Source organism: Rutidosis leptorrhynchoides, chromosome 8 (assembly GCF_046630445.1).
Source record: "Rutidosis leptorrhynchoides isolate AG116_Rl617_1_P2 chromosome 8, CSIRO_AGI_Rlap_v1, whole genome shotgun sequence".
Lineage (NCBI taxonomy): Eukaryota > Viridiplantae > Streptophyta > Magnoliopsida > Asterales > Asteraceae > Rutidosis > Rutidosis leptorrhynchoides.
The window spans coordinates 277716205-277788293 of NC_092340.1; the positions used below are offsets into that span (position 1 = coordinate 277716205).

At 35.9% G+C, this 72089-nt stretch overlaps 3 protein-coding genes across 3 annotated transcripts in view; 1 reads left to right on the forward strand and 2 right to left on the reverse strand.

Annotated features, from left to right (window-relative positions):
* The first annotated feature begins 8754 nt into the window (after nucleotides 1–8754).
* Nucleotides 8755–15142, forward strand: LOC139861622 (uncharacterized). The gene is made up of 15 exons (XM_071850070.1): nucleotides 8755–8924; nucleotides 9571–9675; nucleotides 9991–10059; nucleotides 10227–10316; nucleotides 10392–10475; nucleotides 10543–10707; nucleotides 10841–11028; nucleotides 11282–11354; nucleotides 11660–11713; nucleotides 11810–12067; nucleotides 12758–12964; nucleotides 13060–13163; nucleotides 13637–13781; nucleotides 13875–14009; nucleotides 14668–15142. Exons 1-15 carry the CDS (start codon nucleotides 8823–8825, stop codon nucleotides 14842–14844), a joined length of 1956 nt encoding a protein of 651 aa, XP_071706171.1. The 5' UTR covers nucleotides 8755–8822; the 3' UTR covers nucleotides 14845–15142.
* Nucleotides 15143–15341: 199 nt separating this feature from the next.
* On the reverse strand, nucleotides 15342–59205 carry LOC139864228 (coniferyl alcohol acyltransferase-like). The gene is given in 7 exon segments (XM_071852809.1): nucleotides 15342–15448; nucleotides 16563–16872; nucleotides 34933–35313; nucleotides 35315–35339; nucleotides 35341–35489; nucleotides 36244–36491; nucleotides 59019–59205. Coding segments are annotated over 7 exon segments (1407 nt in total).
* A 12316-nt stretch (nucleotides 59206–71521) lies between these two features.
* LOC139863146 (pentatricopeptide repeat-containing protein At5g66520-like) overlaps nucleotides 71522–72089 on the reverse strand; it is a 2076-nt gene continuing 1508 nt past the window's right edge. Inside the window, exon 1 of the mRNA XM_071851795.1 lies at nucleotides 71522–72089. This exon is cut by the window's right edge and continues 1508 nt beyond it. Within this exon, the coding sequence (XP_071707896.1) occupies nucleotides 71802–72089 (288 nt within the window). The 3' untranslated portion in view covers nucleotides 71522–71801.

Sequence of the window (72089 nt, forward strand, 5' to 3'; positions counted from 1 at the left end):
GGTTAAGGCGTTATAAACCCTAGAGTAAATGATCTTCTGATCTCGACAGAATCTTGTTTCGAGAATAGTGTGAACTACTGAGTTATGCTCTCGTTGCCTTTCTTCGTGATAGATATGATCGTGAAGAGAATTGATAAAGTCTTGAATGCGTTCTTCTAGGATTTCAACATCATTGTCTTCTCTTCGGAGATAGAGGTGGTGCTCTTCTCTGATAGCCATAATTCGTTCTGTTAAGCGTAGCGAAAAGTCAATGGTTGACTTCCGGATGGCTTCGAGAATGTCTTCAAATTCATCGTTATCATTAATGAAGGTGATCATGTCTGCATGTGTGGATATAACTGGAATTCGATCTGAAGAAGAGTCCGGCTCCCCTTGATCTAGTTCGGTTGGAGAGTGTGAGTTAGTCAGAATGTCTTCATGATGCTCTTCCTCGTCATTATCGGTATCTTGCTTCTCTGAGGATGCGTCTGATGAACGGGTTTCTTCAGTATTCTAATTCTCCACTTTGATACTAACAGGATCAATTTCTATATCCTTAACCTCAGCCTTGTTGGTCTTCTTCTTGAAGCGAATAATTAAACTGTGATCTGCCGTCTCAAGCCTCATTATTTCTTCACGACGCTCAGTGCTTGGAACAGGTATTTTCACAGTTTCTTTTACGTCTTCCATTTCCTCTTCCTCCTCAGATTCTTCCTCTTCCTCTATTTCTTCGCTGAATCCTCTTCTTCCATTTCTGGGTCGTTTACAAACTGTGATTCGACACCCATTTCGATATCATCGGCTGGTGGTGACTCGTCATCGGAAGTGATCCGTCTAGTGGAAATAGCAAACATCTCTGCCTGTCCAGAAAGATCGGTTGGTCGGTCAATTTTGAAAGTAATGCTCTCCCCATGTGATTGTAAGATCATGGTTTGATTGTACACATCAATGACAGTCCTAGCCGTATTCATGAAAGGTCTTCCTAACACTACTGGGGTGTGTAGGTCTTCCTTGATATCCATCACTACGAAATCCGTAGGATACAAGAATTTGTCAACTTTCACCAAGACGTTCTCAACTATGCCCTTAGGATATCGAATTGTATGATCGGCAAGTTGGATTGTCATTTTGGTTGGTGACAAGTCTCCTAACTCTAATCTCTTGTAGAGATAGTAGGGGATTAGGTTGATACTTGCTCCTAAATCTGCTAGCGCATGAATGGTTCCAGATTGGTAGATTGAACATGGGAAAACGAATCGGCCCGTATCTCCTAGCATTGGTGGTAGAGAGTTTCTGAGTAATGCAGAGCATTCTTCATTCAGTGGAATTTTGTTAGAGTCTGGTATCCTCTCCTTTGTAGAAAGAAGCCTTCGGATGTATCTCTTTTGGTTGGGAACTTTGGACATGGTGTCCAAGAATCTTCCGTCAAGTTTGAAGGAACCAAGCTTGGATGGTTCTTCTTGTGGCCTTCCAGGATAAGGTATGCGAACTGGAGTTTCAGGAGTCAGCTTCTGAGTATATGTCGATTTGTTCTTGAGCCTAGTTGACCTTCTCCTTGGTTCTTCCTCTGGGATTACGGAATCCATTTGCTTTGCTTCTTCTATGTGGGGATTTTGGATAGTATTACTTGGCAATCTTCCTTGCGGTCGGGTTTCAAGGCGTTGTGATAACTGTCCGAGATGCGTTTCCAAACTTTTAAGCAGAGCCAATTGATTTCTCATTAGTATCTCCATCTGATCTTGTCTGGTTGCAGTTCTCTGATTTAGTTGTTGTTGTCCTTGTATGAACTGAGTTAACTGATCATCAGCTCCGAGAGTGGGGTTAGTTGCTTTTGTAATCTGGGTGGTAGGGGAATTTTCCTCAACTGGGGGACCAGTGAGTGGAAGTGGTTGATCGTAGGTCAATTGAGATTGTTGGGCTGGGTAAGGTGGATAGCGATAGCGAAAAGGTTGATTGCTTCGCTGAAATTGATTAACCCTAGGTGGTGGATTGAATCCGGGATTTGGTGGACGAGCTGGGTATTGGACATAACAGACTGAACCGTCAGGGTTTTCGTACTCAACTTGATAATCTTCAGTAGGTTGCGGGTTAGTACAATTAACATAAGCCTGAGCTTGGTTAACCTACTGCGGCTGCGTCTTCAATTCTCCGAGTTGTTTGGCAAGAGATTCCATCTTATCTGTGAGAGATTTGATGGCCTCCGTTTGATTATTAAGTGCGGAGAGTGGTGCAGATGATGAAGTTGTTTCACCACTGTTCCAGTCATGATGATGCATCGTCATGTTCTCGAGCAATTCCCATGCTTCGTCTGCGGTTTGGTTCATCAGATTCTCTTGAGCTGCTGCATCGATCGTCGTCCTATGATTTACCGTAAGACCATTGTAGAAGGTGCAGATTTGGGCTGACCGTTCTAGCTGGTGGTTAGGGCATTTCTTCAGCAGGGTTTTGAAACGCTCCCATGCGGTGTAAAGAGATTCATCGTAACTTTGTTTGAAGTTAATGATGTCATTCTTCAGTTTGGTTTGTTTAGAAGGAGGGAAATATTTGGTTAGGAATTTAGTTTCCATCTCCATCCATGACGCGATGGAATCTTTTTCCAATCCTTCAAACCAGGTTTGAGCATGATGAGTGAGAGAATAGGGGAACAAGTATAGCCGGACTATATCTTGTCCTATCCCTGGCTGTTTGTAGGAGTTCGAAAGAGATATGAATTTATCAAGGTGAGAATTAGGATCGTCATTCGGTAATCCGTGAAACTGACAGTTATTCTGAATGAGCTGGATGATGTGATGTTTTAACTCGAACGAGTGTCCTTGAATCTCTGGAAATCTGATTGGTCCTCCTCGACCTTCAATCGAGGGTTTGGTATTTTCTGTTAAAGTAACGCGTAACGCCATTTGATTTCTGATTCTTGCTTCCTTGCGTGCTTTAGAGATTATTGCGTCTGGATCAGGTACGAATAACAACGGCCCTGGTCTAGATCGGGTTTGGGTCATACACTAGGTATGCCTTTTTGTTTTTAATTTTCTCAAATAAGCTAAATTATAATAAGCTAAACTAAACTAAGTTAATCTAATTCTAATCTAAGGTAATCTAATCTAATCTAAGGTAATCTAATCTAAGGTAGTCTAAAGTAATCTAAAGTTCTCTAGCTAATTAACTAACTATCTTATGGTGGAATACGTTTTTGGTTCTGGCTACTGATTCCCTGGTATTTAGGTAACAGAGCTTCGCACAAACTATTCAACAAACCAAGTGGTCAGGCCGACTACGGAGAGGCAGGATCCTTTTGGTCCCAATATAATTGGAGACTGTTCGGAAAATCCAATAACCAAGTCCGTGTATAATTGTCTTTCTTAGACACCACTAAATGCATGTGAATAAGTTTGATAGAGAGCAGTATTGCCTTATACCAGTTCCCCGACAGCGGCGCTAAAAACTAGGTTCTCTCCTGATATGGCCGAAACGGACGGTTTTTATTTGCGCGGTGTCGTTAGGCCGTGGCTCGCCAGGATCAGCCAATCGTGGGAGAGGGTACAGTTTTAAATTTATATTTAGCGGGGCCTAAATCTTACTACTCCTTATGAGTAAGGGAAGTATGACCTAGAGTCGTATTTTTGAGATAACAGTAACATCGAACCTATATTTTAGCCTAAGATAGTTAGGGAGTAGTGAATATTTATTTTGGGATTTTTGAATTTAAGAGACAGATAAAGTAAATGCGATAAAATTTGCAATTCAGATAAGGTTAAAGTAAGCGCATACTATGATTTCATCAGTTATTTTGCCAAGATTATGGAATGCTGGCTCATGAATAGGCAGAGGCCTTGTACTCATTACACTGGTCCTAAACGCCCCTGTCATAAGACATGTCACTGGGTACTGCATTAGGCTTGAAGATTCTGAATAGACAGCAACGTCCCTTACCCCCGACGCCCGTGCAGTCTGACTACAGGCATACATGTTCAGACAGCTCATCCAATTGAGCGACTCGGTTGGGTGACGTATTAACATTCCAAAATGGTCTAAACTTTCTTAAGCGTAATAGAATACATGGTTTACCATATCCGAGAGACGTGATGTGCTTCAATGCTTTCGTTAATGATTGGTAAAAGATAATTAGGCCCTTAAAAAGAGTTCAACCATAAAGAACACCATGGCCAAGTCAAGATGACTTTCATGAACACGTTCGGTTTTCCTAACGGTCCAATCCTTTATGTGTCGAAACAAACAGTTCCTTAATTAACTAAGAATCCCTCAAGCGGGGTGCAATGCTTGAGACCGCGTTATGGTGCAGTGTATTAGTCAACACTAACCGTGTTCCATGGCCTTACTTAGCAGAGGTACAGCTTACAACAACCGATGTGATTCAGCGTGCACGTACGAAGTTTATATGATTGGTGACTACACTAGCATGGTCTAGGACCGACAATGTACTAAGGGTCTAGTCAGATGTTTCACTACGAAAGAGTCCTCAGTCGGAATCCAAAGCTTGATAGACTTACTACAACCGGTATGCCTCAGTCGATCTTACGTTGTATCCTATAGACTTCTCTTACCAAGGGGTGACACAGATAGTGTACTCTGGATCGGGGTTCGCGACTTCCCAATAACAGAGCCTATAACTACGTTCTATTAGTTGGAAAAGCGATTGAGTTTAAAGCATAATCAGAAAGCATTTCGACAGCAAACACAAACCATAATATTATTTTGGCATTATAACTGCTTACATCATAGCATACACTAAAGATAACTACTCGCTAATCATGGCAACAATATAATAAAACATTATATAAGATAAAGGATAGAGGTACCAGTAGATTTAATGAGTTCCGAATACAAAAGTGACAACTTCAAGACTCCAGACCGCTCCTAATACAATCTTCAGCGTTCTTCTCCGGGTACTAGGTTTCCCGCACGGAGTCGTAGGCCTTGAGAGTATGACTAATATTGTACAAGAGAGAGAAAGAAGTGAATTGAAGTGTGTGTTGGAATGAATGACAAAGACCCATTAAATAGACTAGGAAAATGCCAAAATACGCCTGGCAGGCCGCATGGCAGGCCGTATGGTGGGGCGTATTTGGCAGGCCGTATGGCTGGCAGGCCGTATGGTGAAGGCACTTGGTGGGGCGTATCTGGCAGGCCGTATCCATAGAGGCAGGCCGTATGGCAGGCCGTATGGCAAACCGTATGGTGTGCTGGTCAGCCTTGATTCCCTGGATCATAACTTGATTTCTTGTCTTTCACCGTTTTCGCTCTAGAATCTTCGTTTTAGCTCCAATTCTCTCGATTATTTTTGCATCGCCTTCGTAATTACTTGTTATTCAATTCTAACCGACGAAGTAGGTATTTTGCCGATAAAGTTCAAATCTTTCTTGTTTTTGGGCCTTAATACCGGGGTGAAAACGTGACTTTTTAGCCGATATCAGTAAGTTTGAAGGCTTTTAGATAGTAATTTATGAAGATTGATACATTTTTGTCGAGAAGTGCTTTACGATGAGTTTTTGCGGATTTATGTGGTATTCTTTACTCGATTAGTAGCGAGGTTGGTCCCGGTAAGAGTTGGGGTCAAAAAATTGGATTTTGATAGTGATTTTGCTGTGTTTTGTTACTGAGTGTTGCCCAGTCCCCTTGCATGTTGCGCCATACATCATATAATCACTACAACTCAGTTCACGCTATATGGGGAACCACCCAATTCTTCTGCGCGCCATGTAGTAAGGCACAAAACACATCAGGTCAATTCCCTCATTGTTGTGCGCCGTGCAGACTTTTAGGGCGCCGCGCGGTATACCTTTAAACGGGGAGCAGCATATTTAACGTCTAATTTTCAACCCTAAGTGGCTAAGTGAGATATCTTTTGGCTGGCCACTTTTGGAGCTCTCAAGGGCGATTTTAGGACGCTTGTTGGAGAACTCCATCATCAACCAATCATACAGGTCTAATATATCGAACCAATAATATTTTTTCTTCCACATTATTCTATTTTCTTATTGGTCCACGTCATATTCGACCTTGAAATGGCCACAAAAATAAAAACCAAATTGACACCGAACGACACCCCACTTTGATCAATTTCAAGGTTCATTTTCGACCTTGAAATGGACAACGTAAAATGGACACAGACACCTCATGCTCTTATAATACATGAATGCATCCCATGGTGCCTAGTATCAGCCGCAAACTTTATTCTAGTATTGAAAATCAAAATGGGCTAAAATTTTAGAGAGGAATTAGAAGACCAAGATCGACTACAGAAAATATAAATACCTATAATGCAATTTCGACTGGAATGAGTTTGGGTTGAAAAATAGAGTGGGCATTCACATTGAAGATCAAATCTGCTCGAGTCATCTAAATACCTAGGCTTAGTGTTACACATTTCAAGGAGGAACAAGAACGTGACTAATGGTATAAAAGTATGCTGGTTGAATTGGAGAGCGGCGACAAGAATCATGTGTAGAGATGACAATGAAATGGATAAGGATCGGGTGATGTCATATCATATCTTTATTTTATATTCATTTAATTTCAATTCATCAATTATCCTTTGGATTAAGCAGACTAATAGATATTCATCCATATCCATATCCATATCAATTTGTTTAACTTAGTATAATTAAAAATAATATTTTCTTCTATGATCAAAAGTTGTAGTTCTTAATAATTTATACAAAGGAGGTGATATTTCTACTAAGGTATTTGATAAATACATTCATTTAACAACCACTGTATATAAAAAGTGGATATACTAAAAATATAAGTGAATTTATACAACTGAAAGTTATATTTCTTAATAATTTCTACAACTAAAAGTCAATATATAACTTATTAAGTTTTCAAAGTTTGAAAACCTAATTAGCTATGCATAGTAGTATAATTTTACAAGAATATCTTACAAATGAGTTATACTCCCTCCATCACTATTTCATTGTCCAGTGTACCATTTTTGAATATCTCAAATTAATTGTCCACTTATAAGAAATAAGTTAAAGTTTTTTTATATCTTTACTTTTATGCACGTAAGACAAAAAATAAGTAAAAGGTAATGGGTAAAAAGCCTTATTTTATACACCGAACTATTGGTTGAGGGGTAAAAATCCTCAGTTAGTTCTGGGCTCGTATCTTTGAAAAAATAGGTGCAGGTTCAAATCTTGGGGGGAGTTTTCTCCAAGGTTGTGCCTCTAGTATCATTCACTTTGTACGGACCAAGCAGTTAACCTAAAGCATTCAGGTACGCTTTGCGCGATAGATGTGGGGAGTTTCTTCCTAACGGGTGTGTGAGTGGCAAATGAGAGGATTCGATGCCAAAATTGTCGTTCCAAAAAAGGTAATGGGTAAAACTCGAAGTAAACAAAAGAAAAAATTACTTGAGTCGTCTCTGTGTTTTACACCAGATTACACAATGCATCCTTGTGTTTCTATTTTGACTTCAATGGTCCCTATGTTTTACGATTGCTAGGTTGGGAAGTCCTTGTTCCAACGAACGTCAAAAGACGTTAAAAATTGTTTGTTAAGTAAATATGTTGGTGGTCTTGACGCTAACAGACCTTAATTTCAGTTAAGTAAATACTTACAGTTTCGCATTTCGGTGTCGCGTTTCGTTTTTACCTTTTGTGTCGCGTTTCGATTCCGCGTTTTGGTTTCACATTTAAGTTTTCGCATTTCGATTGTGTGTTTTGATTTCGCATTTCAGTTTCACATTTCAATTTCGCGTTTCGATTTCGCAAAATGTGAAACGCGAAACCTAAACGCGAAACCTAAACGCGAAATAGAAACACGAAATCGAAACGCGGAATCGTAACGCATAACCAAAAGGTGAAAATGAAACGCGATGCCGAAACACGAAATTGAAATGCGAATCCGCGAAATCAAAACGCAAAAATCGAAACGCGGAACTAGAACGCGAAACTGAAACGGGAAATTTAAATGTGAAACAGAAACTAAATCGAAACGCGAAAGTGAAGCGAAACTTAAACGTGAAACTTAAAGGCGAAACCAAAACGCGAAACCAAAAGGTGAGAACGAAACGCAAAACCGAAACTGAAAGTATTTACTTAACTTAAATTAATATCTATTAGCGTCAGAGACCACTAAAGTATTTAGCTAACGGACTTTGCGTTTGTTGGAAACAATAACTTTTCAACTAATAATCGTAAATCATAATTGTAATGACCACTCAAAGTTGAAATAGAAACACTATGCAAAATCAAGTAATAATTTTTTCTAAACAAAAAGTAGGGCGTAACGAGACTTTTAATGAATTGTGTGTGAAAATCTCTGTTGCAAAACACCCCGTCTCGAGCCGTTGCGACGCCCGTCTCAACGGTTTGGTGACTAGCCCGTCATGTCTCGAAGAAAACCGTCTAATATGACAATCAATGGTCAAAATTCGGGTCAAAGTTGAAAAAAATCAGATCAAAGTCAGTCAAAATTCAGAAAAACCAGAAAATCGATGAAATATATCATATTTTAGTTTTAATTTTTTGTATTAAATTAACGATGATAACAATTATGGGTACAAATTAATCAATTAAAGTTTTTAGCTTTAAAATATGTGTACATATATGCATTTTTATACTTCTATATATTTAAAAGTCAACTTTGATCAACGTCTGTCTCGACCCCCGTCTCGACCTTTTTAGAACCGAGCGTCTCGACTCCGTCTCGCGTCTTTTGCAACCTTTGGTGAAAATTGCGTGTGAGAGGGAGGAGTATCAATCAATTAAATCATTTTATTCTTCACTTTTTTAATTTTTCAAAGAGTAAAACCGTACTACTAGTTGGAGCCTTGAGCCTTTTCCGGCTTCGTTAATCTCTTTCCGGCGGCTTAAACCCTAGTCATGAACGCCGGAAACAAAATGAAAAAATCATCATCGTCATCAAATTCGATTTCCGTCGAACAATTTGTCTCTAAAATGAGCCCTCTTATCGATATGGAAAAGGTACTCAAACCCTTTACTTATACTACTAATTTGTCTCCTTATGATTATGAATTTATATTTCTTTGAGAGGTTAATTTGATGATATTGACTCGTTTTGGATTATTAGGGTTTGTAGCTCAATACAAATGTTGCTAATTGAAATATATATATGTGTTATGCTGGTGTAAATCTACACATGCTAAAAAGTTTTAGCTAGTAGGTTTGATTATGTTCTTTGTTTGAAAGTACATGATCGATCATTGTACGTTTGCAAAATATTTGAATTCCATGGAATATGTATCGAATCGAGTTATTAAATAGTCATTTCAATCCTCAAAGTTTTAACAATTGCTATTATTTGTGTCATATTGAGTCACTAGGAATCGTAGTCACCGGTGTCACTAGTTAAAAATTCCAAAAAATTTACACCATCCATTGGTGTCACACAAAAAATTACACTATCAAGTGTATCACTAGTTAAAATTAAAAGCCTAAAAAAAATAAAATTTTGCGTATTTCAGTGGTTGCCCGTGCTACCACTGGGCTTAAACTAGATCCGCCCTTGTATTGAGTACAAGCCACTTCTTTACTAATCCATTTTTTTGTGTTTGGTCAATTCCATTTTTTGTTTAGTGATGTGTAATTTATGGGTACGTGATCTTTGTAGGAAGCCGAGATAACTGCATCAATGAGCTCCGGTGCTAATAGAAATTTGGACTCTGCATCAAAGAGAGGATCTACCATACTTAATTTAAAATGTGTAGATGTTCAGGTTCGTACTTCTTTGTTATGTTGATTAGCTGTATTTCGCCCCCAAAAGAGAACAAAGATAAATCTGAAAACTTTATTGATGGTTTATATGAAGCTTTAAACCTTTTTACTACTCCGTATATGCCAGGAATGATGGATTCTGAAGGGTAGTAAAGGACATATAATGCTCTTTTCGTTGTAGTTGTTATATTTAGTTAACAAGTAGTATTACTACTATACATCCCAAATGAAATTTATTTTTCTTTAAAAAAAAACATTGTTTATCTGGTAAACGAGATCGTGGAGAATTTCATTTTTATGCTATATTCATATGTAGACGGGGTTGATGGGCAAAAGTCTTCTTGAACTTCAATCAAACAAAGGAGATGTTCTTCCGTCTCACAAGGTAATAATGGTTGACATGTAGTTTTGCATACAAGCACACTATAGTTTTTCTTTACCTAATCTATACCAATTGCCAGTTTATGTTGCATTGTCTGTACAATTAGTAATTTATAATCTACAAATAAAAAAAATTACAGTGAACCGAACTTACTTTCTGTTGCTTTGCAGTTTGGGACTCACGATGTAGTTGTTTTAAAACCAAACAAGGCTGATTTAGGCTCTCCTGCTCTTGGACAAGGTGTTGTTTATCGACTGAAGGTATTTACATTTTTGTTAAAGAATTTAATATTTTATATAATATCGGATTTGAAATGTGTATGTTGCATTGTGCAGGATTCATCAATCACTATTGCATTTGATGATATTCCAGAAGAAGGTTTAAATAGTTCCTTACGAATTGAGAAAGTGGCTAATGAGGTATATATCATTTTCTATCATCATTAATACAAACTCAGTGTGATATCTGTTAAACCATCGTTATTAGGTGACATATCGCAGAATGAAGGACACATTGATACAACTAAGCAAAGGTATTCAAAGGGGCCCCGCTTCAGACTTGGTTCCTGTCCTATTTGGAGAGAAATCTCCAACTGTAGCAAAGAAAGATGTCACCTTTACACCATTCAATAAAAACCTTGATCACTCTCAGGTGTTTAGCCTCTTATATGTTTTCTATTTTGCTTATATATGAACAGTTAAACACGTATAATGTAATTCTTTTTATTTTTTATTTTTAGTAAATCATTGTTAAATGACACTATTTTGTTTATTTTTTCTTCAAGAAAGATGCTATTAGAAAAGCCCTTTCATCAAAAGACATCTTTTTGCTGCATGGACCACCTGGAACTGGAAAAACGACAACTGTGGTTGAAATTATATTACAAGAAGTCAAACGTGGGTCAAAGATTCTTGCATGTGCTGCATCTAACATTGCGGTTGACAACATTGTTGAACGACTAGTTCCTCACAGGTATAAAAAAAAGTAGATTGTTTAAGTGTTTGTCTAAATCTGACCATTTGAATGGTGTACTCCTTTGTATGTTTGTAAGTTGTTAGATATAAAGCGTGAACAAGAAAATAAGTAATTAACTCACATGCCAAGTTATTCATATATAAGTCTTTTGTAAATTGTAATGAAATAATGTTTTTTATTTCTAGTGTACAAAAATTCCATGTAATATTATATTATATATTAGTAACCTAGTCATTTATATTTGGATTAGGGTAAAGTTGGTGAGAGTGGGACATCCTGCTCGGCTATTGCCCCAAGTATTAGACAGTGCTCTTGATACACAGGTTTGTTTATTCTTTTTTTTTTTTCTCCTTTTTAATCAACGTGGTAGTAAATTATCCTATGTAGTTCACTAGCTATGCTAGTGTAAAAAAATTAGTACCACGAAAACATTTTCAAGTTAGTTACTTGATATGTATTGTTATTGCTCGGGAAAATAGATATAATGATCACCAAACTTGTATATTGTGCCACTTCTATTTTAAACAAAAACATATTGCCATTCACATACTTACATTTGCACGTCAAGATTGTTCAATTTTCCGACTTTGTGTTGCAAAGTATCGCTTAAATTGGTTGGTTATTTTAGGTTTTACGTGGGGACAACAGTTCTCTTGCAAATGATATTCGGAAAGAGATGAAGGTAAACTATAATGAGAAAACTAAAATCGTTTAATCATTCATTTTTTATATATAAATTTTGTTGTTCCGTTTAATGTTTCATTAGTGGATCATTTAGGCATTAAATGGTAAACTGTTGAAAGCTAAAGATAGAAATACAAAGAGGGATATCCGGAAGGAACTCAGGCTGCTTTCCAAAGAGGAACACAAGAGGCAGCAACTGGCTGTGACAGATGTAATTAAAAATGCAGATGTCGTTTTAACGACTCTCACTGGTTCATTAACAAGAAAATTAGACGGCACTTCGTTTGATCTCGTGATAATTGACGAAGCTGCCCAAGCTCTCGAGGTAGCTTGTTGGATTGCTCTTCTAAAGGTAATCAATCTCAAAACGCAAACTGAAATACAAGGTTGGAAAAGGCGTGAGACGTAGTTGAGTTGTACATTGACTAAAATATATATATTTTACTAATATATGTTACACATAAATATATCTGAAATACAAGGTTGGAAAAGGCGTGAGGCGGAGTTGAGTTGTACATTGACTAAAATATATATATTTTACTAATATATGTTTCACATAAATATATCAAACATATGCATAGGGCACAAAATTTGAGTATAAAAGTATTAAAATTTTTGAGAACTTTGACCAACCTTGACTTTGACCGACTCTTAACAGATTCAGACCGACTTTGACCTGACTTTTTAGCGTTGACTTTTAGCGTTGACTGACTAATTAGATGTTTTTGTGCAAAACGGGACGGGCTAGTCATCAACCCGACTAGTTGGCCTAGATGGCCACCATATACAACACTGTTGAAACAATTCTTAGGGTCCGTTTACTTTTTTTCTATATCAGTTTTCCATTTGCCTCTTAATGGGAAGGGTGTCTGATGGGAAGGGTGTCTGATTCTGTGTCTCCTAGATACAGATTAATTTTCAGATTAAGTGAAACAACAATTTTACTTACTGAAAGCTGTACAGAAATAGATCATTAAGTGGAAAGTAAACAGACCCTTACGCATGGAAAGTGCAATAGAAATTTTCAACGTTTGTTATGTAGGGTTCTAGGTGTATACTCTCTGGGGACCATCTCCAACTTCCTCCAACAATACAGAGTGTCGAAGCCGAAAACAAAGGGTTAGGAAAGACTTTATTCGAGCGCCTTGCAGACTTGTATGGCGATGATGTCATGTCTATGCTGACTGTACAGTATCGCATGCATGAGCTTATAATGAACTGGTCATCAAAAGAGCTTTACAATAGTAAGGTACTTAATTTTCTTTTTAGATTTTAACTGTAAAATATTACGCTTACGCCCATTGTTATTGTAGTTGTTGATTTTATTTGGTACAATAATGATAGATTAAAGCTCATGCAAGTGTTGCTGGGCATACACTATATGAACTTGATAACGTACAAAAGTCCTCTTCGGCAGAACCTACTCTTGTTCTTGTAGACATAGCAGGGTATGCAACTACTGCGTTATGGTTATTATTGGAGTAAATTATACCAATAGTCCTTGTGGCTTGCATTAAATTACACTAATCATCCTTATCTTTTGAAAATTACAACGATAGTCCCTATGATTTTCATGCAATTACAACTATCGTTCCTTATCGTTTAAAAATTAAATTGATCGTCCCTGACATGCTTTATAGTGTACGCTGATGGTCCCTCCTATAAATGCACCTTTTGAATAAGTCAGGGACCATTACTGTACATTTTCACGTAAGTCAGGGACGATAGTGTAGTTTATGAAAGATAAGGACGATTGGTCTAATTTCATTTAAACTTTAGGGACAATCGCTAAAATTTTCAAAAGATAAGGACGGTTGATATAATTTCATGTAAATCACAAGGACTATTGATATAATTTACTCACTACTGCTATATTGTTATATCATTCTTTGCTTTTGCTACTATTAATATTTTGTTGTAGGTGTGACATGGAAGAAAAAAAGGATGAAGAAGAAAGCACATTAAATGAAGGTGAAGCTGATATTGCTATATCCCATGCAAAAAGGCTCGTTGAAAGTGGAGTGCGTGCTTCCGATATCGGAATTATCACTCCATACTCAGCACAGGTAGACCGAAGCTCTAAACATTAAAAAAAAAAAAAAATATAAGAAAATTAGTATCGGATTTGTTGGTTGTCTAATGTGACAGCTATTTCGTAGGTCGTGTTGCTAAGGATGTTGAGAACCAAGGAAGACAAGTTAAAAGAACTTGAAATATCGACCGTGGATGGGTTTCAAGGCAGGGAAAAAGAAGCTATTATTATCTCGATGGTCAGGTCAAACTCAAAGAAAGAGGTATTCATTCTTTTACCATCTAATAATTAGGTTGAAGTTATATAAAATTATTAACCATTTTTCCAAAAAATAAAATAAATATATGACATTTTGCAACAAAAAAAAAAGCAAACAAAAAATTTGAATTTTGCCCACGCAAAATGCAAGTGATTTGCGTATGGGTCATGACCAATAAATTTCAGACGATCTTAATTTTCTTGGTTACGAACAATGTCTAGCAATAACCCATAGCAAACAAGCTCGTGACCCGTAAAATTAAGATTGCGATCTGAAAATTTTCAGTCGGTTACGACCCATAATCTCAGATTCGCAAGTTGCAAGCGACTTGTGTATTTCTGAATGCATGTTCAAATTAGGGTATATAAGAATGTGAGCAGCATCATCATAAAAACCCACCCACTTATCTACGGCTTACTGCGACCCGACACACGCGATTTGGCGACCGGATTAGAAACTCGCCTACAAATTCATCAAACACACTCCCCCAAACGTGATCAAACACACCACCACAACCCATCTTATTATCGTGATTTGAAATTTCTCGGGTCACGACCCATACGCAAATCGTTTGCGTCTTGCGTGGGCAAAATTGCAATTTGGTTAATAGCCCATTTATATAACGGTGAATGAACATATTGACACGAAGTTTATATTTCAGGTGGGATTTTTGAGTGATCGTAGACGTATGAATGTTGCTGTGACTCGTGCAAGGAGACAATGTTGTCTCATATGTGACACAGAGACGGTGAGCAGTGACAAGTTTCTGAAACGGTTGATTGAATATTTTGAAGAGCATGGTGAGTACTTGAGTGGTTCAGAGTATGGAAATGAATGAGATATCAAAGGGACCATGACTGTCTTGATGTTTTTTTGGTATCATTTCGTGTATAAACTGATTTCTTTTGTTCAGCTTAACATTATGAAGAGATTATTCGGCCCAAGTCTAAATGTTATATGGCTGATCACATGTTTAAATTTGGATCGTACATGAGTATACCACCATGATGGATAGGGAAGATGCTATGCATAGGTCAAGGCCCCTAGGGTTATTTGCATACAAGTGTAAGCATTGAAGACATAATAGATTCTCATAAACGTATGCTAATTACGTGAATAAACATGATTACAGAGCACCATTGATTTCAATGACTAGTTAGAACAACTATTAGCAAGTACATTTAAAACTCTCTCTAGTAAATACAAGCCAAACATGAATGTTGTATGTAACAACTTGTTGAAACATTTATTTCATACCATGGAGACATGATCTACTGTAATGAACGTCAATATATCAAACATGTAATTGAAGTCCGTAGAAGTAGATAAGTTGGGTTAGATATTAAGGTAATTAGCATTCAAGGGCTTGAACACGTGACTAGCATGTGCCTCAATATAGTTGATGTGTTTCAGTGGCATATGCATGTAAACAACCCAATCCTCTTTATTAGTCGACTTGTATCGGTTCAAACCCAAGCCCGTGAGATCCGAAGTGGCACTCAAGCCACGCCCCAGCAGGCCGTAGCGGGGCGGCGGTTGGGGGTTAAATTGGGGCGGCAGTGGGAATCTCACGGAACAAGCCATGGATGTTTTTGTTTTTTTGTTTTTTTAATTTTCTTTATTTTTATTTTAGATAAGTGATAGTAAATACCAAATTTAATTTAAACGCGTACATACTTTCATACAATATAGTTGTTTATTTAAACTTAAAACGATTACAAAAAAACGTACAAAAAAAACATAAAACACGCAAAAAAAACAACATAAACTACAACGGCTAGATTCAACACAATGTTTAATCTTCGTAAGATTCGGGAACTTCGGACTAGAATTGACCGTCAAAATAGTAACCGGAACAACACGGCGGAGAGTACACTTCTTCACAAATCAAATACAAAGATATTAAATTTGAACGCCAAAAGAGAGTCTTTGATAGAGTCCCACACTTTGTTTGTGCGAAGGCTCATGGCTGACAATTCTGGAAGATGATCGTCTTCATAGTATAAGACGTCGGTGTGTTCGAAGGGTACATTCTGCTTCAAGAAAGCCAACAAAGTTTCCAACCCAACGTCACGAATGTCGATCTCAGCAAACCTAACTTTCTTACTAGTTTTGTAATCGTACACCTTGAATTCGTTATCGAATTGAGCTCCGTAGTAAATTACGAATGAGGCAATCATGGGAGAGGCAATCAACATTTTTGATTTGAGTATGTGTTTTGTTTTGAGAGAGAAAATAAATGAAGTGTGTGTTAATGAGGTGAAAGTGGTTGTTTATATAGAGGGGGAAAAAAAAACTAGCCGTTTTTTCAAAAAAAAAAAAAAAAAAAAGGTTCATTTTGTAGCCGTTGTGGTTTTAAATATTTTTAAAATTTAAATATAAAAATATTAAAATAAACACAAAAAAATGAAAATAAAAATGTCACATCAGCATTTCACTAAAACTCACTCCAAAAACCCACACCACCACTGCCTCATACAAAAAACTCACTCATCCTAGACCTACTCATCAAAAAAGTGCAAAAAACAACCCACTCCACCAACCCACGCCCCTCACCGCTACGAGTGGTCTTAATAGGACTACCTAGTGTCATCACAAAACAATCCTTCCTTTCTGAAGGGACATGGCATGAACCAAACACAGATTTACCCCAACCAAGATTCATCTCGACCATTGTCCGGAGCCTTTGTCCAGCCGACACCAACACTGACATATGTTGGCTGGCAAATGCCTTGGCCGCCAACAGCTGTGAACGTCGTTCTTCAACCCAATCTATCAACTCCAAGAAATGCTCTTTCCGACTAACACTTTGTAAGAACTCGTGAACTGCGCAAGCCACGTTACTTAATGACATCCTGTTCAATTTCTAGAGATCATAGTCGAAATAAAGAAATTAGATCTACATTAAGTATGATAAAATTCAACTTTAAGCATAGGGTTTAAGGTTTATATAATAAAACATCAAAACACATATATGTTCCTCACTAATAGCACGTCATGGATGACCAGAGAAATGTTAAATTATGATAGATAATATTATTTGCCTTAATCAATCAGTACATAGCACATAGATATAAATATGGCTAAACTCTAATAATACAAGATGGGCTAGACCCAAACACTAAACATATGGGCTAATATAATGGCTAACATCCCCCCGCAATTGGAGCGGGAGTTCGCCGAACGCTCAAACTGGATCTGAACTCATCAAATAAAGCAAACGGTAGGCCTTTGGTGAAGATGTCTGCAAACTGATATCTGGATGGAACATGTAGAACTCGAACCTGTCCTTGAGCAACCAAATCTCTGACAAAGTGAATGTCTATCTCGATGTGCTTGGTTCGCTGATGTTGAACCGGATTAGAGGCGATATAGACAGAGCTGACATTATCGCAATAAACCAGTGTAGCGGATGTAAGGGGACAGTGAAGCTCGCGAAGCAGATTACGTATCCAACAAGTCTCGGCAACTGCATTCGCGACCCCACGATATTCCGCCTCGGCACTTGAACGAGATGGAGTGTGCTACCGCTTCGAGGACCATGAAAGGAGGTTGTTACCAAGAAAAACACAATACCGTGAGGTGGAACGTCTGGTAGTAGGGCACCCAGTCCAGTCAGCATCAGAGTAAGCAACCAATGTGGTAGGGGACGATGCATATAACTGTAATCCCATGTCTGTAGTCCCTTGAACATAGCGAAGGATCCGTTTGAGAGCATGCAAGTGTTGCTCTCGAGGATCATGCATGAATAGACAAATCTGCTGAACAGCGTAAGTTATGTCTGGACGAGTGAAGGTGAGGTACTGTAATGCACCTGCAAGGCTGCGATATTGGGTCGGATCGTGCACAGAGGGGCCGTGAGTTGTGAGCTTAGCACCCGGCTCAACTGGGGTCCTACATGGTTGACACGTGGTCATGCCTGCCCGCTCAAAAATCTCAATTGCATACTGTTTCTGGGAGAGAAACATCCCAGAGGTGGTACGAGAGGCAGAGATGCCAAGAAAATAGTTCAGTGGGCCGAGGTCAGTCATAGCAAATTCCGTATGTAAGGAATTGATAATCCGCTGAAGTAAATTAGTCGAGGAAGCTGTCAACACAATATCATCCACATACAGAAGAAGGTAAGCAGTGTCAGATCCCTGTCGATAAATAAATAAAGAAGTATCACAGCGGCTTTGATGGAAGCCAAGTCGCTGAGCATATCCTGTAAAGCGCTGAAACCATGCACGCGGGACCTGTTTGAGGCCATATAAAGATTTCTGCAATAAGCAAACATGATCGGGGTATCTAGGATCCCGAAACCCCGGAGGCTGATGCATATAAACCGTCTCAGAAAGCTGTCTATGAAGAAAAGTGTTCTTGACATCTAGCTGATGAACAGGCCAGTGTCGAGAAATCGCTAAGCTGAGGACAGTGCGAATGGTGGCCGGCTTAACAACCGGACTAAAAGTCTAATCACAATCAACACCAATCTGCTGGCTGCGACCATTAGCGACTAAACGAGCTTTATACCTGCTTAAGTTACCGTCTGCATTAAACTTGTGCTTAAATAGCCACATGGAGCAAACTATGTTCATGTCCGATGGGCGAGGCACAAGTTTTCAAGTACTATTTTTGATCAAAGCATTATATTCTTCAGTCATAGCTTGTTTCCAGTTAGGTTCAAGGAGAGCATCAGGGTAAGAGCGGGGAATAGGAGATATAACAGAGGTGTGAAGATAAAGACGTTGGACAGGTTTCGTGGTGCCTAGCCTAGTACGTGTGATCATGGGATGAGTGGACTGAGAGGTGTTAGTGGTAGTAGCCTCATTGGGAGGAGGATGTGTCTTCGTGAGAGTAGTTTGTGTATTTTCGGTAGCCTCAGTCGGAGGAGGCTGTGTCTCCGGGAGAGTAGTTTGCGTATTTTCGGTAGCCTCGATCGGAGGAGGCTGAGTCTCCGAGGTGGGAGCAGAGAGATGGAAGGATCGAGAAAAGAGGTTAGGAGGCGGATCCAGAAATTCATAAGAAGGAGGTTGAGTAGGTGTCATAGAACCGAAAGGAAATGAGGTTTCGTCAAAGGTGACATGACGCGACAATATGATTTTATTTGTGGTCAGGTCAAGACAACAGTAACCCCGGTGATTAGAGGGATACCCGAGAAAGATGCAAGGAGTGGAGCGAGGAGCGAGTTTATTTGTGGTGGTGAGATGGGGATAGCACAAGCAGCCGAAGACGCGAAGGTGCGTCGGTTTTTGTTTGTAAAGACGGGTATGTGGTATGTCATGGTTAATAGCAGAAGAGGGGAGAAGATTAAGAAGATGAGCGGCCATGTGGAGAGCTTCCACCCAATAAGTTGGCAGAAGATGAGCTTGGAATAGAAGAGTGCGAATGAGGTTGTTGATAGTGCGGAGCATGCGTTCCGACGTACCATTTTGTTGAGATGTGTGAGGGCAGGAAAAGCGAAATTGAATGCTGTTGGTTTGTAGGAGTTGATGAAATGTTTTATTATTAAATTCGCCACCATTATCACATTGGAAGGCTTTGATTTCTTGTTTAAACTGATTTTGTACAAAGGCGCGGAATTGAATGAATTTAGTGATTGCATCAGATTTATTGCGTGGCGGAAAAACCCATACATAGTGCGTATAATGATCAAGAAAAATTATATAGTATTTTAAGCCACTAATGCTAGGAACAGGAGAAGTCCATAAATCAGAGTGAACAATATAAAAAGTTGCATTAACATTATTACTAGAAACGAAAAAAAGAAGGCGTATATGTTTACCAAGTTGACATGCATGACACAAAACAGGAGACACGGTTTTATTACAAAAAATATCGTTATTGGAGAGAAGTCTACGAAAAAATCATGTCCGGGATGTCCAAGACGTTGATGCCAGGTAACAGGACTGGTGAGCAACGCATGGTGAATGGGTTTTGGGACAGGAGGGGTGACTGGGTAGAGATCTCCGGTGCTGTCACAACGGAGGAGAAGGTGTCGAGTCACAAAATCTTTCACAGAGAAACCAAACTCGTCAAATTCAATAGAGACTTTATTATCACGGGTGAACTGTAGTGACCCGAACTTTTCCGAACCTTTCTATGATTATATGTTTAATGAAAACTATATTTACATGATTAAATGTTTCCAACATGTTAAGAAATCAAACTTATTAAGAATTGATTAATTGGAATAGGTTTCATATAGACAAATGACCACCCAAGTTGACCGGTGATTCACGAACGTTAAAACTTGTAAAAACTATACGATGACATATATATGGTTATATATACAGTTAACATGATTTTATTATAAGTATGTATCTCATTAGGTATTTTAACAATGAGTTATATACATAAAAATGAGACTATTAAATTAAGAAACTCGAAAACGATATATATAACGATTATCGTTATAACGTCTTACTAGGTACATATGAATCATATTAAGATATTGATACACTTGATTAATTATGTTAAATGATAAGTAAATATATCATTAAGTGTATTAACAATGAACTACATATGTAAAAATAAGACTACTAACTTAATGATTTTGAAACGAGACATATATGTAACGATTATCGTTGTAACGACATTTAATGTATATAGATCATATTAAGAGATATTCGTACATCATAATATCATGATAATATAATAATTTAAAATCTCATTTGATATTATAAACATTGGGTTAACAACATTTAACAAGATCATTAACCTAAAGGTTTCAAAACAACATTTACATGTAACGACTAACGATGACTTAACGACTCAGTTAAAATGTATATACATGTAGTGTTTTAATATGTATTCATACACTTTTGAAAGACTTCAAGACACTTATCAAAATACTTGTACTTAACAAAAATGTTTACAATTACATCCTCGTTCAGTTTCATCAACAAATCTACTCGTATGCACCCGTATTCGTACTCGTACAATACACAGCTTTTAGATGTATGTACTATTGGTATATACACTCCAATGATCAGCTCTTGGCAGCCCATGTGAGTCACCTAACACATGTGGAAACCATCATTTGGCAACTAGCATGAAATATCTCATAAAATTACAAAAATATGAGTAATCATTCATGACTTATTTACATGAAAACAAAATTACATATCCTTTATATCTAATCCATACACCAACGACCAAAAACACCTACAAACACTTTCATTCTTCAATTTTCTTCATCTAATTGATCTCTCTCAAGTTCTATCTTCAAGTTCTAAGTGTTCTTCATAAATTCCAAAAGTTCTAGTTTCATAAAATCAAGAATACTTCCAAGATTGCAAGTTTACTTCCAAGTTTTCTAAATCCATTCCAAGTAATCATCCAAGATCAAGAAACCTTTGTTACTTACAGTAGGTTATCTTTCTAATACAAGGTAATAATCATATTCAAACTTTAATTCAATTTCTATAACTATAACAATCTTATTTCGAGTGGAAATCTTACTTGAAATTGTTTTCGTGTCATGATTCTGCTTCAAGAACTTTCAAGCCATCCAAGGATCCTTTGAAGCTAGATCCATTTTTTTCATTTCCAGTAGGTTTATCCAAGGAACTTGAGGTAGTAATGATGTTCATAACATCATTCGATTCATACATAAAAAGCTGTCTTATTCAACGTTATAAACTTGTAATCACTAGAATATAGTTTAGTTAATTCTAAACTTGTTCGCAAATAAAGTTAATCCTTCTAACTAGACTTTTAAAATCAACTAAACATATGTTCTATATCTATATGATATGCTAACTTAATGATTTAAAACCCGGAAACACGATAAACACCATAAAACTGGATATACGCCGTCGTAGTAAAACCGGGGGCTGTTTTGGTTGGGATAATTGAAAGATAAGAAGAACTTTGATTTAAAAGCTATACTTCTGGAAAAATGATTTTTCTTATGAACATGAAACTATATCCAAAAATCATGGTTAAACTCAAAGTGAAAGTATGTTTTTCAAAATGGTCATCAAGATGTCGTTCTTTCGACGGAAATGACTACCTCTTTCAAAAACGACTTGTAACTTGTATTTCCGACTATAAAATCTTCTATTTAGATTCATAAATTTAAGTTCAATACGAAACCGTTGCCACTGGAATCACTCAAAACAGATTAGAAACGAAGAAATGGCGAGTAAAACAAGATTGATAAAAACTACTCATTTTACCTACGTGAAAGTTAGTAATAAATCTATTCCAACCATAACCTAATCAACTTATATTGTATATTATGTAATCTTGAGATACCATAGACACGTATACAATGTTTCGACCTATCATGTCCACCCATCTATATATATATTGCGGAACAACCATAGACACTCTATATGTGAATGTTGGAGTTAGCTATACAGGGTTGAGGTTGATTCCAAAATATATATATAGTTTGAGTTATGATCAATACTGAGATACGTATACACTGGGTCGTGGATTGATTCAAGATAATATTTATCGATTTATTTCTGTACATCTAACTATGGACAACTAGTTGTAGGTTACTAACGAGGACAGCTGACTTAATAAACTTAAAACATCAAAATGTATTAAAAGTATTGTAAATATATTTTGAACATACTTTGATATATATGTATATATTGTTATAGGTTCGTGAATCAACCAGTGGCCAAGTCTTACTTCCCGACGAAGTAAAAATCTGTGAAAGTGAGTTATAGTCCCACTTTTAAAATCTAATATTTTTGGGATGAGAATACATGCAGGTTTTATAAATGATTTACAAAATAGACACAAGTACGTGAAACTACATTCTATGGTTGAATTATCGAAATCGAATATGCCCCTTTTTATTAAGTCTGGTAATCTAAGAATTAGGGAACAGACACCCTAATTGACGCGAATCCTAAAGATAGATCTATTGGGCCTAACAAACCCCATCCAAAGTACCGGATGCTTTAGTACTTCAAAATTTATATCATATCCGAATGGTGTCCCGGAATGATGGGGATATTCTTATATATGCATCTTGTTAATTTCGGTTACCAGGTGTTCACCATATGAATGATTTTTATCTCTATGTATGTGATGTGTATTGAAATATGAAATCTTGTGGTCTATTGTTACGATTTGATATATATAGGTTAAACCTATAACTCACCAACATTTTTTTTTACGTTTAAAGCATGTTTATTCTCAGGTGAATACTAAGAGCTTCCGCTATTGCATACTAAAATAAGGACAAGATTTGGAGTCCATGTTTGTATGATATTGTGTAAAAACTGCATTCAAGAAACTAATTACGATGTAACATATTTGTATTGTAAACCATTATGTAATGGTCGTGTGTAAACAGGATATTTTAGATTATCATTATTTGATAATCTACGTAAAGCTTTTTAAACCTTTATTTATGAAATAAAGGTTATGGTTTGTTTTAAAAATGAATGCAGTCTTTGAAAAAACGTCTCATATAGAGGTCAAAACCTCGCAACGAAATCAATTAATATGGAACATTTTTAATCAATAAGAACGGGACATTTCAGTTGGTATCCGAGCGTTGGTCTTAGAGAACCAGAATTTTGCATTAGTGTGTCTTATCGAGTTTGTTAGAATGCATTAGTGAGTCTGGACTTCGACCGTGTTTACTTGAAAAATGATTGCTTAACAAATTTTGTTGGAAACTATATATTTTTAACATGTAAATATTATGTGATATATTAATCTCTTAACGTGTTTGATATTATGTGATAGATGTCTACCTCTAGAACAGGTCCCATTGACTCACCTAATAATAATGAAGAGTCAAATGTAAATTGGAATAATTCGTGGACTGATTCACAAGTTTCCGAAGAGGAACCGGAAGAAGAGTCGGAACCGGAAGAAGAGTCGGAACCGGAAGAAGAATCGGAACCAGAAGAAGAAATAGAACCAGTGGGGGAAATAATAAAACGGTTAAGTAGAAGAAAATCCTCAACCAACCGACCAAAGTTAATTATGGTCAATGGTGTTTCCGCCAAGGAAGCAAAGTATTGGGAGGATTACCAATTCTCCGATGAATTGGATCCCGACAAGGATTCCGATGATGTTATATAAATTACCCCAACACAATTTAATAAGGCAAAAGAGAACAATAAGAGAAAGGGCATAAAAATAGAGAAATTTGATTCCAAACCCGATGAACTTTATACGTATCGTCAACACCCGTATTTCTTAAGTTGTGACAATAACCCGGGAACCTCTAAACCACCAGGTTTTTCTAAACCAATGTGGAAAACGACGGCTCGTATTAGGGGAACATCATATATCCCTAGAAACTTGGCAAAACGAACCAAAACCGAAGAAGAAGAAACGAGCGAGTCGGAATAAGATAGTTGTATTCGTGTGGTGTAATATATGTAATATAGTTTGCTTATGCTTTATGATATATGTAAAAATTGCATATGTAAAAATTGCTTGTATTAATAAGTATTTTTTTTTTTTTGAATCTAACTCTTGTCTATTTTACAGTATAAAAACACAAAATGGATAGACAACCCAATATTTTAAGAGACCTACCCGGAGACATGATTGATGAAATCTTGTCTAGAGTCGGTCAGAATTCCTCGGCACAACTATTTAAGGCGAGATCAGTTTGTAAGACATTTGAAGAACGTTCCAAGAATGCCTTGGTTTGGCTTTCGTTCGAAAGATGGGGGATATCACATTGGGAAATCCATAAGTTACGATGTGTTTACTTTGACGCATATATTGCGGGGAACCCAAATGCTATTTTACGCAACGGGTTAAGAAATTATTTTGACTCAATATATCCGAATATAGGACTTCGTGATTTAGAAAAAGCGGCTAACATGCAACATAAAGAAGCATGTTATGCTTACGGGTTAGTAATGTTCGCTTCTCACCAAAGTGAGAACAAGAACATCGGGCTACAACTATTAAACAAAACGTTCCCACAAGTGACGGAGTCGGTAATTGGGGTAAGAAATGAGGTTTTTAGATTGTTACAGGACTGTTGGACATTACGTAACCCTCGTCCCTTTGACGACGTTACAACACGCTGTCTTATCAATGGCCATAACGGTTATGTTCCACAAGACCAAGGATGGGAAGTAGTCCTAGTAAAACCAGAATGCATGACTTGTTTCTGGACGTATGAATTACGTGTCTTTGTTGCCTTTGCTGAACGCCTTATTTATTAACTAGAATTATCTTTGCAACTACTTTGTATCAAAGTTTTATGTGCTATATTTCATGCTATATGTAAAATAGCGGTATTGTAAGTTTGCAAATTATTGTATAAAGGTTTGAATATGATATATATTTTTTTGTGATTAGTTTTTCATATAGAATTGTAGTAGTTGAAATGGTATGTTAGCTACTAAGTATGAACTTAACGGGTAGGTACTACCCGAATTAAAGAGTATAAAACGCTAATATGAAGAAAGAATTTTATAAATAAGTTCATATTACGCTACGAAATACTATTGACTACTCTTGATATTCTATATGATTAACTCGTTTCATTTGACTATTTTGAAGGAAATGGCACCGACTACTCGACACACCTTGAATATGAGTGAAGAGGAATTTCGTGCCTTTCTTGCTTCAAACATAGCCGCAGTACAGGCTGCGCTACATACCAACAATAACCTTGGATCTAGCAGTACAGGAAATCGTGTAGGATGCACCTACAAAGAATTCACTGCCTGCAAACCTTTAGAATTTGATGGAACCGAAGGACCGATCGGATTGAAACGGTGGACCGAGAAGGTCGAATCGGTGTTTGCCATAAGTAAGTGTACTGAAGAGGACAAAGTGAAGTACGCTACGCATACCTTCACAGGTTCTGCGTTAACATGGTGGAATACCTATCTAGAGCAAGTGGGACAAGATGATGCTTACGCACTACCGTGGTCAGCATTCAAGCACTTGATGAACGAGAAGTACCGTCCCAGAACCGAGGTCAATAAGCTCAAGACAGAACTTAGAGGATTACGAACCCAAGGATTTGATATTACCACGTACGAAAGACGATTCACAGAATTATGCCTATTGTGTCCAGGAGCGTTCGAAGATGAGGAAGAGAAGATCGACGCGTTTGTGAAAGGATTACCGGAAAGAATCCAAGAAGATATAAGTTCACACGAGCCCGCCTCCATACAACAGGCATGTAGAATGGCTCACAAACTAGTGAACCAGATTGAAGAAAGAATTAAAGAACAGACTGCTGAAGAGGCCAATGTGAAGCAAGTCAAAAGAAAGTGGGAGGAAAACGGTGATAAGAATCACCAATACAACAACAACAGCAATTACAACAATAATTGCAACAACTATCCTAACAATCGCAACATCAATCGCAACTACAACAAACGGCCCAACAACAACAACAACAATAACAGCAACTACAACAATCATCTTAACAACAATAATAACCGCAACAACAACAACAATCAGAAGCAGCTATGCCAAAGGTGTGAAAAGTATCACTCGGGGTTCTGCACCAAATTTTGCAACAAGTGTAAAAGAAATGGTCATAGCGCGGCGAAGTGTGAGGTCTATGGACCAGGGGTTAACAGAATGAAAGGAACAAATGGTGTCGAAACGAGTAATGGCGGAGCAAGTAGTGTCGGAGCAAGTTATGCCAATGTAGTTTGTTATAAATGTGGAAAACCGGGCCACATTATTAGAAATTGCCCGAACCAGGAGAACACGAATGGACAAGGCCGCGGAAGAGTTTTCAATATTAATGCGGCAGAGGCACAGGAAGACCCGGAGCTTGTTACGGGTACGTTTCTTATTGACAATAAATCTGCTTACGTTTTATTTGATTCGGGTGCGGATAGAAGCTATATGAGTAGAGATTTTTGTGCTAAATTAAGTTGTCCATTGACGCCTTTGGATAGTAAATTTTTACTCGAATTAGCAAATGGTAAATTAATTTCAGCAGATAATATATGTCGGAATCGAGAAATTAAACTGGTTAGCGAAACATTTAAGATTAACTTGATACCAGTAGAGTTAGGGAGTTTTGATGTGATAATCGGTATGGACTGGTTGAAAGAAGTGAAAGCAGAGATCGTTTGTTACAAAAATGCAATTCGCATTATATGAGAAAAAGGAAAACCCTTAATGGTGTACGGAGAAAAGGGCAACACGAAGCTACATCTTATTAGTAATTTGAAGGCACAAAAACTAATAAGAAAAGGTTGCTATGCTGTTCTAGCACACGTCGAGAAAGTACAAACTGAAGAAAAGAGCATCAATGATGTTCCCGTCGCAAAAGAATTTCCCGATGTATTTTCGAAAGAATTACCGGGATTACCCCCACATCGATCCGTTGAATTTCAAATAGATCTTGTACCAGGAGCTGCACCAATAGCTCGTGCTCCTTACAGACTCGCACCCAGCGAGATGAAAGAACTGCAAAGCCAATTACAAGAACTTTTAGAGCGTGGTTTCATTCGACCAAGCACATCGCCGTGGGGAGCTCCTGTTTTGTTTGTCAAGAAGAAAGATGGTACATTCAGGTTGTGTATCGACTACCGAGAGTTGAACAAACTTACCATCAAGAACCGCTACCCACTACTGAGAATCGACGACTTATTTGATCAACTACAAGGCTCGTCTGTTTATTCAAAGATTGACTTACATTCCGGGTATCATCAAATGCGGGTGAAAGAAGATGATATTCCAAAGACTGCTTTCAGAACACGTTACGGTCATTACGAGTTTATGGTCATGCCGTTTGGTTTAATTAATGCAACAGCTGTGTTCATGGACCTTATGAACCGAGTGTGTGGACCATACCTTGACAAGTTTGTCATTGTTTTCATTGATGACATACTTATTTACTCAAAGAATGACCAAGAACACGGTGAACATTTGAGAAAGGTGTTAGAAGTATTGAGGAAGGAAGAATTGTACCCTAAATTTTCAAAGTGTGCATTTTGGTTGGAAGAAGTTCAATTCCTCGGTCACATAGTGAACAAAGAAGGTATTAAGGTGGATCCGGCAAAGATAGAAACTGTTGAAAAGTGGGAAACCCCGAAAACTCCGAAACACATACGCCAGTTTTTAGGACTAGCTGGTTACTACAGAAGGTTCATCCAAGACTTTTCCAGAATAGCAAAACCCTTAACTGCATTAACGCATAAAGGGAAGAAATTTGAATAGAAGGATGAACAAGAGAAAGCGTTTCAGTTATTGAAGAAAAAGCTAACTACGGCACCTATATTGTCATTGCCTGAAGGGAATGATGATTTTGTGATTTATTGTGACGCATCAAAGCAAGGTCTCGGTTGTGTATTAATGCAACGAACGAAGGTGATTGCTTATGCGTCTAGACAATTGAAGATTCACGAACAAAATTATATGACGCATGATTTGGAATTAGGCGCGGTTGTTTTTGCATTAAAGACTTGGAGGCACTACTTATATGGGGTCAAAAGTATTATATATACCGACCACAAAAGTCTTCAACACATATTTAATCAGAAACAACTGAATATGAGGCAGCGTAGGTGGATTGAATTGTTGAATGATTACGACTTTGAGATTCGTTACCACCCGGGGAAGGCAAATGTGGTAGCCGACGCCTTGAGCGGGAAGGACAGAGAACCCATTCGAGTAAAATCTATGAATATAATGATTCACAATAACCTTACTACTCAAATAAAGGAGGCGCAACAAGGAGTTTTAAAAGAGGGAAATTTAAAGGATGAAATACCCAAAGGATTGGAGAAGCATCTTAATATTCGGGAAGACGGAACCCGGTATAGGGCTGAAAGGATTTGGGTACCAAAATTTAGAGATATGAGAGAAATGGTACTTAGAGAAGCTCATAAAACCAGATACTCAATACATCCTGGAACGGGGAAGATGTACAAGGAACTCAAGAAACATTTTTGGTGGCCGGGTATGAAAGTCGATGTTGCTAAATACGTAGGAGAATGTTTGACGTGTTCTAAGGTCAAAACTGAGCATCAGAAACCATCAGGTCTACTTCAACAACCCGAAATCTCGGAATGGAAATGGGAAAACATTACTATGGATTTCATCACTAAATTGCCAAGGACTGCAAGTGGTTTTGATACTATTTGGGTAATAGTTGATCGTCTCACCAAATCAGCACACTTCTTGCCAATAAGAGAAGATGACAAGATGGATAAGTTAGCACGACTGTATTTGAAGGAAGTCGTCTCCAGACATGGAATACCAATCTCTATTATCTCTGATAGGGATGGCAGATTTATTTCAAGATTCTGACAGACATTACAGCAAGCATTAGGAACTCGTCTGGACATAAGTACTACCTATCATCCACAAACTGATGGGCAGAGTGAAAGGACGATACAAACGCTTGAAGACATGCTACGGGCATGTGTTATTGATTTCGGAAACAGTTGGGATCGACACCTACCGTTAGCAGAATTTTCCTACAACAATAGTTATCATTCTAGTATTGAGATGGCGCCGTTTGAGGCACTTTATGGTAGAAAGTGCAGGTCTCCGATTTGTTGGAATGAAGTGGGGGATAGACAGATTACGGGTCCGGAGATAATACATGAAACTACCGAGAAAATCATCCAAATTCAACAAAGATTGAAAATCGCCCAGAGTCGACAAAAGAGCTACGCGGACAGTAAAAGAAAAGATATAGAGTTTGAAATTGGAGAAATGGTCATGCTTAAGGTTTCACCTTAGAAAGGCGTTGTTCGATTTGGTAAACGGGGGAAACTAAATCCAAGTTACATTGGACCATTCAAGATTATAGATCGTGTCGGACCAGTAGCTTACCAACTGGAGCTACCTCAACAACTCGCAGCTGTACATAACACTTTTCACGTCTCAAATTTGAAGAAATGTTTTGCTAAAGAAGATCTCACTATTCCGTTGGATGAAATCCAAATTAATGAAAAACTACAATTCATTGAAGAACCCGTCGAAATAATGGATCGTGAGGTTAAGAGACTTAAACAAAACAAGATACCGATTGTTAAGGTTCGATGGAATGCTCGTAGAGGACCCAAGTTCACCTGGGAATGAGAAGATCAGATGAAGAAGAAGTACCCGCACTTATTTCCAGAAGATGAGCCAACACCTCCAATCGCTTAAAATTTCGGGACGAAATTTATTTAACGGGTAGGTACTGTAGTGACCCGAACTTTTCCGAACCTTTCTATGATTATATGTTTAATGAAAACTATATTTACATGATTAAATGTTTCCAACATGTTAAGAAATCAAACTTATTAAGACTTGATTAATTGGAATAGGTTTCATATAGACAAATGACCACCCAAGTTGACCGGTGATTCACGAACGTTAAAACTTGTAAAAACTATACGATGACATATATATGGTTATATATATAGTTAACATGATTTTATTATAAGTATGTATCTCATTAGGTATTTTAACAATGAGTTATATACATAAAAATGAGACTATTAAATTAAGAAACTCGAAAACGATATATATATAACGATTATCGTTATAACGTCTTACTAGGTACATATGAATCATATTAAGATATTGATACACTTGGTTAATTATGTTAAATGATAAGTAAATATATCATTAAGTGTATTAACAATGAACTACATATGTAAAAATAAGACTACTAACTTAATGATTTTGAAACGAGACATATATGTAACGATTATCGTTGTAACGACATTTAATGTATATAGATCATATTAAGAGATATTCGTACATCATAATATCATGATAATATAATAATTTAAAATCTCATTTGATATTATAAACATTGGGTTAACAACATTTAACAAGATCATTAACCTAAAGGTTTCAAAACAACATTTACATGTAACGACTAACGATGACTTAATGACTCAGTTAAAATGTATATACATGTAGTGTTTTAATATGTATTCATACACTTTTGAAAGACTTCAAGACACTTATCAAAATACTTGTACTTAACAAAAATGCTTACAATTACATCCTCGTTCAGTTTCATCAACAAATCTACTCGTATGCACCCGTATTCATACTCGTACAATACACAGCTTTTAGATGTATGTACTATTGGTATATACACTCCAATGATCAGCTCTTAGCAGCCCATGTGAGTCACCTAACACATGTGGGAACCATCATTTGGCAGCTAGCATGAAATATCTCATAAAATTACAAAAATATGAGTAATCATTCATGACTTATTTACATGAAAACAAAATTACATATCCTTTATATCTAATCCATACACCAACGACCAAAAACATCTACAAACACTTTCATTCTTCAATTTTCTTCATCTAATTGATCTCTCTCAAGTACTATCTTCAAGTTCTAAGTGTTCTTCATAAATTCCAAAAGTTCTAGTTTCATAAAATCAAGAATACTTCCAAGATTACAAGTTTACTTCCAAGTTTTCTATATCCATTCCAAGTAATCATCCAAGATCAAGAAACCTTTGATACTTACAGTAGGTTATCTTTCTAATACAAGGTAATAATCATATTCAAACTTTAATTCAATTTCTATAACTATAACAATCTTATTTCGAGTGGAAATCTTACTTGAAATTGTTTTCGTGTCATGATTCTGCTTCAAGAACTTTCAAGCCATCCAAGGATCCTTTGAAGCTAGATCCATTTTTCTCATTTACAGTAGGTTTATCCAAGGAACTTGAGGTAGTAATGATGTTCATAACATCATTCGATTCATACATAAAAAGCTGTCTTATTCAACGTTACAAACTTGTAATCACTAGAACATAGTTTAGTTAATTCTAAACTTGTTCGCAAATAAAGTTAATCCTTCTAACTAGACTTTTAAAATCAACTAAACACATGTTCTATATCTATATGATATGCTAACTTAATGATTTAAAACCCGGAAACACGATAAACACTATAAAACTGGATATACGCCGTCGTAGTAAAACCGGAGGCTGTTTTGGTTGGGATAATTGAAAGCTAAGAAGAACTTTGATTTAAAAGTTGTTATTCTAGAAAAATGATTTTTCTTATGAACATGAAACTATATCCAAAAATCATGGTTAAACTCAAAGTGAAAGTATGTTTTTCAAAATGGTCATCAAGATGTCGTTCTTTCGACGGAAATGACTACCTCTTTCAAAAACGACTTGTAACTTGTATTTACGACTATAAACTTATACTTTTTCTATTTAGATTCATAAAGTAAAGTTCAATACGAAACCGTGGCCACTGGAATCACTCAAAACAGATTAGAAACGAAGAAATGGCGAGTAAAACAAGATTGATAAAAACTACTCATTTTACCTACGTGAAAGTTAGTAATAAATCTATTCCAACCATAACCTAATCAACTTATATTGTATATTATGTAATCTTGAGATACCATAGATACGTATACAATGTTTCGACCTATCATGTCCACCCATCTATATATATATTGCGGAACAACCATAGACACTCTATATGTGAATGTTGGAGTTAGCTATACAGGGTTGATGTTGATTCCAAAATATATATATAGTTTGAGTTGTGATCAATTCTGAGATACGTATACACTGGGTCGTGGATTGATTCAAGATAATATTTATCGATTTATTTCTGTACATCTAACTATGGACAACTAGTTGTAGGTTACTAACGAGGACAGCTGACTTAATAAACTTAAAACATCAAAATGTATTAAAAGTATTGTAAATATATTTTGAACATACTTTGATATATATGTATATATTGTTATAGGTTCGTGAATCAACCAGTGGTCAAGTCTTACTTCCCGACGAAGTAAAAATCTGTGAAAGTGAGTTATAGTCCCACTTTTAAAATCTAATATTTTTGGGATGAGAATACATGCAGGTTTTATAAATGATTTACAAAATAGACACAAGTACGTGAAACTACATTCTATGGTTGAATTATCAAAATCGAATATGCCCCTTTTTATTAAGTCTGGTAATCTAAGAATTAGGGAACAGACACCCTAATTGACGCGAATCCTAAAGATAGATCTATTGGGCCTAACAAACCCCATCCAAAGTGCCGGATGCTTTAGTACTTCAAAATTTATACCATATCCGAAGGGTGTCCCGGAATGATGGGGATATTCTTATATATGCATCTTGTTAATGTCGGTTACCAGGTGTTCACCATATGAATGATTTTTATCTGTATGTATGGGATGTGTATCGAAATATGAAATCTTGTGGTCTATTGTTACGATTTGATATATATAGGTTAAACCTATAACTCACCAACATTTTTTTTGACGTTTAAAGCATGTTTATTCTCAGGTTAATACTAAGAGCTTCCGCTGTTGCATACTAAAATAAGGACAAGATTTGGAGTCCATGTTTGTATGATATTGTGTAAAAACTGCATTCAAGAAACTAATTTCGATGTAACATATTTGTATTGTAAACCATTATGTAATGGTCGTGTGTAAACAGGATATTTTAGATTATCATTATTTGATAATCTACGTAAAGTTTTTTAAACCTTTATTTATGAAATAAAGGTTATGGTTTGTTTTAAAAAATGAATGCAGTCTTTGAAAAAAACGTCTCATATAGAGGTCAAAACCTCGCAACGAAATCAATTAATATGGAACATTTTTAATCAATAAGAACGGGACATTTCATGAATTGACGAACGGATATGAGATTTTTGATAATATTAGGGGTAACTAAAACGTTATTGAGGTGAAGAGGGCGATGGAGGTTTGGAAGCATGCTATGACCAGTGTTAGTAACCGGAATTGTGTTACCATTACCAACAGCGACAGAAGGATATATGCGATTATTAAAGATAGTAATCAGATTATTAACGCTAGAGGTAAGATGAGAAGACGCACCTGTATCCATGTTCCAAGTTGCGGAATCAAGATTCTGTAAAGTTGTGTTGAATGCATGTTGTTGTGGTAGCCTAACTTGATTGAGCTGGTTATATAAAATAGGTGGAGGCCCAAAGATAGAATATTGTTGGGCTGCTGGATACTCGTGGGCCTGCTGTGCATGGCCTAAGCCATATTGGGCTAGCATCTTATTTTGTACTTCAATAATATAAAGGAGTTGAGCCTGTGATAGGGTACTGAATGGTTGCCAGATTATCGTAGTTGACCATATCTAATACTCAGTAACAAAAAGGTATTAAATATGAAAGAAAAATTGTGATTTGCTTTTGACAAATGCCTTGCGAGTCGATCACCGGTGCAAAATAGGAGTATTTTTAATTGTAATAATCGATAGAGCAATCTAAAGCAAATATTGAAAGCAATATGAAAACTCCACACAAAGATAAAGATATAAGCAAAATTGAAAAGTTGCCTGTTACATGGGACGGTGAATTGATATACCGAAAACTCCACACATGCCTTCAATTGAGTCAACACCACTCAAAAATTAATATAATTTTGTAGTCTGCACATGGGACGGTGGAAAAATTGAAGAAGAAGAAGAAAATTTGCAAACTTGCGCCGTACTTTCAAGGTATACGCCGTATAAGTTTTTTTTTGGAAAATACCTAAGCTCTGATTACCATGTTAAATTATGATAGATAATATTATTTGCCTTAATCAATCAGTACATAGCACATAGATATAAATAGGGCTAAACCCTAACAATACAAGATGGTCTAGACCCAAATACTAAACATATGGGCTAATATAATGGCTAACAAGAAATGCCCGGAAATGGTCACGGGATAACCCTATCAGGCCGCATAGTCTTGAGTAAAGATATTCAACCTCCCACAGAGCCTGAATAAAGAGCCCATCAACTTAACCTAGCTAGCTAGGTTGTGGGATTAAGGTTCATTTGAAGAGACAATTATACTGTAAAATATAATTACTGTGAGGTACGCTACACACATTTTCTGTTCTAAATATGAATATACTTTTGAAAACTCGGGATATTTATTCAAAGCTTTTCAGAACATTTATCGTGTATTTTCTTGTTAGTGTTAGTTTTAAACCTCACCCTTGAATAAAGTTGTTTCAAGCTTTTATTAACATTATATACCTTTGTTGATTTTGACCCATATGGCAATGTTAAAACATTACCAAAATGTGACTCCATTAGTTTCTGTTTCTCTACCCCATCTCCCTCACTCAATCTTCTCCTTCCATCAACTGCAATAACCATATTACATATGTCGTTACGGTTTCCCGATTTTTCCATGCTCATTGTAACTTCTTTCCACAAAAAAGAGGCGAATGCCTCTAGCTTCGACATTTTACACCCATTTTCGCTAGCCAATAACTGTAGGCTTTTAATCTGCTCACCCTCAATGTAATATAACCGATTAACCAGTAAATTGTTTAGATCCTCAGACTTTTGGACATTGTCAAAATTGGATGGTGGTTGATATAGACCATATAATTCATCGATAGATGAAGAATAAAACAGGCTGATTTCTTGGATTAAGGTGACCTATCAAAGGAGGGAATCAGAGAGGGGGTTTCGGATCGAGCCAATTCTGCCCATGTTGAGATAAACATGTCAGTTGAGTACGCGTCCACTATACGATGATCAAGCTTGATCCCTATCACCATGCCGCCACATTTTAACTCGGTAACCTGAATTTCATGTGTGGGCAATCATATTAGAATAATACTATTCACAATGTAAAACTACTCAAATCATATGATTAAGTTATAAACAAAGACAAAATTTATGCACAATTATATTGCTTTTTATCCTTATTTCTTAAAGATATAAGTACGTGGTCTAGTGGTACATTCCAAGGTATTTAGTTGGAGGGTATTTTACCCGATTTATGGAGAGACCGAGAGAGATTTTACCGACCTGATTTCTAGAATTCCCGCCCACTCGGGAGGTTCAAAGATCGAGTCCCTATAATATGATTCGGGTTTCTACTTGAAAGCGTGTGTGCGTAGAAATTGACCGGGCAAATTGGTTATTCCCCCGTCACTGATTCCAAATACTTTTTTATAAAAAAATAAATGAATAAATAAATAATATTTATGTTGATCATTTATATCTCATACATACATATATCTATTCGTGTTGCATGAAACAAAAATATATGTTGAACCATTCAAAGTTGAAATTATTTTTTAATCATTAAGCAACATCATTTTCGTTTAATACTCTTGTTAAATTATATTCAGAATAGTTATCAGTTAGGTTATTTTATTGTTATTTATAATGAGGTTTAATAACCAGAAATTCTTATGGTCGCGATTCTTTATCGCTTAATCATTTTATTTTATCAAATGCATTTTTAGTGAGAGTCTGAATAAATTATCAAGTTCCTAGCAAGCATGAAATGTTGAAGGTATTGAGTATAAATGACATATAACTTATTACTTGGATTGCAAGCACCCCACGTGGCTTATTCGGTATTAGTTTACCCTCAATGCACTCATCTGGATTGTGGAAATTTAGTTTCTTGAGGTCCACATCAGCAACAGCTTCAATAAAGTCAATTCCTTGATTGTTGCAGTGAATTTGACTCTCTCCGACTGCTCCGTTCCATTGTATCTCGCCAGAGAGGGGACGATAAAACGCGAGAGCTCGTGATAAAGAAGTTTTTAAAGTATTAAGAATGTTGGGGATGTTAAGAGACGATTGGTATTATTTCTTGATGATTAAACGTACATACAAAGCACAAATATATAGGCATAAATAAACCCAACAAGAGAAGGTGGGATAAGCCCAATACAATAAAGAACATAGGCTAACATATGTGCTAATAATAGCTAGTCTAACATCCCCCCGCAGTTGGAGCGGGAGTGCTGCAGACGCTCAAACTGGACCGAAAGTCATCAAATAAGGCATACGGGAGACCTTTAGTGAAAATGTCCGCAAACTGATATCGTGAAGGCACATGAAGAACTCGGACCTGTCCCTGAGCAACCAAGTCTCTAACGAAGTGAATGTCAATCTCGATGTGTTTGGTTCGCTGATGTTGAACTGGATTGGAGGAAAGATAGATAGAGCTGACGTTGTCGCAGTAGACAAGAGTAGCTGAAGTAAGAGGACAGTGCAGCTCACGAAGAAGATTACGAATCCAGCATGTCTCTGCAACGGCGTTGGCCACGCCGCGGTACTCGGCCTCAGCACTGGAGCGAGAAGGAGTAAGTTGTCGTTTAGACGACCACGATAGCAAGTTGTTCCCAAGGAACACACAATAACCAGATGTAGAGCGTCTGGTGGTGGGGCAACCAGCCCAATCAGTGTCAGAGTAAGCAACCAAGGTGGTAGGTGATGATGCATACAACTGTAAACCAAGATCTGTAGTACCCTGAATATACCGTAAGATCCGCTTGAGAGCGCGAAGATGTTGCTCTCGGGGATCATGCATGAAGAGGCAAATCTGCTGGACAGCATAAGTGATGTCAGGCCGAGTAAAGGTCGGATACTGTAATGCACATGCGAGACTGCGATATAAAGTCGGGTCCTTCACGGGAGGACCGTGAGTAGTGAGTTTGGCTCCTGGTTTGACTGGGGGTCCTACATGGGTGACATGTGGCCATATCAGCACGCTCAAGAATCTCCGTGGCATACTGTTTATGAGACAGAAATAACCCAGTGGTGGTGCGAGTGGCAGAGATACCCAAAAAATAGTTCAGCGGCCCTAGATCAGTCATGGAAAATTCTCTGTGAAGTGAGGCGATAATCCGCTGAAGTAAACATGTAGAAGAGGCTGTCCAGATAATATCATCAACATAGAGGAGCACGTAAGCAGTGTCGGAGCCCTGACGATAGATAAATAGAGATGTATCACAACAGCTATTATAAAACCCAATCCGCTGAGCATACCCTGCAAAACGCTGAAACCAAGCCCTGGGTGCCTGTTTGAGGCCGTATAAAGATTTCTGCAAAAGGCAGACATAATCAGGGTATCTAGGATCCCGAAAACCTGGAGGCTGGTGCATGTAGACAGTCTCAGATAACTGGCTGTGAAGAAAGGCGTTCTTGACATCCAGCTGATGAACAGGCCAGTGTCGAGAAACAGCCAGGCTGAGAACAGTCCGTATCGTAGCCGGTTTAACAACCGGACTGAAGGTCTCATCACAATCAACGCCAACCTGCTGGATGCGACCGTTAGTGATAGTGCTCCAAATGAACATATATTTAGGCACAATATCCTTCAAATATGTAAAGCTTTTAGTTGAAATTGTTCTATTTTTATGTAATATTCGTTTAAATAAATAAGTGCGAAGACAAAAGAAGAAAACGACGATTTGAAGACGCAAATGACCAAAAAGCTCAAATGTACAAGATATAATTCAAGTGGTTCAATTTATTGATGAGAAACGTCCAAAAATGATAAGAGTACAAGCCGCAAAATGTAAAGTACAAGATATTAAATCGTACGAAAGGACGTTCGAAAATTCGGAACAGGGACCTGAGCCAACTATCAACGCGCGACGCAACGGAGCTAAAATTACAAATCAACTATGCACATGAATATAATATAATATATATATATAAAATTATATAAAATTATATATATATTATATATATTAAATAAATATGTCGACAAGCTAGGAGCCAAAAAGTATGTGACCAGGAAATGACCGCCATGCGATCGCATGGCCAGAAGGCACAAAACTCATGCGACCGCATGAGTTACTGTAGCAGGCCAAGTTCTATAAAAAATCAGTTTTTCGGACGAGTTATGGACAAGAGAATTCAATCTCTTACTCTCTTCAATATATATATATATTTATATTTATAATTTTAATTTTAATTTTAAGTTAATAATAATAAGGTTATTTTAAGAATGTTTTACGGGTTTTAAGTCGAAATTATGTCCGTGCAACGCTACGCGATTAATCACCACTGTAAGCTATGTTCTTCCTTTTTAAATTAATGTCTCGTAACTAAGTTATTATTATGCTTATTTGAGCCAAAGTAATCGTGATGTCAGACTAAATATTAAGACGGGGTTATTAGATTTTGTACCATAATTAAGGTTTGGACAAAAGACTGACACTTGTGGACATTGGACTATGACTATTAATAGATAAGGGGTATCGTCTAATTGAGCGACAACTCATTGGAACCTGTCGAACCTATCTTCAAATTAGTTAATCTAATAATTATTAAAATAATTATGTATGTCCTATTTAGTGACTTTTATACGACATCTTTTACGATCATTTAATTAATTATTCGGGTTGGGTAATTAATTATTCATTCTGATCAAGTGGGTAAATTAATATTCATATCTCATTAAAACAGGGGTGAATTACATACAAGGATAATTGGTGTAATTGTTAACAAAGTATTAAAACCTTGGATTACACGCAGTCGATAACCTGGTGTAATTATTAACAAAGTATTAAAACCTTGTTACAGTTCGAATCCCTAATTAGTTGAAATATTTGACTTCGGGAATAAGGTTAATTTGACGAGCATTTTATAATTATGACCGATGGACTATTATGGACAAAAACTAGATAGGTATCAAATAATCCAGGACAAAGGACAATTAACCCGGGTAACAATTAATCAAAATGTCAAACATCATGATTACGGAAGTTTAAATAAGCATAATACTTTTATTTCATACTTCATCGTACCTTTATTTACTGTCCTTTTAATTACTGCAATTTACTTTATCGCAATTTAAATTATGTCATTTATATTATCGTCATTTATCTTTACGCTTAAAATATAAAATCGACAAACCGGTCATTAAACGGTAAAAACCCCCTTTTATAATATTACTATATACAATTATATATATTTTATACAAATATAGTTTTTAAAAATATAGCGTTAAACTCAGCTAGCTCCCTGTGGAACGAACCGGACTTACTAAAAACTACACTACTCTACGATTAGGTACACTGCCTATATGTGTCGTAGCAAGGTTTAGGTATATCCCATCTGTAAATTAATAAAACCTGTGTAGTATTTCGTAGTATTTCGTAGTAAAAATATAACTATTTCGTATACGCTGCTGCACACATCAAGTTTTTGGCGCTGCTGCCGGGGAACGCCGAAGCGAAACGCTATTATCTAAAAAAATAAATTTTTTTATTAAGTTTTAATTTATTGTCATAAAAATACGTTTTAAATATTAAAAATAAAAATTTAATACATAAAAAAAAGAGTAAAATGAAAATATATATTTTATAAAGTATAAAAGTATTTTTTTTAGATCTTAAAAATATAAGTGTATTTTAATTACTTATTTTGTAAAATTGAAAAGTAAAAAAAGTAAAAAAAATAAAAAAATATAAAAAAAATATAAATCTGAGCCTGCACGATTTTGACCTGCATGTGAACTGAGCCTGAACCTCATGCGACCGCATGAGATTAGCCCCTTAACTCCATGCGACAGCATGGACTAGACTGACAGGTCTGATCATTAGCCGGTACGATTAGGGTTAAGGGTTTTAATTTTTATTATTATTAATTAATTAGAATTAGGGTTTAATTTAATAATAATTAGTTTTAGTTTTTAATTAAATTGTATTTTTAAGTTCTAATTAGTTTTATTAATTTATTAATTAATACTTTTATAAAATAATAATATAATTATAATGTTTTTTTAAAAAAATAAGTAATTTTATCACTTTTTATATCTTTTTATATTTCGTATTTTTTAATCATTTATTCGTAAATTGTATATTTATCGTTCGTAACTAGTTTTAAGATATAGTTTTTGCCGTAGTTAATTTTTATTTCTAGATTTTAAGACTTTGCCGTAAAATCTCTTAATTGCTTTTTCTTTAGACTAAGATTTAGGTGCTTTAGAATTTTGCGACGCCGTTTTAAAATTTTAGTGCCTATTAAGTTATTGCCGTTTTGGATTTAGAGTTCCTTTTAAGTTTTAATACCTTTAGGGGCAACTTTTTAGATTTAGTTTTTTAGACTTTTAAGTTTCGACGTTTTTCTTTCTTATTTTTATTTTTCAATTTTTTTGACGTTTTTCGACGCACTCTTTTTCTTTCTTATTTCTCGATGCTCTAGTTTTTAGAACATAGATTTTTATTTCAAAATTTTGACGAAAAATTATTTTAAGTGGTTAAATTGATAGACATCCAAAATTTTCTGGTTAGTAGTAATAGTTGGATTTGTTAGTGGCGAGTTGTGGGCTTCCGATTTAAAGGGTCCTGGCTACCTGCTGCATCTATTGGTTATTTGAAACGTGGGCAAAATCAGAAAAGTCTATTAATTTGATAACGTATATAATTTTTATCTTTATAACTAATAGGATATTCAGTGAATGCACCGAGCAAAACGTTCACCACCTTTCATACGTTCACCACCTTTAACTCGATCAAGACATCTAGCCAATATTGTCGCCGTTGGTTTTTCTTTAGAATCATCATCAAGTCGACCAATCACTCCAATTCAAATTTTTGATAATCCATTTTTTGAACCCAACCTCACAATTGAGAACCCGGAGGATATTCAAGGACAATTCAGAGATCCTGAACCACTAATCATTCCTCCTGAACCACAAATCACTCATCCAGAGATTGTCAAGGAAGAAACCATTAAATCAGAATCCTCTAGTGATTCAGATTCAACAAATTCAATAATGGAAGTAATAGAACCTCTAAGTATGGAAGACCGAATGAGAGCCACACGCACGGGCCAAGGTCACGCCATTATTAAGCCAGACATCAATGCGCCAGATTATGAAATCAAAGGACAAATCCTACACATGGTAACTAATCAATGCCAATATAGTGGTACGCCAAAATAAGATCCAAACGAACATCTTCAAACCTTTAATAAGATCTGTACTCTATTCAAAATCAGAGAAGTTGAGAATGAACAGATATATCTCATGTTGTTTCCCCGGACTTTAAAGGGAGAAGCCAAAGATTGGTTAGAATCGTTACCTGAAGGGGCGATTGATACATGGGATGTTTTAGTTGAAAAATTTCTTAAACAATTCTTTCCGGCATCTAAAGCCGTGAGACTTCAAGGATAAATTGTTACGTTCACACAAAAGCCAAATGAAAGTCTATATGAGGCGTGGACAAGATTTGGAAAGTTGTTGAGAGGATGTCCGCAGCATGGTTTAGACACATATCAAATAGTACAAATATTCTACCAAGGTGTCGACGTTGCTATACGAAAAGACATCGATATAGCAGCTGGTGGTTCCATTATGAAGAAAACTGCAACCGAAGCTCACAAAATCATTGATAACACAGCCTCCCACTCACATGAGTGGCACCAAAAAAAGATATCTTTCATTCATCTAAAGCGGCTAGAGCCGATTCTAGCCATGACTTTGATTCCGTTTTCGCAAAATAGATGCTTTCGAGAGACGAATGGAAAAGATGACTAAAGATATTCACGCAATACGAATCAGTTGTGAGCAGTGCGGTGGACCACACTTAATGAAAGATTGTCACATTGAGCAAACCATGGAACAACAAGAGAATGTTTCCTACATGAACCAAAGGCCGGGAAATAATTATCAAAATAATTATCAACCGCCAAGGCCAAACTTCAATCGAAATCAAAACATTCTTTACAATCCAAATGGGCCAAACAACAACTCGTACAACCAACAAGTTCTGAATAACCAATCAACTCAAAACAACACTTTCAATCAACAAAGACCTAGCTTGTATAAACCACCACAACAAACCGAAGAGAAAAAGCCAAATCTAGAAGAAATGATGGCAAAGCTAATGGAATCTCAAACACAATTTATTACATCTCAAACCCAAACGAATGAGAGGTTTGATCAGTCACTAAGAACTCAACAAGCTTCCATTTTGAATCTAGAAAAACATGTAGGTACTCTTGCTAGCATGATGAGTGAGAGGGAACAAGGAAAGCTACCGAGTAATACTGAAGTAAATCCTCGAAATGAGAATGTTAATATGGTGTCAAGAAATTCTAAAAAACCATCATCAGAAGATGGGAATGTTTTAGATGTGAGTAACAATGAAGAAGTTACAACACCACCACCATCCGAGTATGTAAAGCCAGTGGTGGCACCATACAGACCACCCATCCTGTTTCCAAGAAAAGGAGTTGAGTATGAGCAAGTGATAGGTAATAAAGTTTGTGATACCTCTGGAAAGAAGAAGAAGAATAAGAAAGTACAAGAAACAAAAACCGTAAAAGTTAACCCGGTGAAGACAGTTCCACCAAAACCTCCACCAAGGTTGGGTGATCCGGGTGAATTTATTATTCCTTGTCTACTTAGTGATTGTGTCATGTATGATGCACTGGCAGATTTAGGTGCGAGTGTGAGTGTTATGCCTCTTTCATTTTATAAGAGATTAGGAGTAGGTGAGTTAAGTCCAACGGAGATGAGTGTTCGACTCTTTGATCAAACCATTAGGCACCCAGTGGGAATTGCTGACAACCTACCCGTTCAAGTAGGTAATTTAACCTTTCTAGTGGAATTCATTGTCATTGACATAGAAGAGGACTCAAACATTCCTCTAATTTTAGGTTGACCATTCTTAGCATCCACCAGGGCGTTATTTGATGTACGAGAGGGTAGAATGACACTTAGTGATGGTGAAAAATCGGTCACCTTTGTGATTCGAAAGACTAAATCTCCACCAACCAAAACCGTTGAACCAGCAAAAACGATTGATAAAAACCACATTGTTTTACCAACTCCAACGGTGGTGCTTAACAATAATAAAACGCCTAAGTGTGGGGAAAATGAAGTAACACCTAATGATGACTTGATAACAAAGAACCCCGTTGTTGATACGAATGGCTCCTATATTAATAGTTCAATGAAGAAACTTATTAAACGGATTCGCGATGCTAGAACCAAGGGGAACTTTAAGTTATGTAACCGGTTAGTATCCAATCTATCGCCTAAAGAAAAGGCAAAACTAGTTGAATTTGTGGAAATTACACAGGAATCCGACCAATGGCTTAAAGCAAAAGTCACAGATATGCAAGTTGATTATGGTCCAAGAAAAAATTGACAATGAAGTTAACCACAAGCTCGACACCACAGCTACCTAAGTGTGGGGAGATTCAAATGTTCTAAGAAATAAGGCTGTCTAGGGTTAGTTGTTCTGTTCTCGTGTAGTTCCGAGAATGGAATTCGATTGGTCTTTTCCACTAGCAGACACTAAAGAACTAGTTTTCTCCCCCCATTCTGAATTTTTATTTTGTAGGTTTTGTATGAAATTAATATGCATTTTTAAATTTAAGTTTTGTGTGAATTTAAAAAAAAATTACTTTATTTCATTAAGTTTAAAAAATAATTTCTAAAATTCGTCGTAAGTTAAAGACTAGGTCATGGAACCGAAATTGCTTTACCCGAGGGCGGGGCGAAAAATTTTGTTATCATTATTTTTAATTTTATTGATCTAAAGTATACCAAAAAAATTAAAAAAAACCCAAAAAAAAAAAATCTTTGCTTTTAAAACAATCGCTTTAAAAACGACAAATTTTAAATTTTGTCGAGGGACGGACTAGGTAAACGTACCGAAACTACCTAAAGTAAAAGGAAACAAAATTTTAAAAAATTATTCATTTAAATTGTTTTAATAAATAAAGGTTTTTATAAAAAAAAATATAATAAAAATATTATATATATATGTTTGTAGTTTATCTTATGTACAAAACAGGGTAAAACAGCGCATTTTCAAAGATTGACATTAAAGTTCAGCAAAAGCTACTAATTTTGACGACAAGACGCAAAATATCAAATGTGATATAAAATAATATTTTTGCAAACTCGGTATTTTTAATCACTTTTCTACACTAATCACCCTCATGAATTTATAATTATAGTCTGATTTCATGCAAATGAGGCCATTGCATGATCTCAAGTGTGGGGAAGGGTTATAAATTCTCTCGGGTTTACACTTAGTTTAATTGCTAAATTTTGTGAAAATTTGAAAAATTTTCAACTAAATGAATTCAAAATCATGTTTATACATATTTATGAACGATAAAACAAGGTGTTAATACCGAAATTATTGTTACATCAGAGAGAACATAAATGGAGAAACAACCCAAAACGTTAGAATTCATTTAAAATGGAATAGAGGAGAATAAAATGGCAAAGAAAAAAATAAATAAAAGCTAAGTGTGGGAAGAATTTACCAAGTTCTTTAAAACATATATCACATATTTGTACAAGATTATTGCAGGTACTTTTGTTTTGAATGATTTTAATCAGTTTTACCTAATTTACTGTAATATATTTGAAAGAAAGATGGAACTACACGATAATCAATTCCATCATTAAAAGGAAGTAAAGTCTTCCGAAAAAGACACGCGCTTCTTGATTTAGGCCAGGAAGTTGTCGTCCAGACCAGCTGTAGGTTGACGAAAAATCTAGAAAAGTCATCTCTAAAATTAGCAGGAAATCCATGGACCTCAACATCAAACAGGTTCGCCAAGTGGTCAGACTTATCCTAACCATGAGAGGATCTGTCTCGTAAAATGGGGAGGGCGCCATGCAAATTAGCTTGATAAGACTAATGAATCAGACCCCCAGAAAGGATAATCTCCTTAAAAGATTAAAAATCAGCTTTTAAGCCTGATACTACTCAATCCTTGAGATTGACTTTAAAGATTGAGAATTAAAAACTCATGAAATTCGATGATATCTAAACTCGAGCTTGAACGAGAAAATATTTTGATCAAAATTAAAACCGATTTGTTTTCTGAAAACCTATTTTTAATGCGTTCATTACCATTGAACGTAAAATCCTAAGAATTCACCTGAATTCATTAGGTCACCTGAACCAAATCGAGTGTCAACCGTAAGAACGGTGGTTGCATAGCATGGTCGGAGACAGGACCTTGTGCCAGACCGAAAAACTATAGGGTGATCTTTACTATTGCTCCTACAAAGGATAGTAATTGCATCCGACACGTTATAGACCGTAATCAAAAGCATGTCACGGGACATTGCCTTAACATTTGCTTGTTCATCGCTTTCCTTTACAACCGTACAGTAGTTTATCGAAAGGTAATATACGGAGCAAGTATACTGGACGTGTGCTTTCCTAATACAAGGATTAGCAAGTGGGTGACACAAAACCACAAGTTTTTGAGCTAAAATTTTCAAAACTGAAACCCACAAAACCCACAAAAATAATTTGCAAACACCGGTGAAGGGTTATTCCGGAAAACTTATCTAGGTTAAACGCTAGAATGAATTTTCAAAAGATCAAATGTTTTCATAAAGATCCAATTTCCTTAAAGGATCTAAATTTTCATAGTCATGTGGGACTGTAAACCACATCGTTACTATCATTGTGTATACCGCTGTATCAAAATCACTGATGTATAAAGTGTAAGAATAAAAAAAAGTGATTCGAGTGAAGTGTGATTTAATTTCAAGTTCTGTATTGCTTGAGGACAAGCAACGTTCAAGTGTGGGGATATTTGATAGTGCTCCAAATGAACATATATTTAGGCACAATATCCTTCCAATATGTAAAGCTTTTAGTTGCAATTGTTCTATTTTTATGTAATATTCGTTTAAATAAATAAGTGCGAAGAAAAAATAAGAAAACGATGATTTGAAGACGCAAATGACCAAAAAACTCAAATGTACAAGATATAATTCAAGTGGTTCAATTTATTGATGAGAAACGTCCAAAAATAATAAGAGTACAAGCCGCAAAACGCAAAGTACAAGATATTAAATCGTACGAAAGGACGTTCGAAAATCCGGAACCGGGACCTGAGCCAACTATCAACGCGCGACGCAACGGAGCTAAAATTACAAATCAACTATGCACATGAATATAATATAATATATATATAATTATATAAAATTATATATATATTATATATATTAAATAAATATGTCGACAAGCTAGGAGCCAAAAAGTATGTGACCAGGAAATGACCGCCATGCGATCGCATGGCCAGAAGGCACAAAACTCATGCGACCGCATGAGTTACTGTAGCAGGCCAAGTTCTATAAAAAGTCAGTTTTTCGGACGAGTTATGGACAAGAGAATTCAATCTCTTACTCTCTTCAATATATATATATATATATATATATATATATATATATATATATATATATATATATATATATATATATATTTATATTTATAATTTTAATTTTAATTTTAAGTTAATAATAATAAGGTTATTTTAAGAATGTTTTACGGGTTTTAAGTCGAAATTCTGTCCGTGCAACGCTACGCGATTAATCACCACTGTAAGCTATGTTCTTCCTTTTTAAATTAATGTCTCGTAACTAAGTTATTATTATGCTTATTTGAGCCAAAGTAATCGTGATGTTAGACTAAATATTAAGATGGGGTTATTAGATTTTGTACCATAATTAAGGTTTGGACAAAAGACCGACACTTGTGGACATTGGACTATGACTATTAATAGATAAGGGGTATTGTCTAATTGAGCGACAACTCATTGGAACCTGTCGAACCTATCTTCAAATTAGTTAATCTAATAATTATTAAAATGATTATGTATGTACTATTTAGTGACGTTTATACGACATCTTTTACGATCATTTAATTAATTATTCTGGTTGGGTAATTGATTATTCATTCTGATCAAGTGGGTAAATTAATATTCATATCTCATTAAAACAGGGGTGGATTACATACAAGGATAATTGGTGTAATTGTTAACAAAGTATTAAAACCTTAGATTACGCGCAGTCGATAACCTGGTGTAATTATTAACAAAGTATTAAAATCTTGTTACAGTTCGAATCCCTAATTAGTTGGAATATTTGACTTCGGAAATAAGGTTAATTTGACGAGCATTTTATAATTATGACCGATGGACTATTATGGACAAAAAACTAGATAGGTATCAAATAATCCAGGACAAAGGACAATTAACCCGGGTAACAATTAATCAAAATGTCAAACATCATGATTACGGAAATTTAAATAAGCATAATACTTTTATTTCATATTTCATCGTACCTTTATTTACTGTCATTTTAATTACTGCAATTTACTTTATCGCAATTTAAATTATGTCATTTATATTATCGTCATTTATCTTTACGCTTAAAATATAAAATCGACAAACCGGTCATTAAACGGTAAAAACCCCCTTTTATAATATTACTATATACAATTATATATATTTTATACAAATATAGTTTTTAAAAATATAGCGTTAAACTCAGCTAGCTCCCTGTGGAATAAACCGGACTTTCTAAAAACTACACTACTCTACGATTAGGTACACTGCCTATAAGTGTCGTAGCAAGGTTTAGGTATATCCCATCCGTAAATTAATAAAACCTGTGTAGTATTTCGTAGTAAAAATATAACTATTTCGTATACGCTGCTGCACACATCAAGTTTTTGACGCCGCTGCCGGGGAACGCCGAAGCGAAACGCTATTTTCTAAAATAAAAAAAAATTATTAAGTTTTAATTTATTGTCATAAAAATACGTTTTAAATATTAAAAATAAAAATTTAAAACATAAAAAAAGAGTAAAACGAAAATATATATTTTATAAAGTATAAAAGTATTTTTTTAGATCTTAAAAATATAAGTGTATTTTAATTACTTATTTTGTAAAATTAAAAAGTAAAAAAAGTAAAAAAAAAAAAAATAATCTGAGCCTGCACGATTTTGACTTGCATGTGAACTGAGCTTGAACCTCATGCGACCGCATGAGATTGGCCCATTAACTCCATGCGACCGCATGGACTAGACTGACAGGTCTGATCATTAGCTGGTACGATTAGGGTTAAGGGTTTTAATTTTTATTATTATTAATTAATTAGAATTAGGGTTTAATTTAATAATAATTAGTTTTAGTTTTTAATTAAATTGTATTTTTAAGTTCTAATTAGTTTTATTAATTTATTAATTAATACTTTTATAAAATAATAATATAATTATAATATTTTTTTTAAAAATAAGTAATTTTATCACTTTTTATATCTTTTTATATTTCGTATCTTTTTAATCATTTATTCGTAAATTGTATATATTTATCGTTCGTAACTAGTTTTAAGATATAGTTTTTGCCGTAGTTAATTTTTATTTCTAGATTTTAAGACTTTGCCGTAAAATCCCTTAATTTCTTTTTCTTTAGACTAAGATTTAGGTGCTTTAGAATTTTGCGACGCCGTTTTAAAATTTTAGTGCCTATTAAGTTATTGCCGTTTTGGATTTAGAGTTCCTTTTAAGTTTTAATACCTTTAGGCGCAACTTTTTAGATTTAGTTTTTAGACTTTTAAGTTTCGACGTTTTTCTTTCTTATTTTTATTTTTCGATTTTTTTTGACGTTTTTCGACGCACTCTTTTTATTTCTTATTTCTCGATGCTCTAGTTTTTAGAACATAGATTTTTATTTCAAAATTTTGACGAAAAATTATTTTAAGTGGTTAAATTGATAGACATCCAAAATTTTCTGGTTAGTAGTAATAGTTGAATTTGTTAGTGGCGACTTGTGGGCTTCCGATTTAAAGGGTCCTGGCTACCTGCTGCATCTATTGGCTATTTGAAACGTGGGCAAAATCAGAAAAGTCTATTAATTTGATAACTTATATAATTTTTATCTTTATAACTAATAGGATATTCAGTGAATGCACCGAGCAAAACGTTCACCACCTTTCATACGTTCACCACCTTTAACTCGATCAAGACATCTAGCCAATATTGTCGCCGTTGGTTTTTCTTTAGAATCATCATCAAGTCGACCAATCACTCCAATTCAAATTTCCGATAATCCATTTTTTGAATCCGACCTCATAATTGAGAACCCGGAGGATATTCAAGGACAATTCAGAGATCCTGAACCACTAATCATTCCTCCTGAACAACAAATCACTCATCCAGAGATTGTCAAGGAAGAAACCATTAAATCAGAATCCTCTAGTGATTCAGATTCAACAAATTCAATAATGGAAGTAATAGAACCTCTAAGTATGGAAGACCGAATGAGAGCCACACGCACGGGCCAAGGTCACGCCATTATTAAGCCAGACATCAATGCGCCAGATTATGAAATCAAAGGACAAATCCTACACATGGTAATTAATCAATGCCAATATAGTGGTACGCCAAAAGAAGATTCAAACGAACATCTTCGAACCTTTAATAGGATCTGTACTCTATTCAAAATCAGAGAAGTTGAGGATGAACAGATATATCTCATGTTATTTCCCTGAACTTTAAAGGGAGAAGCCAAAGATTGGTTAGAATCGTTACCTGAAGGGGCGATTGATACATGGGATGTTTTAGTTGAAAAATTTCTTAAACAATTCTTTCCGGCATCTAAAGCCGTGAGACTTCAAGGAGAAATTGTTACGTTCACACAAAAGCCAAATGAAACTCTATATGAGGCGTGGACAAGATTTGGAAAGTTGTTGAGAGGATGTCCGCAGCATGGTTTAGACACATATCAAATAGTACAAATATTCTACCAAGGTGTCGACGTTGCTACACAAAAAGACATCGATATAGTAGCTGGTGGTTCCATTATAAAGAAAACCGCAACTGAAGCTCACAAAATCATTAATAACACAGCCTCCCACACACATGAGTGGCACCAAGAAAAAGATATCTTTCGTTCATCTAAAGCGGCTAGAGCCGATTCTAGCCATGACTTTGATTCTGTTTCCGCAAAAATAGATGCTTTCGAGAGACGAATGGAAAAGATGACTAAAGATATTCATGCAATACGAATTAGTTGTGAGCAGTGCGGTGGACCACACTTAATGAAAGATTGTCACATTGAGCAAACCATGGAACAACGAGAGAATGTTTCTTACATGAACCAAAGGCCGGGAAATAATTATCAAAATACTTCAATCGAAATCAAAACATTCTTTACAATCCAAATGGGCCAAACAACAACTCGTACAACCAACAAGGTCTGAATAACCAACCAACTCAAAACAACACTTTCAATCAACAAAGACCTAGCTTGTATAAACCACCACAACAAACCGAAGAGAAAAAGCCAAATCTAGAAGAAATGATGGCAAAGCTAATGGAATCTCAAACACAATTTATTACATCTCAAACCCAAACGAATGAGAGGTTTGTTCAGTCACTAAGAACTCAACAAGCTTCCATTTTGAATCTAGAAAAACATGTAGGTACTCTTGCTAGCATGATGAGTGAGAGGGAACAAGGAAAGCTACCGAGTAATACTGAAGTAAATCCTCTAAATGAGAATGTTAATATGGTGTCAACAAATTCTGAAAAACCATCATCAGAAGATGGGAAGGTTTTAGATGTGAGTAACAATGAAGAAGTTACAACACCACTACCACCCGAGTATGTAAAACCAGTGGTGGCACTATACAGACCACCCATCCCGTTTCCAAGAAAAGGAGTTGAGTATGAGCAAGTGATATGTAATAAAGTTTGTGATACCTCTGGAAAGAAGAAAAAGAATAAGAAAGTGCAAGAAACAAAAACCGTAAAAGTTAACCCGGTGAAGACAGTTCCACCAAAACCTCCACCAAGGTTGGGTGATCCGGGTGAATTTATTATTCCTTGTCTACTTAGTGATTGTGTCATGTATGATGCACTGGCAGATTTAGGTGCGAGTGTGAGTGTTATGCCTCTTTCATTATATAAGAGATTAGGAGTAGGTGAGTTAAGTCCAACGGAGATGAGTGTTCGACTCTTTGATCAAACCATTAGGCACCCAGTGGGAATTGCTGACAACCTACCCGTTCAAGTCGGTAATTTAACCTTTCTAGTCGAATTCATTGTCATTGACATAGAAGAGGACTCAAACATTCCTCTAATTTTAGGTCGACCATTCTTAGCATCCACCAGGGCGTTATTTGATGTACGAGAGGGTGGAATGACACTTAGTGAAGGTGACAAATCGGTCACCTTTGTGATTCGAAAGACTAAATCTCCACCAACCAAAACCGTTGAACCAGCAAAAACGATTGGTAAAAACCACATTGTTTTACCAACTCCAACGGTAGTGCTTAATAATAATAAAACCCCTAAGTGTGGGGAAAATGAAGTAACACCTATTGATGACTTGATAACAAAGAACCCCGTTGTTGATACGAATGACTCCGTTATTAATAGTTCAATGAAGAAACTTATTAAACGGATTCGCGATGCTAGAACCAAGGGGAACTTTAAGTTATATAACCGGTTAGTATCCAATCTATCACCTAAAGAAAAGGCAAAACTAGTTGAATTTGTGGAAATTACACAGGAATCCGACCAATGGCTTAAAGCAAAAGTCACATATATGCAAGTTGATTATGGTCCAAGAGAAATTGACAATGAAGTTAACCACAATTTCGACACCACAGCTACCTAAGTGTGGAGAGATTCAAATGTTCTAAGAAATAATGCTGTCTAGGGTTAGTTGTTCTGTTCTCGAGTAGTTTCGAAAATGGAATTCGATTGGTCTTTTCCACTAGCAGACACTAAAGAACTAGTTTTCTCCCCCCATTCTGAATTTTTGTTTTGTAAGTTTTGTATGAAATTAATATGCATTTTTAAATTTAAGTTTCGTGTGAATTTAAAAACAAAAATTTACTTTATTTCATTAAGTTTAAAAAATGATTTCTAAAATTCGTCGTAAGTTAAAGACTAAGTCATGGAATCGAAATTGCTTGGCGGGGCGAAAAATTTTGTTATCATTATTTTTAATTTTATTGATCTAAAGTATACCAAAAAAATTAAAAAAATCCCCAAAAAAAAATCTTTGCTTTTAAAACAATCGCTTTAAAACGACAAATTTTAAATTTTGTCGAGAGACGGACTAGGTAAACGTACCGAAACTACCTAGAGTAAAAGGAAACAAAATTTTAAAAAATTATTCATTTAAATTGTTTTAATAAATAAAGGTTTTTATAAAAAAAAAAATATAATTAAAATATTATATATATGTTTGTAGTTTATCTTATGTACAAAACAGGGTAAAACAACGCATTTTCAAAGATTGACATTAAAATTCAGCAAAAGCTACTAATTTTGACGACAAGACGCAAAATATCAAATGTGATATAAAATAATATTTTTGCAAACTCGGTATTTTTAATCACTTTTCTACACTAATCACCCTCATGAATTTATAATTATAGTCTGATTTCATGAAAATGAGGGCATTGCATGATCTCAAGTGTGGGGATGGGTTATAAATTCTCTCGGGTTTACACTTAGTTTAATTGCCAAATTTTGTAAAAATTTAAAATTTTTTTAACTAAATGAATTCAAAATCATGTTTATACATATTTATGAACGATAAAACTAAGTGTTAATACCGAAATTATTGTTACATCAGAGAGAACATAAATGGAGAAACAACCCAAAACTTTAGAATTCATTTAAAATGGAATAGAGGAGAATAAAAAGGCAAAGAAAAAAAATAAATAAAAGCTAAGTGTGGGAAGAATTTATCAAGTTCTTCAAAACATATATCACATATTTGTACAAGATTATTGCAGGTACTTTTGTTTTGAACGATTTTAATCAGTTTTACCTAATTTACTGTAATATATTTGAAAGAAAGATGGATCTGCACGATGAATCAATTCCATCATTAAAAGGAAGTAAAGTCTTCCGAAAAAGACACGTGCTTCTTGATTTAGGTCAGGAAGTTGTCGTCCAGACCAGCTGTAGGTTGTCGAAAAATCTAAAAAAGTCATCTCTAAAATCAGCAGGAAATCCACGGACCTCAAACATCAAACAGGTTCGCCAAGTGGTCAGACTTATCCTAACCATGAGAGGATCTGTCTCGTAAAATGGGGAGGGCGTCGTGCAAATTATTTTGATAAGACTAATGAATCAGACCCCCATAAAGGATAATCTCCTTAAAAGATTAAAAATCAGCTTTTAAGCCTGATATTACTCAATCCTTGAGATTGACTTTAAAGATTGAGAATTACAAACTCATGGAATTCGATGATATCTAAACTCGAGCTTGAACGAGAAAATATTTTGATCAAAATTAAAACCGATTTGTTTTCTGAAAACCTATTTTCAATGCGTTCATTACCATTGAACGTAAAATCCTAAGAATTCACCGGAATTCATTAGGTCACCTGAACCAAATCGGGTGTCAACCGTAAGAACGGTGGTTGCATAGCATGGTCGGAGACAGGACCTTGTGCCAGACAGAAAAACCATAGGGTGATCTTTACTATTGCTCCTACAAAGGATAGTAATTGCATCCGACACGTTATAGACCGTAATCAAAAGCATGTCACGGGACATTGCCTTAACAGTTGCTTGTTCATCGCTTTCCTTTACAACCGGACGGTAGTTTACCGAAAGGTAATATACGGAGCAAGTATACTGGACGTGTGCTTTCCTAATACAAGGATTAGCAAGTGGGTGACACAAAACCACAAGTTTTTGAGATAAAATTTTCAAAACTGAAACCCACAAAACCCACAAAAATAATTTGCAAACACCGGTGAAGGGTTATTCCAGAAAACTTATCTAGAGTAAAAGCTAGAATGAATTTTCAAAAGATCAAATGTTTTCATAAAGATCCAATTTCCTTAAAGGATCTAAATTTTCATAGTTATGTGGGACTGTAAACCACGTCGTTACTATCATTGTGTATACCGCAGTATCAAAATCACTTATGTATAAAGTGTAAGAATAAAAAAAAAGTGATTCGAGTGAAGTGTGATTTAATTTCAAGTTCTGTATTGCTTGAGGACAAGCAACGTTCAAGTGTGAGGATATTTGATAGTGCTCCAAATGAACATATATTTAGGCACAATATCCTTCCAATATGTAAAGCTTTTAGTTGCAATTGTTCTATTTTTATGTAATATTCGTTTAAATAAATAAGTGCGAAGAAAAAAGAAGAAAACGATGATTTGAAGACGCAAATGACCAAAAAGCTCAAATGTACAAGATATAATTCAAGTGGTTCAATTTATTGATGAGAAACGTCCAAAAATGATAAGAGTACAAGCCGCAAAACGCAAAGTACAAGATATTAAATCGTACGAAAGGACGTTTGAAAATCCAGAACCGGGACCTGAGCCAACTATCAACGCACGACGTAACGGAGCTAAAATTACAAATCAACTATGAACATGAATATAATATAATATATATATAATTATATAAAATTATATATATATATTATATATATTAAATAAATATGTCAACACGCTAGGAGCCAAAAAGTATGTGACCAGGAAATGACGGCCATGCGATCGCATGGCCAGAAGGCACAAAACTCATGCGACCGCATGAGTTACTGTAGCAGGCCAAGTTCTATAAAAAGTCAGTTTTTCGGACGAGTTATGGACAAGAGAATTCAATCTCTTACTCTCTTCAATATATATATATATATATATATATATATTTATATTTATAATTTTAATTTTAATTTTAAGTTAATAATAATAAGGTTATTTTAAGAATGTTTTACGGGTTTTAAGTCGAAATTCTGTCCGTGCAACGCTACGCGATTAATCACCACTGTAAGCTATGTTCTTCCTTTTTAAATTAATGTCTCGTAACTAAGTTATTATTATGCTTATTTGAACCAAAGTAATCGTGATGTTAGACTAAATATTAAGACGGGGTTATTAGATTTTGTACCATAATTAAGGTTTGGACAAAAGACCGACACTTGTGAATATTGGACTATGACTATTAATAGATAAGGGGTATTGTCTAATTGAGTGACAACTCATTGGAACCTGTCGAACCTATCTTCAAATTAGTTAATCTAATAGTTATTAAAATGATTATGTATGTCCTATTTAGTGACGTTTATACGACATCTTTTACGATCATTTAATTAATTATTCGGGTTGGGTAATTGATTATTCATTCTGATCAAGTGGGTAAATTAATATTCATATCTTATTAAAACAGGGGTGGATTACATACAAGGATAATTGGTGTAATTGTTAACAAAGTATTAAAACCTTGGATTACGCGCAGTCGATAACCTGGTGTAATTATTAACAAAGATTAAAACCTTGTTACAGTTCGAATCCCTAATTAGTTGGAATATTTGACTTCGGGAATAAGGTTAATTTGACGAGCATTTTATAATTATGAACGATGGACTATTATGGACAAAAACTAGATAGGTATCAAATAATCCAGGACAAATGACAATTAACCCGGGTAACAATTAATCAAAATGTCAAACATCATGATTACGGAAATTTAAATAAGCATAATACTTTTATTTCATATTTCATCGTACCTTTATTTACTGTCATTTTAATTACTGCAATTTACTTTATCGCAATTTAAATTATGTCATTTATATTATCGTCATTTATCTTTACGCTTAAAATATAAAATCGACAAACCGGTCATTAAACGGTAAAAACCCCCTTTTATAATATTACTATATACAATTATATATATTTTATACAAATATAGTTTTTAAAAATATAGCGTTAAACTAAGCTAGCTCCCTGTGGAATGAACCGGACTTTCTAAAAACTACACTACTCTGCGATTAGGTACACTGCCTATAAGTGTCGTAGCAAGGTTTAGGTATATCTCATCCATAAATTAATAAAACCTGTGTAGTATTCTGTAGTAAAAATATAACTATTTCGTATACGCTGCTGCACACATCAGTTAGCAACGAGTCGAGCCTTATACCTGCTCAAATTACCATCTGCATTAAACTTGTGCTTGAAAAGCCACATGGAGCGAACTATGTTCGTGTCCGATGGGCGGGGCACAAGTTTCCAAGTACTGTTGCTAATTAAAGCATGAAATTCGTCAGTCATAGCTTGTTTCCAATTAGGGTCACGAAGTGCGTCAGAGTAAGTGCGAGGAATGAGAGAGATGACCGAGGTATGAAGATTAAGCTTTTGAACAGGATTAGTAGTACCAGTGCGAGTGCGGGTGATCATAGGGTGAGTAGACTGAGATGCGATAGTGGTGGTAGCCTCAATGGGAGGAGGCTGCGTCTCCAAAAGAGTAGTAGCAGGCACAGGGTGAGTAGCGGTAACCTCAATATGAGGAGGCTGAGTCTCCGAAGTAGAGGTAGTAGCCTCAGTAGGAGGAGGCTGTGTCTCCGGGAGGGAGTGAGTGGGAGTAGTAACGACGGGTTCAGAGAGGTGAAGGGTACGAGAGAATATATTAGGTGGGGGTTCCAGGAAATCATAAGAAGGAGGTTGAGTAGGAGTCATGGATCCGAATGGAAAGGAGGTTTCATCAAATGTAACATGGCGGGATAAGATAATTTTGTTGGTAGTAAGATCGAGACAGCGGTAGCCTCGGTGGTTAGATGGGTAGCCAAGAAAAATACATGGAGTAGAGCGAGGTGCAAGTTTATTTGTGGTGTGAAGGTGCGAGTAGCAGAGACAACCAAAGACTCGAAGAGTGGAGTAGTTTGGTTTTTGTTTGTAGAGGCGAGTATGTGGAATGTCGTGGTTTATGGCAGAAGAGGGGAGAATATTGAGAAGATGGGCAGCCATATGAAGAGCTTCAACCCAGTAGATAGGCGAAAGATGAGCTTGGAATAGAAGAGTGCGAATGAGGTTGTTAATTGTGCGAAGCATTCGTTCAAATTTCCCGTTTTGCTGAGAAGTGTGAGGGCACGAGAATCGGAATTGCATACCGTTAGATTGTAAGAGATGATGAAACGCTGTATTATCAAATTCACCTCCATTATCACATTGAAAGGCTTTGATTTCTTGGTTAAATTGAGTTTTTACAAAGGTGCGAAATTGAACAAATGAATTAAGCGCATCAGATTTATAACGTAATGGAAATACACAAACATAATGAGTAAAATGATCAAGAAAAATAATATAATATTTCAAACCACTAATACTAGCAACAGGAGAAGTCCATAAATTAGAGTGAATGATATCAAAAGGAGAGGTAACATTAGAACTAGAAACAGAAAATGGAAGACGCACATGTTTGCCAAGCTGACATGCGTGACAAAATAAAGGAGACATAATTTTATTACACATAATATCTTTATTAGAAATAAGTTTACAAAGAACATCATGTCTGGGATGACCGAGACGTTGATGCCAAGTAACGGGGCTAGCGAGAAGAGCATGCTGAGAAGAGTGAGGGGTGACGGGGTACAAATCTCCAGTGCTATCACATCGGAGAAGAAGCTGACGCGTCATATAATCCTTCACAGAAAAACCAAAAGGATCGAATTCAATAGAAACAAGATTATCACGTGTAAATTGACGAACGGAAATTAGATTTTTAACTATATTATGTGTAACAAGGACGTTATGTAAGTGAAGCGGTCGGTGCGAATTAGGCAACAAGCTATGGCCGGTATTGGTGACGGGAATGGTGTTCCCGTCACCGACAGCAACTGACGGGTATTTGCAATTATTAAAAACAGTACTCAGATTATTAATACAAGAGGTAAGATGAGTGGACGCACCGGTATCCATATTCCAACCAGAATCATTACTAACATGAGGATAAGGCCCAAGCAAGCTGGGTTGAGTAGAACTTGAAGCCTGAAAAACTTGTTGTTGTGGCCCAACTTGGTGAGGAGAAAAATTGGCAGACCCATAATTATTTGGTGGAAGCCCACTTGAAAACAGGCTAGAAATTTGCGGCCAAATATTATCATTTCCAACACAATTAGAATAGGATCCAGTATTATTTGTGGTTGTCATGGTCTTCTAGAAAGTAGATTATGTCAACGCTTTTTTTTTCCCTTCTGCGAGAGTTGAAGTAGGGTAACAAGAAAATTTTTATCTTCAATTATAAAAGAAAGGAAAGGCTGTTGTAGATCTCCAATACACAAAAACAATATTTAATTGCTTCATTTTCTTTTATTCATCCCGATGCCACATATAAAATCAAAATAAACTAATATTGAAATCTTATCACAAGAAAAGGATGGTAGACACGTGTTGTTTGCTTTTGTGTAGTTGCAATGCAAAAACCATGGATTTGAGAATATTTCGAATTGCTTTTTCTTTCTTCTTTCTTCTGCTTTTTTTTTTTGGTTGCAATAGAGAAAAAAAGGAACGATATGTGTGACGATGGAGAATAGAAAAAAAGAAAGGTAATTATGCTGAGAATATGATAAGGGTTAGAAAGAAGATGATGGCTCTGATTAGCATGTTAAGAGACAATTGGTATTATTTCTTGATGATTAAACGTACATACAAAGAACAAATATATAGGCATAAACCCTACAAGAGAAGGTGGGCTAAGCCCAATACAATAAAGAACATGGGCTAACATATGTGCTAATAATAGCTAGTCTAACAGGGGAAACTTTCATGTGAAGGTTTCTTGTAACGAAAGAAAGAACATACATGAAAAGGTAGCACAAGTAAGTCTAGATTTGTAAAGGGTAACCAGTAGTACTGGTCAACCCATGGTGGTTGTTGTTCTGCATGAACCACTACTTTCTGAATCACCTTCACAGTCATCAAACTATCACCTTCAACAGTACTCATGCTTCAACAAACAAATAGAAAGATTTAATTGACTTGTAAATGTTGGTATTGGAGAAGATCAGCAATTTATAGGCGTGGATCGATGGTGTCTCAAGACTACTCGAATTTGAAGGTGGGATGTAACATCAAAAACAAGGCAAGATATATTTTAAACAATATTATTTTTATATCTCGAGATGATGAGAGTATTCACAACAACAACAACAAAATCCAATACTACATGCGTGGTGTATGGGAGAGGTGAGATGTAGACAATCATTCCCCTATCTTTGAATAAAGAGAAGTCATTTCCCCACCCAGAGTGATACACTCCAAGAAGTAGAGAAACTCCTTGTTGACAATATTTATTGTAATATTTAATGTCGTGCGGTTTATGTCTTGTATTAATCTAGTGGCGTGTGTGTTTTAGTCTTATCATTGTAATAGTCTAGAATAGGCTTTTTACCACGGTAACTTAGTGTTTACCATGTGTTTGTAACTTGGGAGCTTGCTACTGTATAAAGCAAGCTCCCCACCATTGTAATGTGCTAGTCATTAATATCACTATTACTTTATCTCACTAGCATCTCTCTATAAGAAACACTCTCAAAACCCACTAACACTATCAAGAACAGATCGAACACCTCTAATTGTGGACTAACAATTGGCATCAGAGCGGGACTATACACTAGTGTAGTAGATCCTTGTCGAAAGGTGTTCATCGCGTTTTTAGTGTTTGTGTTTCACTCGGTTTTGTTTGGATCTTGACAATTTTTTCCTTGTTCTTAAAATTGTTAAACTGTTTGAATTTGTTCTACCTAAGAGTTTCGATCTATTATCATATTTCATTGTTAAAACCATAAAATCAAACGTTAAACATCTCTGAGAATTGAAAAAATTAAAAAAAAACAAACAAACGACTTTCTGCTTTTTTTGGGTTTTAAAATTTTGAACAAATCTGAGAATTGTGTTTAAATAGAAAGCTTGGTAACCCTTTTGTAAAGGTGTGTTCCAAATTTCAAGCTCTGAATCGAAACAACAAGGGAGATCCATCATTTTTTTATTTTTGTGAAAAAGTCACTGATTTTGCTTAAATTCGTGATTTTGGTGAAGTTTTTCCAAAATCTAACAATGGAGAAATGTTAACCGGGTCCGTACGCTGTTGTCAGCAAAAAATGATGAATTTTGGTTGAGTTTTGAGTGGTTTTCCATAATCGCCGCCACGCACCACCACGAGCCACCGTCGGGCCGCCACTCTCTGTTCTTGTTCAGATTATCTCTTGAGATCAAATTCCTTGCTCGAAAACTGCATCAAACCCCGCTCGAAAAGTTACTAACCTGCTCGAAATCGTGCTGCTTCTTGAAAAGATCCCATGCTCGAAAACATGTATTTCGTAATTATTTTATGAAGAATAGCAATACTTTGTTAATTAATTTGGAGAAGAAGGGTGTGTATTGCAATTATTTTCAGGAAAACTACATTTTTCTGATAATTATTTCTGTCATTAACCTTTGTTTGAAAATTAGTTTTCATTTACTCATCCTACAGCAGAAAAAGACAAAATAGTAGGGCCCTTCTTCTTGCAATTATTTAAAGTTACTTGAATTTAATTTTATTGCACACAGGGTCTCTGGTCAGCTTTTGGTCCCCCCCCCTTTTCAACTGAACCCCTTCAATTAGTGAACCCCCCTTAATTAGTGAACCCCCTTTCACCTCCCTTTTCCCTAATTCTTGTAAATTTACGTATGTAGTACTTATTGGCGCTCTAAAACACTGACGCTCTAAAACTTGGCGCTCTAAAACCTTAGCGCTCTAAAACCTGCGCTTTAAAACCTGGCGCTCTAAAACCTTGGCGCTCAAAAACCTGGCGCTCTAAAACCTGGCGCTCCAAAACCGGTCGCTCTAAAAACTTGGCAGCCCAAAAAGTTGACTGACCAAAACTTTGTTTGTTTGAAAACCCCGACTTACCTAAAACCTTTGATACTCAAAATCTTTGAGTGATCAAAGTGTTAACTGACCAAAAATCTATTTTGTGCAATAACTCTCTCTGTCACAAATGGCTGTGAACCTTTCCAAGATGGCCAACCGGATACATGAGCTTGCGAGAAGTGAATTTCAGCTAAAAGAACAAATCGCAAAGCACGAGGCGAATCTGAATGAACAACATAATCTATTTAAAGACGAAAGGATGAAACTTCACAATTTGCATCTTCAACTCAATCATGAGCTTACGGTTACATCTAAATCCATTCACTCTTTACAAGCTGAGAATAACATGTTGACTGGTGAAAAACTTGCCTTGATTGCTCAATCAAACGAATCTAAAATTAAATGCGGGAATTACAAATCCGAACAAGTTAATTTAAATTACAAAATCAATAAACTTGAAAGTGATTTAAATTCTCAAAAAGAATTTTTGAGCATGAAAAGCAATGTTTAATTTAAAAAATCAAGGTCTTTGAATTGCAAGAGAACACATCACACCGTTTAAAACCCAAAATGGTGTCGATGGGTGTTCAATCATCATCTTGTGAAATGCCTTCAACCACACCTGAAAATGTTCCCGTAGGAGTTCAGATTGATATTACAATGTTGAAAACACTAGTTGATACTCTAGAACAGGAATCTAATGAACTTCATGCTAGGTGTTTATCTTACATACAATGTAGACCTACATTAGCCCTAGACAATGAGCTATTTTCCGATCTTAAGTTAGAGATTAAAGATTTGAGAAAATATAGAAAATGTAGGGTTACAAGATCAATATCGGTTCTTAGAGAATACTCAATTCATGAAACCTGAACACCATTTAACACCCAAAATGGTGTCCACTGGAACAAATATGTCCATTCCCGAGGTGCCTGAATACTCTGAAATTGCTAAAAATAGATCCTTCTTAAACAAATTGTTTGACATTGTTGCAGTTTATTCTACTTTTAAGTCTTTTAAACAAAAATTATTGTATAATACGCAACAGGTTAAAACAGTTAATTCAGGCCTTCGTAGAAAGATACTATTAGGAATGATGGTTTGTTCCATTTGTTCCTCACGATCTGTTAGGAACTGTAAGACACCCTTGACCAAAACAATTCCCAAAGCAACATCTTCACCAATCTCTCATACGATTGAGAAACGCCCTATTAATCCAAAGACTCCTAAGCTTTCTAGGTCCAAGAAAGTGATGAACCCGACTAGATTGCCTTTTGACATTGTCTTTCCTAAGAATGCAACTAGGGTTTCTATATCACCGACCTCACCAAAAGATCAGGGTCCCTCAAAGTCTGAAAAGAGCCTTACCAACCACTCCAACCATGTTCAAAACACGAGTGGAAGACCCATAGAACAAGAGTCTGAAACAACCAGAAACCTGCAACAACCGAAAATTCAACATCAGTTGGATTCTGCCACTGATAAGGTTGTGTGCACGGTATCCGGTGGTTTGTCAATGACTCAAAAGCGAAATAGTCGCAAGCAAGCTCGTCGGGCCAGACAGTCCTACTTTAACATGATCAATATTGAGACCACGTCACCTAATGCGTCAACGTTCAAACCTCAGACGGTTGAAAAGCAGGTTACTTTTTCAAAGAGCCCCAAACCAACTAATCAAGGATCTCTAAAGTCAACGATGACTTCGAGAAAAATATCCTTGAAACCTAAAGACCCTCAGGCTTCACAACCTAGGATTTACATTCCCCATAGGAAAAGGACTTACTCTAGTTACGAGACCACAATAAACCGTCCATTTATGGAGACTACTTATGGGGAGAATAGGGAGATTAAGGGGTGTTGCGATCAATATGGATGGCTTCCACACAAACCCATGAAGTCATTCATCGGTCCGAGACGAACCCCTCGTACCAAAATTGACCTTGTTTCTAAACGCCCAAGAAATAATTTTGCTAAACAAGTGTCAAATAAGAAGTGGACAACTAAACCTGTTTCAGCACCAAGATCCACTTCTTCTTCAAAACCTGTTAAGTACTCTTCGCCAGAGTTACTTAAAATGAAGTCGAGATCCGTTTCTCTGGCTAGGTTAAATGATTTTCCATTTTCATTGATTCCACCCGAACTACTTTCAAAGGATACACCGTGTATCAAACCTAAGTGGAATTCAATTTCAATAAGTCAAATTGATAATGCCTATAAATGGTATTTAAATTTGACTTTCGAAATGAATTGATCTTAAAATGGTTCTTGGACACAACGGTTCAAGACCCGGACTTAACCCGCTGACACCTGACTATTCACTCAGGCATGTCCCACTCGCAACCTCAGATGACCTGATGTGTTGTTTGAACCTTTCTTTCCTCCAACCTCGCCTAATTACACAGTTTTTCTAAAACTAATTTCGCCCGAATCCATAACCTTTGGCACATCTACCTCAGTAGTTGTAGGCAAATCACCATCCGTTAAAAAAGACTCATCTGAGTTTCTTCTCCTGGATGAACTTGGCAACTGCATGTGTCTAGGGGGAGCAATGCATGTGCCTAGGGGGAGAAATGCATGTGCTTAGGGGGAGCAATGAGACCCGCAATGAAATGACGGTTATCAAAATCTGAAACATCAAAAAAATTTTAGGGGGAGAAGGGGGGAATGTGGGTTCCCATATAGATCATGATGGTTCCCATAATTGATCTGTATGGGATTCGCACTACAAAGAAGGTTTTCTCCAAAACCTTATACGGTGTATGCACACATTCAGTGTATGCCCCGCGTCTCGAATGTCTTTATTTCTTTCTCTTAAAAATATTTCAATGGAGAAACGTCAAATTTTTTTAGGAGGAGAAGGGGGAATGATGGTTCCCATAGAGATCATGATGGTTCCCATAATAGATCTCTATGGGACTCACAAACCAAAGAAGTCCCTGGGAATGATGTTGAATGATGGTTCTCATAATAGATCTCTAAGAGACCCGCAAATCAAAGTAGGTTTCATCCAAAACCTTATATCGTGCATGCTCATATTTCAGTTTATGCATCGTGCCGCAATTGTCTTCTACTTTTTCTCATCAAAACATTTCAGTGGAAATGTCAAAAAAATTTTAGGGGGAGAATGAGGGAATGATGGTTCCCATATAGATCATGATGGTTCCCATAATAGATCTGTATGGGAAAAGCACTTCAAAGAAGGTTCTATCCAAAACCTTAAATGGATATGCAAAGAAGGTTTTCACCAAAACCCTATATGGCCCGCGTCTCAACTGCCTTACATCCTTTCTCATCAAAACTTATATTTTCTGTATAGCAAATTGATAAAATATGTTTTAATTCCAAATAAATCATATTTTGAGGGGGGAAAAAAGACCAAGAAAATAAAGGTTTTATCAAAACATGACACGTCATATATTGAGGGGAGGGTAAAAGGATTAAAACCAACATGAGTTCCATCCAAAATGGCTTCTACATACTTCTGTGTAGAACCTGCATCTCAAAGTGGTGTCAAACACACTTCAAAGTGGTGTTAAACATCAAAATGGCTTTTACACAAGTAACAGTGTAAAACCCATATTTTCACAGAAAACTCTCCTAAGAGACCAAAGCTAGAACGTGCAACTATCAAGGGGGAGCTTAAAGATTCAAATGTCAGTAATGACGGAGGATGTGTCCTAGTGACTGCCTCAGGAGGATGTGTCTAGATGACTGCCTCAAACAAAATAGTCATCAAATGACAGAGGATGTGTCCCAGTGACTGACTCAGGAGGATGTGTTTAGATGACTGCCTCAACTGTGGAATTACCCAACATCTTGATGCAAATTAAGTGTTTGGAGTCTCGAACTGCCGAAGGGGTTTCGAAAAATCATGAATAGGAACCCTGCGTATCGGCCAAAAATCCTCTATCAACACCTTATTTAGAAGGTGGGTCCTCAAACAGGGTCCAGAGGTCAAACTTATCTTGATGAGGGAGATCTGTCTTGTTTAACGGAGAGGAAATATGACAATGCTTAGGCTTACCTTTGGTAGATTTATCAGACCTCCGGAAGGATGATCACCTCAACGATCAGTCAGCATTCAAGTCTGACCACACATACTCCTTAGAGAGTGCAATAACTGAAGAGATTTGTCACCTCATGACATATCAATGAATTCAGGACATGATGTAACATCTTCCTACATTACATCGATTTCGACCGACACCAATGCGGTGTTAGGTACAGTTGGAAGACTTGGTATAACCAAGAGCGGCATAGTCGCACAAAAGTCCCATGATACTTTAATCATGGAGGTGGATAGCTTGCTAACACCCTTCGGTGACCAGTCATCCTCAACATCTACCGAGGTTAAACTTGGACCTACCAATACCGGTGAGGTCCCCAAATCCGGAAAATGCTTTGGTTTTAGAAAAACTTGTCTAGCGTAACAACTAGCGTGAATGTTTTAAACCTGTCTAGTGTAACAACTAGCTTGACTTTAACAAAACCAAAACGTTTTCTGAAGGTCCTGTTTTCCCTAAGGATCAAACTTTTACCTTAACCTCTTGTTTTTTTCTTAGCAGGTACACGTTCCCACTCAAGCGATAAACCTATATTCTCTCTCTGCTATTTTGAGATGAACACGGGATGCCATATTCATGCTACACATGCTGAACACGGTACACCATATTCATCATGCGGGGAGAATGACACACGAGTCAAAAACAAACCAATTACGATCATGAAAAAGACGGCTCAGCATTTGAGGGGGAGCAAAAGAGGTCTTCACAACTAAGAAAGATCATATCAAGCCACTTTCAAGACCTTTTTGTCTGAACCCAAGAAGAAGATAAATCAAATCAAACATAACACTCCCGGATCAGCTCTTCATATGTGCAAATGTTCGTGTTCAAAGTTGATAGCATCAAAAGCTTCATGGCTTCAAACCGAAACTAAAGCCCAGAAGAAGGCTGCACAAGAAACTGCAAGGAAATGATCATAGGAGGTGTTAACGTTTGTAAACATAACACTCTCGGATGAAGAATCCAAAAGAATCTACAAGAGTCACGGGAGGTGTTATATCTTGAAGAACTCATGCCACTGCAAAAAGACAAAAAGACGCAGACATGATCACACATTTCAAAGAAGAAAGATCAATGAACCCTATCAAGAGGGAAGATTTTTGAAAATCTCATAGATTACACAACCATAACACTCCTAGGTGAAGAGTGCAAGTACACGCACTCAGGAGGCGTTTCAACAAAGGTCGTAATCCAAAACCCCACGACAAGGGGGAGATTGTTGACAATATTTATTGTAATATTTAATGTCGTGTGGTTTATGTCTTGTATTAATCTAGTGGCGTGTGCGTTTTAGTCTTATCATTGTAATAGTCTAGAATAGGCTTTTTACCACGGTAACTTAGTGTTTACTATGTGTTTGTAACTTGGGAGCTTGCTACTATATAAAGCAAGCTCCCCACCATTGTAATGTGCTAGTCATTAATATCACTATTACTTTATCTCACTAGCATCTCTCTACAAGAAACACTTTCAAAACCCACTAACACTATCAAGAACATATCGAACACCTCTAATTGTGGACTAACACTCCTCACTCTCTCTCTTCGAAGGATAAAGAGATTGTTTCCAAATGGATCTCCGGCCAATAAGTAGGAAAATTTTCAAAAGAAAAATTAAAATATAGAAAAATAGAACATGAGACACCATGAAAATGGTAAGATCAAATTTTTATGAGCTTTAAATAATGCATATTCAATTTAGGATCTAAGTGAAAAGTACTTTTATCAAGTTAAAATATCAACTCAAAAGCTTTTGATATACACAATTTAGATGATAACTTATTAATATCAACTCTTAGAGCACTAGGATCCTAGTCGTGGGTCGACGTTAGCGTTGGTGACCACGATGCCGGTATCTGACCGTCGTCTGACCCCATTCCAGCATCGAGGTCTCTAAGTCTCGAATCTGACTTTGGTTTCTACCATTGGGTACGTTTATTTTTTAAAATTATATTCGTTCAACATGCATATATATATATATATATATATATATATATATATATATATATATATATATATATATATATATATATATATATATATATATATATATATATATATATGGGCAGGATCAATGGGGAAGTAACCAATCGAGGGGGAAGCAAATTTTTTTTTTCGTTTTTTTGGATTTTTTTTTTCCCGGCATCAAGATCACACGAAAATATGAACATTTAGAAAAGACACTTCGTGATGAATGTTATTATTTAGGCGGGAAAACGATCGACAAAAATAACATTCAAGATAATATTGTTCGTGAAGAATGTGAACGTTTTTTTTCTTCAGGTTTTGTGAAGTAAAATTTAGCCTGATTTAGAGTTTAGGGTTTAGGGTTTAGGGTTTGGTAACCCTAAACTCTAAACCGTTCGTGTTAAAAACTCAATCTAAACCCTAAATCTAAACCCTAAACCCTAAATTTCTAAACCTTAATATCTAAACCCTATAAACCCTAATATCTAAACCCTAATAGATAAAACCTCAACATACGCTCGAAAAATACGATAATTGTTATATATTACTTCTTCGAGCGTTTTTTCGCCAAAATAAAAAAATTTATCACAAAGTGTCTTTATTAAATGTTCATATTTTCATCCCATCTATAATGTTCGTGAACAAAGTTTTTTCAAAAAACGAAAAAAAAAAAATTTGCTCCCCCCGCTTCCCCCCTATTGGTTACTTCCCTCTTAATCCTACCACTATATATATATATATATATATATATATATGTATATATATACATATATGTATGTATGTATGTATGTATGTATGTATGTATGTATGTATGTATGTATGTATGTGTGTGGGGAAAAGATCCAGAGCTAAGCACCCTTTTGAAAATAAGGGGATAAGTAAATTGTTATTTTTTATAACATTAAAATTAGAGTTTAGATTTAAAAAAAAAATTATGGAGTTAGTATTCATTGTGTAGATTCGAGAAAAAAATTGTTGAGTCCCCAAAATGATTAAGAATTTAATTATGACAAAACAGCATTATGTACACTAATTATTATGTGCGGCCATCGTAGGTTTATTTATGTTTAGACAACATTTGTTGCTGTGTCAAGTGTCTCAGTATGATGTCTGGTCTATCAGCACAAGATAAGCAGTATTCTTCAACCAGCACAGGATGTGTGCTCAGCCAGTATAGAAGATCAAGTGTAGTACCAGTTGAAGAACCAGCATAGCTGGTAGTAGCATACAACACTTAGACAATTATGTTCTATTACAAGCATAATAGTTTCCTGAGTGGTCTACATTAATTGTACTATTCAACAGAAGTCGATGACCAAGTTGAACAGAAAAGGACAGGCATCGGCGACTGACAAATGACCTTACAAGACCACGTGGGAATGCAGAAGTTTAACGCATGTGCAGACATGAGTTATTATTTTGTCAACGCCTAGGGAACCCAACAATTTATTTGTTTATTCAATTAATAGTATCGCCAAACCAATTTGAGGTGTTCCTGCAAATAGACACCAGAGAAAAAAGAAAGAGAGCACACTCTCTGATGATGTTGTCGGCACAAGTACAGATCCTATGTACCAGTGGACAATAGATCTATTACATGGTTAATACGACTCCTATAAATAGATATCTCCACTATTGTAATATTTAGTGTTGTGCGTTTAATTAAATAGAGTCCAAACTTTGTAACTTAAGATGTCCTCTCTAGCTATTTTAGGTGTAATCTGTATCAACCAACTATTTATTCCGCTTTAAAATAGTTGTGATTCTTTAGATTTATATCAATAAAAGAATAAGTTAAAAATTACCCATGACTCTTATTTGATTAATTGTTTAAATATAATTAACTCTTACATTATCGGAAGTCAGAGACATAGCAATTGTGAGAGTCTTGATGTGAACTAATAGCAAACTATGATGAGTTTGTGCCAACAAAAGCCATAACCTACCGCCGCGTTGAAACCCCAAACTTGAAGCCTGGTGCCATGTCTCCGGTAGACACAAGAGCACTGATTGATGCACGTCAGTTCAACTCCGATGAGTACCAGCCCCACAACCACCCAAACAAGCATCCACACCACCACATCCACAACTACCGGAGAATATACAAACCATCCCCACCATCAATAGGCTAGTTGAAGTAGCATCAACGAAACATAATTATTTTTTGTAATTGTAATATATAAGGAAATAAATTGTATATAAGGTCATTCCACAAGTAGCATAAAGGCATACAAGGCCGCTTAACTAACTTCCAAGTTCCTACTTTTAAATAAACGAAATACAGTAACAATATCTACTCACTCCTACCTTGATGTTTGATTCACATCAATCAATCATACATGATTTTACTAATCTATACCAACTAAAGAAACATTACTAATCAATCAAGATACAAGTGTTAAATATGTCATAATCATTCGGTGTAATTCACAATATATATATATATATATATATATATATATATATATATATATATATATATATATATATATATATATATATATATATATATATATAGCGGTAGGATCAAGAGGGAAGTAACCAATCGGGAGAAGCAAAAACTTTTTTTTTTCGTTTTTTGAAAAAACTTTGTTCACGAACATTATAGATGGGATGAAAATATGAACATTTAATAAAGACACTTTGTGATAAATGTTTTTATTTTGGCCTGAAAACGCTCGAAGAAGTAATATATAACAATTATCGTGTTTTTCGAGCGTATGTTAGGTTTTACATATTAGGGTTTAGATATTAGGGTTTACATATTAGGGTTTATAGGGTTTAGATATTAGGGTTTAGAAATTTAGGGTTTAGGGTTTAGATTTAGGATTTAGATTGAGTTTTTAACACGAACAGTTTAGAGTTTAGGGTTTAGGGTTTGGTGTTTTGGGCTTATGGAATAAACCCAAAACACCAAACCCTAAACCCTAAACCTAAACCCTAAACTCTAAATCGGGCTAAATTTTACTTCACAAAACATGGGGAAAAAAACGTTCACATTCTTCACGAATAATATTATCTTGAATGTTATTTTTGTCGATCGTTTTCCCGCCTAAATAATAATATTCATCACGAAGTGTCTTTTCTAAATGTTCATATTTTCGTGTGATCTTGATGCCGGGAAAAAAAAATTCCAAAAAAAACGAAAAAAAAAAAATTTTTTTGCTCCCCCGCTTCCGTCCGATTGGTTACTTCCCCATTGATCTTGCCCCTATATATATAGTTTTAAAAGATGATGTAGACGTCGTAAGTATAAGTTTGATTGTTGATCTTGTACTTGAAACATCTCCTTTTAATGATGGAATTATTAATGATTGTTGTGTGTTGTGACATGATATTCTAATTTGCATAAGCCCCTATTCATAAAATAGGTCAGAGATCAACTCTAATTAAGTGTGGTATCTCAAAAGTCTTTCATCAAGATATATTAAGAGAATTTTATGACAGTGATAAATAAAATTCATCATTATAATAATAACTAAGACTTAAGACATAAGTATTGTAACGGACACCCATGATTTAGGGTGGATGGTAAGAAAAGGAGAATACATTGTGCAGAGGATCATTAGCATCATATTTTAGGTTGACGGGTCAGAAACGGATACCCAATTAAAATGCATACATCTGTGTAAAAATAACTCCTGATGAGTAATCTAAACAGAGCAAATCTTATCTGTTTATATATGTTGTTTGTTCTTAGGGATAATAAACATATGTTCTGTTGACCGGTATCAGGCCTCGCGCTCGGGAAGCTTGATTACCCGATGTTTTATCTTCTATGAGGAGCCAGTGTGCTCGTTCATAAGAAGATTTCCTCACTTACCAAAAAAACATATGTTCTCTTGAGATTATATAGATATAGAGTTAAATGTTTGTAACCATTTAGGTTGGTTTCACACTTCATGTGTGAAATCTCACTCCGCATTCTAGGTTCATCACATAAATCGACTTTCTTGGCGTTAGAGTTTTGGATCTCATTATTCGATCTGTAACGATGTACTGCTCGTATTACATAGAATATTTCGACTTTTGACCATGTAACTCCACTTGTTGCTTCCAAAATTCGCACCACTATCTCGGAATGAACCTGAGTTTTGTTTTATTGGGTTATTGATTTTGGAACATATTAGCTTTTGATATTTCGGAAATGTAGTATTTATATTGTAGCTTCACCTCTTCTATGGCTCTGGTTTGCTGACAAATGTAACAAACATGTAAATAAAATATAAATGTGAAAGCACCTAAATTATATATTGAAATGCTTAGCTCTTGAATTGGTTTACTTACAAATTATATCAGTTTTCACATCTAATATTACAATAATCACTTTCAGAATATAAAAAAAAAATGAACATAACAGGTTACTCAATCCCAGACCCCGACCCAGACCCATTTTGACCCGTTAGTCGAACCAGTAGATCAATTCGTTCTGCCAACTCTACCGAAAAAGTTCAAATACTTTTATTCCTTCAAAGACCAAGGCCACATTGCTCATATGGCATACCCTTTTTAAATCTTGATACGCGTTGAATGCTCAAAACTGCACATCTAGTGTATAAATACGACAACACTCGTATTTGCACCAACAACGGTGTCAAAAACACGATGAATCGTAAGCAAAAAAATATCCATGGTGATTCAAAGCTCCACTCTTCATCACCAATAATCTCCACAACTACAAGCACCATCCTTAAAATGGTGAAATCTTTTCGCATCTCTAACGATAATTTCTCTACACGAAAATCGAGATATAAACTTAATAACGTTATGGCAATCGACACACACGCGCAAATTCTTCATCACCCTCAAAACATCATTATCCGACGTACTTATCATTCCAAACACAATCGCCAATCGTTCGCTATGAGAATATAACATCTCCTCTTTCATTTCATCGTCGACTTTTTCAAACACAACTCCCGTTTCAGGTACATAACCTTCGAT

Coding starts and splice junctions, on each gene's coding strand:
- LOC139861622 (XM_071850070.1), top strand. CDS start 8,823: ATGAACGCCGGAAACAAAATGAAAAAATCATCATCGTCATCAAATTCG. Junction 9,676..9,990: donor TAAAATGTGTAGATGTTCAG/GTTCGTACTTCT, acceptor ATTCATATGTAG/ACGGGGTTGATGGGCAAAAG. Junction 11,355..11,659: donor ACAGTGCTCTTGATACACAG/GTTTGTTTATTC, acceptor TGGTTATTTTAG/GTTTTACGTGGGGACAACAG.